Source organism: Elgaria multicarinata, chromosome 13 (assembly GCF_023053635.1).
Source record: "Elgaria multicarinata webbii isolate HBS135686 ecotype San Diego chromosome 13, rElgMul1.1.pri, whole genome shotgun sequence".
Classification (NCBI taxonomy): domain Eukaryota; kingdom Metazoa; phylum Chordata; class Lepidosauria; order Squamata; family Anguidae; genus Elgaria; species Elgaria multicarinata.
The window spans coordinates 22,467,241-22,539,329 of record NC_086183.1 but is presented as its reverse complement, the minus strand read 5'-3'; the positions used below and the strand labels follow the sequence as shown (position 1 = coordinate 22,539,329).

The 72,089-nt window shown below is 45.9% G+C and overlaps 1 protein-coding gene across 4 annotated transcripts; it reads left to right on the top strand.

Moving 5' to 3' along the window:
- Positions 1–42,725: 42,725 nt before the first annotated feature.
- On the top strand, positions 42,726–69,920 carry LOC134407721 (IgGFc-binding protein-like). 4 transcript variants are annotated; one of them, XM_063139637.1, is made up of 12 exons: positions 42,726–42,907; positions 46,259–46,364; positions 48,548–48,601; positions 50,165–51,403; positions 54,399–55,024; positions 57,179–57,743; positions 60,709–61,301; positions 62,130–62,700; positions 63,885–64,084; positions 64,688–65,068; positions 68,098–68,384; positions 69,631–69,920. In XM_063139637.1, exons 3-11 carry the CDS (start codon positions 48,550–48,552, stop codon positions 68,377–68,379), a joined length of 4,509 nt encoding a protein of 1,502 aa, XP_062995707.1. In that variant the 5' UTR covers positions 42,726–42,907; positions 46,259–46,364; positions 48,548–48,549; the 3' UTR covers positions 68,380–68,384; positions 69,631–69,920. The 4 variants fall into 4 exon arrangements, with proteins under 4 accessions (XP_062995707.1, XP_062995706.1, XP_062995710.1 ...); XM_063139636.1 differs by lacking the exon at positions 46,259–46,364; XM_063139640.1 differs by lacking the exons at positions 46,259–46,364; positions 69,631–69,920 and adding an exon at positions 69,535–69,624.
- The last annotated feature ends 2,169 nt before the right edge of the window (positions 69,921–72,089 follow it).

Genomic DNA, 72,089 nt, shown 5'->3' with positions numbered 1-72,089 from the left:
ATATTACAGATATTAAGCTATGTTCCAATGTTCTCATCTTATGTGCAGCATTCCCAGGGGAACAGAGAGAGACATGATTCCTTTCGAATATCTGCCTGTATAGCACAGGGAGACGCAGAAAAAGTTGGCAACTCTTTCCCACCACCCTCTAATACGAGGGGGGGGGCAATTTCCAAGTTATGCATGAGAGGACCGGCCCTGCCCTGCCTTTTTGGCAAACTGACTGTAATAAAGGGTAAATTTTAAGTCTTTACTTGACTACGTTGGAGCTAAAAATTCCACCCTCGGGCTGTGCTGGGTGCTTTTCTTTCGTTTTCCTATTCAGCACAGCTTGTAGAGATGATGCAAGACCTGAGTCAGGAGGACGGGGCACCCTCACCATGGGGAGGAAAGGGGGAAGAGGAGGGCAAGTCCAGCATAGTGGGGGAAGAATCACAAGAATGGGAGGGGGGGAGCATAAAATATAAACATGATTGCCTGTAAAGAAAGAATTCATACAGTGGAGCAAGTGGCACAATTGCATTTTAGCAGCCCTCTGGTCATATTAAATAAGAAATTGCAATGAGGGATGTAATTAATAATAATAATAATAATAATAATAATAATAATAATAATAGTTACCCGCCTCTCCCTCTGGATTGAGACGGGGTACAACAGAAATGCAAACGCCATAACATACATATAACTAATTAAAACATTTGAAACTAATAAATTATTAAAAGCAGCACATTATTAAAAAAAGGGCATCTTAAAATTCAACTGGGTAGGCCTGCCTGAAGAGATCAGTCTTTATGGCTTTCTTAAATTCCAGAAGACTGTTAAGTTGACGAATCTCTCCCAGCAGGCCATTCCACAAACTGGGAGTGGCAGAAGAAAAGGTCCTCTGGGTAATAGTTGTCAGCCTTTTTTGTTGTTGGCTGGAGTAAATTCTTCCCAGAGGACATGAGTGTGCGGGGTGGGTTATACGGGAGAAGACGATCCCGCAGGTAGCCTGGACCCAAACCATGTAAGGCTTTAAAGGTAATAACCAACACTTTATACTTCGCCCGGAAACTAACTGGCAGCCAGTGAAGAGATTTTAAAACTGGTGTGATATGTTACGCCTAGGTGTACCGGTGACCAGCCTGGCTGCCATATTTTGAACTAGTTGAAGTTTCCGGACTAGGCACAAAGGTAGCCCTATGGAGAGCGCATTGCAGAAGTCGAGCCTTGAAGTTACCAATGCGTGCACTACCATCTTTAGGTCTTCTGACTCTAGGAAGGGGCACAGCTGGCGTATCAGCTGAAGTATGTTCTCCTGTGTCGAGGAAATCAAGCTGGTTCTTTTACCTAATGCCCACAGGTATAAGAAAATGGATCTATAACACACTAGCTCCATACAACATAAAGTTCATATCTTCCTGCTTAATTAAAAACTATTTTTAATTTTACACTTGCTGCACAATTTAGCTGATGTTGAAACCACATGTCACAAAACAGTTAGACAGTTAAACAGTTGTGACATATTTTTTAAGGCAAGCTAACCACAACTAGGAAACAGATGGAGATGTATTTCCTGTAACTATTGTAATACCTATTACACTTTGTTTCTCATTGGTTATTGTATTGCAGAGCTGTATTATGATTGGTGGGAAGGTTCTGTCATTGTATCTGAGGGGAGCTGAGCCTATAAATATGTTAACCTTTCCTGAAATTGTTGGGCAGTTCCTCAAACTGTCACCCTGCAGCGCTGCTTGTAATAAATCTGCTAAAGAGAGAGAAATTGTGTCTTGAGAGTCTGTGACCACCACTCAGCGAACCACAGGGACCCGTGTTTTTGGGTTCCACCACATCTGTCAGTGTCAGGGCCCATCATGGGGTAAGGCACTCCTTTTCCTCTGGTCCTGCTGATGTCAGTCAAGTTACCCAAAGATCAGTGCTGGTGGGATATGCACTCACATCCAGGAGCATTTAGGGCAGTGGTTCTCAACCTTCCTAATGCCGCGACCCTTTAATACAGTTCCTCATGTTGTGGTGACCCCCAACCGTAAAATTATTTTCGTTGCTACTTCATAACTGTAATTTTGCTACTGTTATGAATCGTAATGTAAATATCTGATATGCAGGATGTATTTTCATTGTTACAAATTGAACATAATTAAAGCACAGTGATTAATCACAAAAACAATATGTAATTATATATTGTGAAATATTTATTTCTAATTACAAATAAATGAAATTTTGTCTTGAAGCATGGTGTAGCATGGTGTAGCGGTGTCTCGGTTCCTAAGACCATCGGAAATATGTGTTTTCCGATGGTCTTAGGCGACCCCTGTGAAAGGGTCGTTCGACCCCCAAAGGGGTCGCGACCCACAGGTTGAGAACCGCTGATTTAGGGGCTCATCTACACCAAGCAGGATATTGCACTATAAAAGCAGTATGAAAGCGGTATATAAAAGGCAGAAGCCACACTACTGCTTTATAGTGACGCTGACGTGCACTAACAACTGTTGGGACCCATGACACATCTACACCAAGCAGGATATAGCACTATGAAAGCAGTATGAAAGTGGTATATGGTGTGTGTCAATGGGCCCCAACAGTTGTCATTGCACTTGAATACTGCTATAAAGCAATAGTGTGGCTCCTGCCTTTCATATACTGCTTTCATACCACTTTCATAGTGCAATATCCTGCTTGGTGTAGATGTGTTTGAACCCATTCTGAACTGAGTGGTCATAAAGGTGGTCATAAATTCTCGACAACCATAGTCTGAAATAAACCAATGAAAGAGAGAGGAATACAATCACAGTGCCAGTTGCCCCAGCACTTGCCACATTCATTCCCAGCATGCCTTTCAACTAGTGTTAAGAACAGCAACAAAAGTTATGTATTAAGGGATCCTGGCTCTCCTATAATCAGACCTCTGTGATACCCATATTGACTCTTAGGCATCTCCCTGGTAACTCCCCTGCCAGTGATTCTCCTAGAAATAAAGAGCTTCTGTAAATGAGCGATTTATGTGTGGGTCCATTACATACATCATTAACAGTCAGGACGTCTGCCGCGCTCTCCCCTAGAAATCGCACATTTGGAAAAACCACAGATAATGTGGTAATATTAGGAAAAAAGCAGGATTTCTCTGCCACTAGATGCTGCTGTCTCAATGAAACACAATGGGGCTTGACAAATCATGTGGTCATGTGTAAAGGAGCGCGTCGCAACGGTGGGATTAATTACAAGGAGGAAAGCCATGCTAAGGCATGGGATTGTTCCTGTATGTAGAGAAGCTCAGAGCCTTTGTACTTGTGTACAAAGCCCTAAACAACTTGGGACCAGGATACCTGAGAGAGCGCCTTCTCCCTTACCAACCTGCCCGGTCACTGAAGTCATCCGAGGGCCTGCTCCTGGTGGTTCCACCTAGATCCATCCTCCAATTGGTGTCCACCAGGGGAAGAGCCTTCAGCGTGGTGGCACCCCTCCTGTGGAACTCCCTGCCTCTGGAGGTCAGGCAGGCGCCAACCTTGCACTCCTTTCGGCGCCTCCTGAAAACATCTTTAAAGCCTTTCTTTAACATGCAGCCTTGGATTACTGTTATTGCTTCTTTTAAATTTTGTTTTAACTGTTTTATTCTGTTTTTATTTTCATTTTACCTTGTACACCGCTCTGAAATTTTTCAATGGGGAGCAGTATATAAATATAAATTTATATATAAATACAGGGATTGTTCCTGTATGTAGAGAAGCTCAAATATAAATTTATATATAAATACAGGGATTGTTCCTGTATGTAGAGAAGCTCAGAGCCTGAAGAAGCATTCACTGTAGACCTCTCTTGATGAAGAAAAGTTACCAAACTCTGAACATGGAATAAGCAACTTGGAGCTTCTGAAGACACATCCAAAGTGCCACTGTGCACAAGAGCAGAGCACCGATCCCTTAGTTCCACTTGTGGTGGGCTGTTCTGGCACTCACCAAACCCCATTAGAAGACAGAAGAATGCAACTGAGCATTGGAGTTTGTTGGATCTGACTTTGCTGCCCTGTACTCTACTACATCCCACAATACCCAATCCTGACTAGCTGCATTGCAGCAGATCCATGCCTTGCAAAGCATCTCTCTGTGTTTTGGTTTGCCCTTTGCTTGAGATTGCTTCTTCCAGCATGTAACTCCTCTGCTGAGGGAACTGCACTGGCTGCCTATTTGCGACTGGGCCAGGTTTAAGGTTCTTGTACTTGTGGACAAAGCCCTAAACAACTTGGGACCAGGATACCTGAGAGAGCGCCTTCTCCCTTACCAACCTGCCCGGTCACTGAAGTCATCTGAGGGCCTGCTCCTGGTGGTTCCACCTAGATCCATCCTCCAATTGGAATCCACCAGGGGAAGAGCCTTCAGCGTGGTGGCACCCCTCCTGTGGAACTCCCTGCCTCTGGAGGTCAGGCAGGTGCCAACCTTGCACTCCTTTCGGCGCCTCCTGAAAACATCTTTAAAGCCTTTCTTTAACATGCAGCCTTGGATTACTGTTATTGCTTCTTTTAAATTTTGTTTTAACTGTTTTATTCTGTTTTTATTTTCATTTTACCTTGTACACCGCTCTGAAATTTTTCAATGGGGAGCAGTATATAAATATTCTAAATAATAATAATAATAATAATAATAATAATAATAATAATAATAATAAGCCTAGGCCTAGCCAGAGTCCAGCAGGTTTCTCCTGTTGACATCCTCCTTTTGACAAAAGCCCATCATCAATTTCACCCCTCTCCCCCCGTCATCTGCACTCTGAAGTTCTGTATTCCAATATAGGCTCCTATTTTGTGCATGACCCACTAACATGGGGAAAGAAGACAGCACCAGGAATTTTGGCTCTATTCTCGAGGAACCCTATTTTTCAGATAGCTTGATCATCCACATAGCAATGAACAAGAAGAGCCTTTCATTGGCACCATCACTCAGTGTTATTCATGCCAATCCAATTTGGCTCCTACCCTGACCCCACTTGCCAGAACTGATGAAGAGATCCACAGAGCTGCCTCTGGACAACACGTGGCATTGTACAGAGCAGGCTCGGACCAGGAATCGTAGGTGTGGGTCTAAAATGGCAAGCCACAAATGTCACGAAATCTGTGCTCCATGACATCTTCTCTCATCACATCACACATTCCCCATATAAGTTAGCTACTAGTTGCAGCTTGCATTCCAGGGTGCGAATGTCAGTAGTGCGAAACACACACACACACATCTGCAGATGATGTTATGATCCCCAGCAAAATAAAGATATGCTGAATAACACACTCCTGGGACTTCTTTGTAAGAACACAAGGGGAACGCGGTATATTTTGGGATGGATTTGTAGTAGGAAGCTGTGTTAGCAATACAATCCTATGCATGTCTAGTGAGAAGTCGCACTGAATTCTATGGAGTTTATTCCCAAATAAATGTATATTCCATAAACAAAAAACCTACGGTTTACAAAACAACGTTATAGGCTGTACAGTTTTCAACCAAACTCCAAAAAGCAGGGAAATTGAGAGTTAAGGCTCACAGGCCTATAACGCCACATCCTCCCTAAGGAGGCAGAAAGTGCCAGTGAAATTCTCATTCTCCCAAAGCAGATATAAACCATGAGGACAGGATGGAGAATAGGATATGCAGAGGTGACTGTGGGGTTGTGGAAAACTGATGACGAACAACTTAGGGCCACCTACTTCTATTTTTTTTTTAGTGCAGCCCTTCCCCAACCTGGTGCCCTCCAAAGGTGTTAGACTACAACTCCCATCATTGCAAGTCAGTATGTCCCATGGTCAGGAAAGCTGGGACAGCAGGAGAGGGAATGCTGTTCTATATCCTTACCAAATACAGGGGCTGCGCAATATTTTTTTCTCACACACATCTCGCATAGAGCAGCACGACTGATAACAGAAGGGGCACTATTTGTTGGAGATGTAGAACCAGAGCAAGAGCTGGCACTTTCAGCTTTTCGTAAATACCCTGCCCTTCAAAGAACCAATTTTTTTCTTAAAATGTGTTCATACAAAATATACTGTTCACTCCCCACAATCCCTCCACAATACATCATCTCATCAGAGTGACAGAGGAACAGAAAAGGATTAGTTTGGGTGTCTTGAACTCCTTTCAAATGAGATTAGTTTGCAATCCTATACCACTTGGGGGGAAGCCCTAGTAAACTCAGTGGCACTGGCTTCTGAGAAGACATGTATAGGACCCAAGTATAAACCATCCTTCTCCAGCCTGGTGCTGTCCAGATGTGCTGCGCTGCAACTCCCATGTTATGGTGAGGACGAAAATCATTTTCATCAATAGTTTTTAAAATAATCCTTCCTTACACATGAATCTATTAGGTGGTAGCTCTGCCTTTGATCTCACACTGCTGAACACTAAGAAAAATCCTCTGCGGTCACAGCATTCTTCTGCGGTCACAGCATTCTTGATCACTGTCCATGCTGACAGAGACTTTTATGAATTGAATGCTAAAACATCTAGAGAGCTACATTTTGCCTGCCCTTGCTCTAGAACAGTGGTTCTCAACCTGGGGCACTCCAGATGTGTTGGACTGCATCTCCCAGAATGCCCCAGCCAGCTGGCTGGGGCATTCTGGGAGTTGTAGTCCAACACATCTGGAGCGCCCCAGGTTGAGAAAGGCTGCTCTAGAACAACATTCCCCGATCAGTTTTCCAGAATCCCATAGTCACCTCTCCACATGTTTGAGAGTACAAGTCGCAGCATTCCTGTCCATGGGACATACTGACTTGCAATGATGGGAGTTGTAGTCCAACATCTTTGGAGGGCACCAGGTTGGGGAAGGGCTGCTCTAAACTGCCCAGAGAGCTCCGGCTATTGGGCGGTATAGAAATGTAATAAATAAATAAACAAACAAAAAGTAGGTGGCCCTAAGTTGTTCGTCATCAGTTTTCCACAACCCCACAGTCACCTCTGCATATCCTATTCTCCATCCTGTCCTCATGGTTTATATCTGCTTTGGGAGAATGAGAATTTCACTGGCACTTTCTGCCTCCTTAGGGAGGATGTGGCGTTATAGGCCTGTGAGCCTTAACTCTCAATTTCCCTGCTTTTTGGAGTTTGGTTGAAAACTGTACAGCCTATAACGTTGTTTTGTAAACCGTAGGTTTTTTGTTTATGGAATTTCATGGTTTTGTGTAACGGATGACCACACAGGAAAGAAGCCATATAAATGTATGGGCTGTGGGGAAAGTTTCAGCTCTAGTGGGACCTTGAGTAGACATCAAAGAACCCACACAGGGGAGAAACTATAAAAATGTGTAGAGTGTGGGAAAGCTTTAAAATTATGTTCACCCTTACTTTACATCAAAGAGAGCTTCGGCTATTGGGCGGTATAAAAATGTAATAAATAAATAAATAAATAAATAAATTCACCGAGGTGAAAAACCATTTCTGTGTACTGAGTGTGGAAAAAGCTACAATCCCCTACACACTTTCCAGGGAATAAGACCATTACATTCAATGGGACGTACTTCTGAGAAGACACTGACAATATTTGCTAGAGGAGGCAGCCATTTTCTCTCAATGTTCCAATATAGCTGAGGCAGGTGGGGGGGAGGAGGCACTACTGAGCATGCTTACAAATCAAGATGGCCACCCTATATATTATATTCAATAAACAAAAAACCAATGGTTTACATAATAACATTGAGGCTCTAGGGCAAAACAATAATAATTAAAAATCAACCGAAGGGATTTTTTTAAAAAAAGAAAAGTCATTCCACCAACTACAATGAAGGCCGAAGAAGACACCACCACTGGATTAATGAGTAAGGGTCTCATTCCATCAATTGTCATGGTTCACATGACACTCTAAGCCATAATGTTTAGCTCAAAATGCTTAACCACTGTGGTTTAGCATGCCTTTTGAACAGGGTTAGTATGTAATAAACGACACACAGGAATAAAAGCCACACAAAAAGCTAATGCAGTTTTTGGAAGCATTACTTTCTAAATCTTTTAAATATCAGATGTGCATATTACATATGACTTGGGTCTGCTGGAAAGAAGGTGACCATTTTTGATCAATTTCTCAATGTGAGCCAATAGTGTAATGTTGCAGCATAAAAGGCTAATGCAGTTTTTGGAAGCATTACTTTCTAAATCTTTTAAAAATCAAATGTGCATATTACATATGACTTGGGTGTGCTTTCAGATAGCCTGCTGGAAAGAAGGTAACTTTTTTGCTGGCAGTTAGAGTAGAAAACATATAATAGCGGAATAGGTGATGAAATCATCTGACCTGGCGTAAGGCATCTATGGTACTTCTGTTCCTTCCCAGGAGCTCAGGGCAGAAATAACATCTCCCCTTCCTAGCCCCCCCTCCAACAACCCTGTGAGGTAGGCTAAGCCAAAATTGGGTGGGATAGCTAATACCCTGGAACACAGAATCAAAGTTGAAAGTGAACTTGATAGGCTGCAGCGCTGGGCTGGAAACAACAGCATGAAATTTAATAGGAATAAATGCCAAGTTCTACACCGAGGAAAAAGAAACCAAATGAACTGTTGCAAGATGGGGGGGGGATACTTGGCTCAGCAATACTAAAAATGAGAAGAATCTTGGAATTGTTGTAGATCACAAGCTGAATATGAGCCAACAATACGATATGGCTGCAAAAAAGGCAAATGTTATTTTGAGCTGCATTAATAAAAGTATAGTTTCCAAATCAAGTGAGGTGCTGGTTCCTCTCTATTCGGCCCTAGTTAGGCCTCATCTGGAGTATTGCGTCCAGTTCTGGGCACCACACTTCAAGAAGGACGCAGACAGAGGAGGCAACCAGGATGATCATGGGTCTAGAAACAAAGCCCTATGAAGAGAAACTGAAAGAACTGGGCATATTTAGCGTGGAAAAGAGAAGATTGAGGGGAGAGATGATAGCACTCTTCAAATACTTAAAAGGTTGTCACACAGAGGAGGGCCAGGATCTCTTCTCGATCCTCCCAGAGTGCAGGACACGGAATAACGGGCTCAAGTTAAAGGAAAACAGATTCCAACTGGACATCAGGAAAAATTTCTTGACTGTTAGAGCAGTGCGACAATGGAATCAGTTCCCTAGGGAGGTTAAGTGCTCTCCCACACTAAAGGCCTTCAAGAGGCAGCTGGACAAGCATCTGTCAAGTATGCTGTAGAGTGGATTCCTGCATTGAGCAGGGGGTTGGACTCAATGGCCTTTTAGGCCCCTTCCAATTCTACTATTCTATGATTCTAAGTGTGGTAGGCAACAGAGGGTAGAATCCCACATGAGTCCTATGTAGTGCAGACCCATTGACATGAATAAGACTTATGTAAGTTTTGACCAAGTTAAGTTCCATTCATTTCAATGGGTCTACTCTAAGTAGGATTTACCTTGGATTTTACCTTCAATATATATTTTGGACTACAACTCATTGGCTGTGTTGGTGAGGGCTTATGGGAATTGTAGTCCAAAACATGAGAAGCCAGGATCTAATTTGCAGTAGACCTAGAATCCAGTTTTAAAATCAGCAGGAAGCCTAAGCAGTCTCCCCCCCCCCCTCCCCATACTTTTAACAGGGCAATCCTGTGCAGGTCTGTATGAGGCTTTTTTCCAGAGAGGCATGCCCAGGATTGCAGCCCCAGGATTGCAGGAGGCGGCAGCAACAACAACAACAAGCAGCAGCAGCAGGTTTGCTCGGCAAGGGGAAAAAGCCCTGCAACTCCCAGGGAGCTGCTAGACCAGTCTAAGGCTTGGAGATGCTGGGAGTTGTAGGACTTTCTTCTTCCAAACACGAGAAGGGCCAGGAGGTGAGCTGGATCCAGGCACTCACCCGAGGAGAACTTTCTTTAAAGTAAGCACCCTGGAGACCTCGTGGCGCGCTGATCTCTCTCCCTTGTGCTCCCTCGTGCCGAGGCCCTGCATGGGAGCCTGTTTCCCCGGGAGAGCAGCCGTGAGGAGGCGGGGCAGCCGTTTGTGTTGTTGTCGTTGGGTTGCTGCTGCTGCTGCTGCTGCTGCTCCGTCTGGTCGTTGTTGGGTTGCTGCTGCTCTGGCTCTGCCTCCGGTCCTGCTGCTCCGCTTCCGCCCGGCTCCCCCTTCCACTCCCCAGCCGGCCGGGGCTTCTCAGGTGTTGCTAGGCTGCTGCTGCTGCAAGGCCTGCGCTGCCATCTTGGGGCAATTGCCGGGTCGCGCTGACAGGGAAGGAGGGGCAGCGGCAGCAGCCACATTTTGTGTATCCTGGACTGGGCAGCGAGCCCCCGGGCTGGCTCCTACTCCGGATAGCCCTCAAGACAGGAGGGAGGGGGGGAGAGCGCCGCTACTGCGCATGCGATGTGTTATGAGGCCTCCATTGACTTTAATGGGGCAATTTTTTTATTATTAAAATTCAATGGAAGGGAATTTTAAAAAAAGAAAGGCCATTCCATCAACGAGATGGACTGGGGAACACGATCCCACCAATGGATTGGAGGGTAAGGGTCCCAATTCGGAGCTTTCCCTGCGCAAAAAAAAAGTCGCCAACCCCAGTTTTCAGTTTCACTTTTGAGTCAGAGAGGATTTTTTTACTTTCGTCCTTTCAACTGCCACCACCCCTTCAATATTTCACCAAACTTCTTGAAATTGCCAGGGTATGTAAAACCAGCATTTCTTTCTGGCAGGTCGTATTTTCAGAAAGATTGGTGAAACATTTTCCATTTTATGAACGCTAGAATGACCCACCCCCCAATTTACAGGGTAACATGGTGGAATGCTCTTTTTACTGATCGCCTATAACACAGGGGACACTACAGTGTCCCCTGTAATAGGGCTGCATCTAAATGTATCACAGCCATGGAAGAGAATGGAAAGAGAATGGCTCTCCTATGCTGCACCATTGTGAAGAACCGTATATTACTTTAATCTCAGACTGTACTTCTCCCTGTACCCAGTGTGTGGCACTGTCTTATTACAAATAGTCTGTAGTTGGCATCTTGCTTTCTGTCAGAAAGAGTTGGCTTCTTAACCCAAGAGAATTTGTGTTTTCAAAGATGCAGTGCTGAGACTTGGGGGGGATCTACACTACTGCTTTTAAAGCACTTTAAAGCACTTTGAAAACATTTTGAAAACTGTATATGCAGTGTGTCCTGGGCCCAAACAGTTGTCAAAACTGTTATAAAGCGCTTTAAAGCGCTTTAAAGCAGTAGTGTAGATCCCCCCTTGGTTCCCGCAAAGTTGGAATTAAGTACCTCCTCCTCTGAGACTCCCCAGTTTTGTAGATGTGATTCTGAGCTGGTGTGGGGAATTGCAGTCCCAGCATGCTGTTGTGGGCTGGCAAAGGCAGGCGGGAATGAAATGCTGTATAGTCCCCAAATATTACTCCCCCAATACATCTGCAGGGCTTTCCTCATCCTAGAGCTCTGAGCAGTGAAAAGTTCCAGGGGGTTCAGCATGAATGAGATCACTGGATGCTTATTGGCATTTTGTAATATTTATGTGTATTCACAAATTTCCCGCACGTCAGCAGTGGCTGACTGATTAATCACCACTGTCCAGCTTCAAACCTCTGAGGTGTGGCTCATATTTATGTTACGCAGCTTGTACCTGGCCTTCTTCACTCAACACTTGTACATCCTGTTTAATCCCTACATGATCTGCAATGTAAATGTTAGCAGTTGGCGGCATTTAAACACACACAGAGGTGAGAACAGTTCAACTGGAGCATAAGAATTTGAGTCCATGGGATCCAAGGGGACTGAACCAACACTTGGAACCAGTTCTCAAAGCCAGGGTTCATACCTGGAAGAGACGGAGATGTCTACCTGTTTCTAATTGGCATTCTGTTCCCTGCATCATGGGCAGACACTCAACAGGTACAGCTTTCCCCATCATAGGGGGAAGCTTCACACCACTGTAGAGAAGAAAGCTCCATCTTTTGGCTTGCAGCTAACGAGACTGCTGTTGAAGACCAAGGACAGCTTTCTCCAGCCTGGTGCCCTCCAGATGTTTTGGACTACATCTTCCAGCATTCTTGATCATTAGCCATGCTGTCTGGGGCTGATGGGAGTTGAAGTCCAAAGCATTTGCAGGGAATGAGGCTGAGGAAGGTTGGAATAGGAGCTCTGCAAGGGGAGGAAAGAGGTAACAACTCTTAAGCATTCAGAAACAATAAAAGAAAAGTGTTCTCATCAGATGCAAAGTGCATTTTCCTTACTATTGAGTAATAGCACCCCACACATCTGTGATTTGTGAGCAAAGTTCAGAGGGCATGCCTTCTGTGCAGAAAGCTCAGCTTCGCTCTATTCATGAAAAGCATGAATACACACTTTTAAAAAATCTTCATCAGACAACATATTGAGCACCTGTCACCCAGGAAATGGACAAGGGACAGCAGCAATGCGTGCACAATCATTTATTACTACACTACAACGAACAGTGGTTCTTGAAACCTTCCTGCCTGTAGGGGGCAGCAGAGGGATATGTGCAAAGATCCTGCACATCCTGTTTTGAAGCTGGTGGATGTGAAGAAGGTCCTCTGAATCAGAAGACGTCTCACCTGGTGAAAAGAGATGACAACGTTGGCACAAGAAAGGAGATTGTATCCCTACGTCCCACAGCCATTTTATCAGCTCACACACTTTACTTTAACAGCCTCTCCCAATCCTCCCCACCCCAAGTCCACACATAAGGCTAAAATCCTATACACACTTATCCAGGAGTAAGTCCCACGGAACCCAATGAGGCTTAATTCTGAGTAGACATGAATAGGATTTTAAATCACTAATGAGATGCTGATAGTTTGGCAAACAAACAACCAAAACTTCCTTTTCTGCTTTTCTGATTGGTTGCCTGGAGAAATTCTAACTTGGGACAAAAACAACATCATGAGCTCTCCTGGGCTAGAATCTGCTTCATCAATGCTTCCGAAGAAGTGTACTTTAGTGTACAAAAGCTGTATGCCATAACGACTTTGCAAGTCTTTGAGGTGCTAAGATGCTGGTCTTTGCCACAACAGTCCGTCCCCATGGTGCTTACTTATATCAAGCAGTCCGTTTTCTCTGTGGTGACTCCAACCACAACTTCGTCCACTTGGAAGACCCATTGCCCGGGGACATTCACATTGCTGGTTCCTGTGATGTTGAGGATTTGAGGAGTGCGGGAGCCTGGGATGTTGTAATAATTTATTTTGTCTCCGCTGTCAAATCCAGCCTGGGAGAAAGGGGTGGGGATCACACAAAGGTTCAAAAAGAAACACTCTTGGGTGGGTCGTCCATTTGTGGATCGACCCACTTCCTCGCGGAGCTCCGCCCGCCACATTGGAAGGTTTTCAAGCGCGTATAACTTTTTTGTTTTAAAAGCTACATTCTTGAAACTTACAGTGCTTAGAGAGTGCTTATTGAGGGTCATTTGTGTCAATTTTCAGAATTTTTCATTGTGCAGTTTGCTTGCTATTAGTTTTTATAGAATGGGTAAAATGGGAGGGGGAAACTCTTCTTTTCTACCTTGATTGACAGATTGAACTCCCAATCATGATGATAATGTGAAGCATCCTCCAATCCCAATGTAGCCAGCTGTTACAGTGTATGGGGCTAGTTGGACCAATAGCTAGTATCACCATGTGGTGTTACTAGCTATTCATATGTCATAGTATATCTAGTGTTTCTGCAGGTGTTGTGTTGCATTGTGGGTTTTTGAAGTTCAGGAAACCACTGATTTGTTGGACTAGCTATGTGGCATTTCCAGCTGCCTCATTTTACTTTTTACATGTATAGCCTCTAGTTTTTAATAATAATGGCACGGCAGCTTACACATGACTCCCAAATGGCCTCTCTTCCATCTGACAACGTACACAGTCGGACTTTCTTGGCTTGAATAGCAGAACTAGACCATGTGCGTACAAGGTGCCCTCTGGATCTTACTGTGAAATGTCCCATAGCAGGGCAACCTGTGGCCCTCCAGGTGTTTCAGCCCAAGCCAGAATAACCAATTGTGAAGGATGATGTGAATTGCAAGCCAAAATATTTGGAGGGTCACAATTGTCCACTCCTGTCCTATAGTTATACCCTAAATGAAAGTTTTATTCACATAGGGAGTTGATATTACTATGAAAGAAGAAGCACAATCTCTTTGTTGCTTTGATCCTTGGTCCAAAACTGTCAAGGGTAATGTCTACAGGTACCTGTGCTGGAGTTCCCCCAAGGCCTGTCAGAAGATCCCCTCCACTTCCTATCCCTGTGGTCCATTGTATATCGCCATAGTTCAATAAGATGAAAGATATTTCTCCATTGGTGGTCAAGACAGCCTGGAAGGTGTTAACCTGTAAGTAGAAGGCAAGGGACAGATGGGTGCACAGTAATCAAAAGCATATGATGATCATCTTTCAGGACACTGGGCATCTCTAGTGTCCTGCAGCATCACACAAAGGTCACCAACTTGGTGCCTTCCCAATGTGTTGGACTAAAAATTTGGACTAAATTTTCCATGCTGCATGGAGCTGATGGGAGCTGTGGTCCAATGCACCAGGAGAGCATTGGTTTTGGAAAGGCTGGAGAAGGGAGTGTGGATGGGGACTTGAAGTTGCCCATCTACTGTTGGTACCTTGATGGGAGACTGAGCATCAGGGCCACAGGTCACCTGGGGAAACACTTACCCTCATTGGTGAGATGTATCACAGTTCTATGGAAATGACAGAACATATTTCTATATTTGCGTCTATATGCATAAATTGGTGTTTGCAAATTTTAGGCAAAACTGTATCCTCATTTGTCTTTTGGGTGGGGGTTATGAAGTTTCTCTTTCTTTGGTGATGTGGAAGTGGTTGCCTTATATGTGGGTGTGGGTCTTCCCCATAGCATCAGCACCCCACCCAAGCAAGCATTTGGGCCATGTACACATTCACTCAGCTTGATGGGTGCCACCTCTCACGGAAAAGCTGCACCCATGTGCTTGGCAGAACAGTTAATGGATACCAAGGAGATGGGGGAGCTCAATGAATGGCCTACCCTATTTGAAAGAGATCCGAAGAAGGGCACCCGATCCCAGGTAGCAATGAAGGCCCAGACAGCGTTGAAAGAGACCTCAGGGAAGTACTGGTTGATATCGACTGTGCAGCGACTAAGTATGGTTGAGTCTTGAGTCTGCCTCCAGAAGACATCTCCACTTTTACTATTGTCGACATCGCCCCAATACGGGGCTACAAAGGGTGATCCGCCATCCAGGGGGAAAGGGTCTGGTGTGTACTGTGAGACACTGACGCCAAAGGAAATCACACCATTGTTGTTCACCTGAAGAAAGGGGATAGAAGAAGATGAGAATGACATTCGGTAGGCAGATGGACTTGCCTTTAGCAGAGATGTAGTGAATCAGTCAAAAAAGGGAATAGATATAAGGAAGGAGAGCTGGTTCTCAGTGGCTGGACTTTGGGGCACAGGCCTAGAGCCCCATAGCCTGGAGGGGGGGGCAAACAGCCATTAGAGGAGACAGCACTGGCAGATGATGGGTGATGGTGGTGGCGGATCCAGTGCCAGCATCCAACATGGGCAGCCACTTACTGGGGTCAACACCTAGCACTGCGCAACCTCTTTTTCTCCCTGCCCCCAACCCGGTAGATGTGCTGCATGGAAAAGTTGCCTTCTGCCAAGGTTCCAAGTGCACCCATTGTGAAGGACCAAGGGGGGTGGGGAGTGTTGATGAGTTGTGAATTATACCAACTTCCTTGTCCATCAGTAAGTTTGTTTTTGAAATGCATCTGTTTTCCTGTTGAATAGTAAACTATGCCTTCCTGCTAGGTAGTAAACCATAGTGGTGATGGTAGATCAAGAATAGTTTGATATGTTTATGGGAGGTATCTGGCCAGCCTGTTGTGCATGGTCCCGCCGGCGCCAAGACCCAGTTGACATGTGGGAAAAGGTGGGAGTCAAACTTCCCGAGGTCAGGCAAAGGTTTCACACCTGCGGGCTATCTCCTGCCCGGGCTAATTGGCCTTTGTGTGAGAAGAAAGAGCAAGCACCCTCATCAAGGGAGCAAAAGATAAAAAGGCTGATTGGATTAAGTTGGGGCAGGTCTTCAGCCTGGAGGCATGGACGTCTGCCGCTGCCCAGCTCGGGAGCTGAGAGCGGGTTAGAGATTTGTTTGTTGTGTAGAGTCTGGTTTTCTAAAGACGAGTTTTGGTCGCTTTGACCGGAGGGAGGAGGGAAGTGGAGAGACTGTCTGTTCTTTTCTGGAAGGATTTGTGGGTGGTTCTGCCTGATATCTATTTACTTTATTTTTTCCCTTCTTCTGCTTCCTTGTATTATTCTTTTTATTGGCATTTTTTGTAGCTGCTACTGACCAAGCTCCTATTTAGTATTTGTGTTTCCACAATAAACTTTTATCTTGGTTACTCTGGGTGTTTGTGTGCTTTTATTCCAAAGAGGTACTGGTTCTGCGGTAGGGAAGTTGGGGAAGTACCCCAGAGGGACCCTTGGGAAGGACTGATTGACAGACTTCCTCTACATGGTGGCAGTGGTGGGATAAAGAACCGGTATTTTTGGAATAAAAGCGGTGTGTGGGGGGGGGGAATAGGAGGCTTTGGAAAACCAGACGCAGTTTAAAGTTGGTTAAGATGCAGGCTGCAATGACTGAGCCTGGGAGTGCAGGGAGGCTTGTTCCTGCTACAAGTTCGAGCGCACCAGAAGGATTGCTGGTGACGTTGGCTGACACGGCGGGGAGCCCGCCGTCGTCTGTACCGCCGTCGGAGGCCGGAGAAGAGGCTGGTGCGGCGGGGCAAGTGTTGAGGTGAGCGGCGGTTGCTGGCCCGAGTTTGGAGCAAAGCCTCTTGGACACGGATAGCGGAAGTGATCTGGAGGAGTCGCGGAGGGCCGCGGAGTATCACCGCTGGGAACGGAGGAGGCAACGGAAGCAGGAGGAGTTCCAGCACCAGCAGATGGTGGCCATGCAGTTGCAGATGAGGGCGTTGCAGCTTCAGCTGAAGGAAAGCGAGAGGAGCCGGGGGGCTGTGGCGGTTAACCGGAAACTGTTCCCCACGTTCCGATCAGGGCAAGATGTGTTTTCTTTCTTTTCCTTGTTCTAGACGGCGTGTGATGATCAGAGGGTGCCGCTGATGCAGCGGATGGCGGTGCTGCGGGCCCAAGTGAGTGGGGAATTGGCGGATGTGTTGGGCACCATCCCGAAGCAAGATGCTCAGGACTATGAGAAGTTTAAGGAAACGGTCCGCCAATGCTTTGCCCTCTCTGCGGAAAGCTGCCGCCAGAAATATCGGGCCATTAGATTAGAGTCGAAAGAGACTTGTGTTTCACTGGCGGATCGGATTACGAGAGCGATGGAGCAGTGGGCGGCGGCCGCGAAGTTTGTTCCCCTTACTCCCATGGCAGAGGTACTGAATATGGAACAGTTCTATGCTGCCCTCCCAGAGGATCTGGCTGCATTGGTGAGTGATCATCGCCCCACCACCTTACGGGATGCTGCCCTGCTGGCCGACCAGATGGGAGTGTACCGGCGGAAGGAGGCTGGTCGAAACAGCTTGCCCAAGCGGGGGGGGGGAAGCGGGGCCGTGCCTGGGGTGCCACCGGCGAGTGGAGTGAAGAGCGGGGCCGCCAATCCGGCTTGGCCGCCCCGGAGTGAACGACAAGGAGAAGGCCCCCCGCGAGTAACATCTACTCCCGTAACGTCGGGGTGCTTCTACTGTAAGGAAGAGGGCCACCTGAAGAAAGACTGCCCCAAGCTGGCAGCCAGGAAGCTTGGAGAGAACCTGGCTGCATCTAAGGTGGGCAGAATTTATGCTTCCCCGGATGAGGGAGGAAACGATGGACCCGATTGGGAAGCTGAGCCAGGGAGGGAGGCGGCTGGACCTCCCCACCCGAGGATGGGATGACCCGGTTCAGATGCGGCGGCGATGGCCTTGATCCAGCCCGGGCAAGGGAATGAGGCAGCGGGGGCTCTGGTCCAGCCAGGGCAAGTGGAGTGGAGTCAGTTACACTTCTGTAAGTCCATCAAAATTAATGGGACTACGCGGAGGGGTTGGCGTGATACTGGCGCATCCCTGTCTGCTATCGACCAAAAATATGTTCGACCGGACCAGATGCTCCCAGGGAAGAAGTACACCGTCACTCCCTATAGTTCCCCCCCAGTTGCTCTACCTTTAGCCAAAATTCCCGTGGAGTACGAAGGGTGGAAAGGGGAGATGACTTTTCTAGTGCACAGAAACTCCCCGTGGCCGGTTCTATTAGGGAACGATTTGGCTTATTTGGCAGCTCAGGTGGGGGTAGCGACTTGGAGTCAGGCTCACCCCCAGCCTCCGGAGCAGAGAGAACAAGAAGCCCCCGAGAGCCGGGAGACCAAGCAGGCGCAGGAGGAGGAAGGGGCAGGATCGATCGGTGTGGCAGATATGGACATAGCTGCCTCTTTCCCCAACAAGCCTGGGTCCCTCCGACAGCCAACGACAGACACGAAGTGTCAAGAGGAGGCTGAACAGAGAATGTGTCCGGCTATTTTGTCGGAAAGAGATCCTGGATTTGTTTTCCAGCTGCTGCAAGAGATGGGGGGCTCGGGCGGGGTGGAGCATGCTTTTTCTGTTCCCTACCATCACCCAACTAATGGGCTGGTGGGAGGGTTTAATCAGACATCTGAGGAAACAGTGCGAGCGTTGGCCACCGAACATCCTCTGGGCTGGGATCCAGGACTCTCCCTGCCAGTTTTTTCCCGCGATGCAGTTCAGAAGAGTGTCAAGTTTGCTCCGAAGGAACTAATGTTTGGGAGAAGGGTACGGAGCCCGCTTACCCTCCTTTAGGAGGAGTGGGAGGAGAGGGTAGAAGGAAGTTCGCTGTCCGTTGGTGGGTTTAGGCAAAAACTGCACAGTCTGCTGCAAATTATTTGGGAGGTGGCGCAGAAGAACTTGGAGGGAGCCCGGGAAGACCAAACGGGGCGGTATGCCCAGGCAGCCCGAGCCTATGTCCTCCAGTCAGGGGACCAGGTGTCGGGTCTCAAGCCAGTGAAATCGGCCAAATTACCTGGGGAGTGGGAAGGCCTTTTAGTGGTCAAGCAGCGCCTGGGGATGTAGATTATTTGTTAACCTATCCTAAGACAAACCGACAGCCTAACGTGTTTCTTGTAGATATGTTAAAATGTTTTATTAATCGACAAGCCTTTGTGTGCGGACTGCAGGGGGAAGTGGAGGGGTCTATAGACTGGTTGGAGGAGGTAGAATGGGTGGTTTTGTCATCCTCCCTGTCGGTTGTACAGTCAGCTGAGCAGAGGCGGGTGTGGAGAGAATTTCAGGTTTTATTCTCCAACCGTCCGGGGTGGACATCCCAAGTTAAACCTTTCATTTATACGAGAGATCCTCCCCCCATTTGGTCCCTACCCTATTGGGCGGTCAGGCAACTCGCTCCTGACAGGGAGCGGGAGCTGCAAGAAATGCTAGATGAAGGGGCGGCAGAGAAGTCAGCTTTTGGGACTCATAGAGGGTTGTTTGAGTTTACAGTTTCACCTTTTAGGAGATTTATAGATGGGTTATTAGATGAGTTAAGGGTTTTTGCCTATGCCTCTTTAGCTGATTTGGCTATATCCTCCCAGGTGTGGGAGGAGTACCTCTCCCCGGTTCAGCAAGTGCTGCAGCGGATTCAGAGAGCTAACTTGACCGTAAAAGCGTCAAAATACCATCTTGGATTGGAGGAGCAAGTGCCCTTGAGGCGGGGGGGGGGGGGCTAGCTCCGCAGCTGCATCTGGTGGTGCATTAAGGCAAGAAGTTGTTACAACTAGAAAGCGCCTTGTCAACCATAGAAGAAAGAGTGTCTGGTTATTGTCTGGGCCCTGGCAAGCCTCAGGTAGATCATTCCCCTTTGGGTTAGGTGTCCCAGACTTATGGAAAGTTGGAGAATTAGATCTAAAGTAGTTAAGATTCAAGATGAGGATCTTGAGGGATTATCCCTCAAGACTCATCTTCCAAAAGGGGGCGTGTGAAGGACCAAGGGGGGTGGGGAGTGTTGATGAGTTGTGAATTATACCAACTTCCTTGTCCATCAGTAAGTTTGTTTTTGAAATGCATCTGTTTTCCTGTTGAATAGTAAACTATGCCTTCCTGCTAGGTAGTAAACCATAGTGGTGATGGTAGATCAAGAATAGTTTGATATGTTTATGGGAGGTATCTGGCCAGCCTGTTGTGCATGGTCCCGCCGGCGCCAAGACCCAGTTGACATGTGGGAAAAGGTGGGAGTCAAACTTCCCGAGGTCAGGCAAAGGTTTCACACCTGCGGGCTATCTCCTGCCCGGGCTAATTGGCCTTTGTGTGAGAAGAAAGAGCAAGCACCCTCATCAAGGGAGCAAAAGATAAAAAGGCTGATTGGATTAAGTTGGGGCAGGTCTTCAGCCTGGAGGCATGGACGTCTGCCGCTGCCCAGCTCGGGAGCTGAGAGCGGGTTAGAGATTTGTTTGTTGTGTAGAGTCTGGTTTTCTAAAGACGAGTTTTGGTCGCTTTGACCGGAGGGAGGAGGGAAGTGGAGAGACTGCCTGTTATTTTCTGGAAGGATTTGTGGGTGGTTCTGCCTGATATCTATTTACTTTATTTTTTCCCTTCTTCTGCTTCCTTGTATTATTCTTTTTATTGGCATTTTTTGTAGCTGCTACTGACCAAGCTCCTATTTAGTACTTCTGTTTCCACAATAAACTTTTATCTTGGTTACTCTGGGTGTTTGTGTGCTTTTATTCCAAAGAGGTACTGGTTCTGTGGTAGGGAAGTTGGGGAAGTACCCCAGAGGGACCCTTGGGAAGGACTGATTGACTCAGACTTCCTCTACACCCATCAGCTTCACTTCCTCAGAGAACCTCTGTATTTTATCCCTTCTGTCCGTTTGACAGAAATCAAGGGCTGAGGTGCATGAAGAAGGAGGCAGATGACCTTTCCTCCCAGTAAAGAAATGCAAGGGATCATTCTGTCTGGTTATTACGTACATAGAGAACACGGTAAGCCTTGTGGTAGAAGGTGAAGGGAACAGCAGTGGTGATCTCTGGAGATGTCCCGTCATCTAATCTAGGGTTCTTTTTGTCCCCCTGGTCTGTCCCGTAAGGATAGAGTAACTTTTCTGGAGTAGAAGAGAATACTTTTGTTACATCCATACAGCAACTAAGTTGTACAAAAGGCCATTTCAAGGAAGGGAGTGTGTTGTGTTGCATTGGTCCAGCTCCTACCAGTCACCCCCAAAGTAGAATGTGTTGCCCAGTGGTGTTTCTAGGGCTGGTTCTTGGTTACAGGAAACTCTTCTCTTCAGGCAGTTGCCCTCCATGAGTTGAGGGTGAAAAATGTGACATCTGAAGAGGGCGAACCTCAAGAGCTCCTTGAGCTCTTGCTCTATTCAAAGTCAGAACACCTGAATAAGGCTAAAGTCTGAGGCACAAGTAATGCCACCATTTTAATTTTTATTCACTCAATATCTAGGAATCCTGTTTTGACAAAAGCAGGCTTCTCTACATTAGACGAAAATCCCAACCTTAGTGGGGTTTTGTCTTCTATCGTCTTCATGGGTTTACAAGTGGCACAATATACATGCTCCCCCCCCCTCACACACACTCATTTTTGCTGGTTCTTCCCCATATGTTTAATTTATACCGCCAGCAAATGCTGCTGCTATATTGCATGCTTTAGATATATTACTGCATTTTCAGTGACTTCTAAAATGGCCAATTCTGGCTTGAAAATGACAAGAGAGGCATTGGAGGTTGACGATGTCATGAAAAGGACCCATGAACTTCTGTGAGTTAACAATCACGAGTGCAAGACAAATGCCTTGTGTAGAGATAACTTGTATCATGCAAGCAGCCACCAGGGCTCTTGTCTTTCCTGGGACCTGCCTCCCCTCACTATTTCACTATCGTATAAGTATGACAAGTAGCATCCTTCAATCCTAAAGACTTCCTCAGCCCAAATTCAGGGCCTCAAGCAACTTCACCTTACCTTTGGGGTTCTCAACAGTAGACGTCAGTGGCAACCCTAAAAGGCAGCAATAAAGAGGGAATCAGGTCTGTAGCAGGTTTTTGTACCAACATGCACACTGTTGTTTATTTTAACACCAGAAGTTTCCACTGAGTCACAGAATTATAGAGGCTCAAATTATTTATTTATTTATTTATTTATTTATTTATTTATTTGTATCCCGCCTTTTACCCAATACTAGGCCTCAAGGCAGCCTTATAAAATTGAAAACATATACATTTTAAACCTAGGAAAAGAAATGAACAATTTTTTTTAAAAATTACAATATTAAAACATAAACATTTAAAATACACGACAATTTTACAAGTCCTTAACATAGATTAAGGACAGAGGCCACCAATGAGGGAGGAAGCAGCAGCCAGGCACCTCTCCACCGTGCCTGGGTCCAGCTCCAGCTGAGAGCCCCCTCCCTCCCTCCTGCTGCCAAATGTCAACTGTAACTGCTGAACTTTGCAACTAAGATTGTAGTGCCTGAATTTGCTTTCCTTTTCCCCCTCCCTCCTAATCCCATTTCCTTTTGTGTCATGTCTTTTAGATTGTAAGCCTGTGGGCAGGGACTGTCAAGAAATACTTTTGTAAGCTGCCATGAGAGCCTTTTTTGGCTGAATGGCGGCATAAAAATGCTTAAATAAATAAATAAATAAATAAATAAATAAATAAATAAATAGATGGAGGACCAGATTAACTACACATGACGCTAATTGTCTACCTAGGTAGCTCAGCCTATTTTTCTTTTCTTTTTCTTTTATAGTATGCATGCACAGATTTAGGCTGGGACCAGTGCAGACCAGGAGGGGAAGATTAAACCTTCCCTCCCCTGCACCTATTTGCGTCCTGAAATTCTCAACCCCAACTCAGGAATTAAAACAGGGTGGAAAGCCAGTGGAGAAGGCTTTTCCTCTTCTTTTTTTAATCCCTCCATGCTGCGAGTGTCATGGAATTTCAGGAACTAGTCCCATTCTGGTGCACCTTGGCCCTGATCCAAATCAGGGCTTCATGCACTTACTCTAAAGTTTAAAAAGAAAAAAGAAAAGTATAAGCTCAGCTACATGGTACAAAATGAATGTATGTCACAATCCAGAGTTCTCTGGAACTGCAGAGTGGAAGGGAGGTGCTCTCTGTCCTCTGCCATCTATGAGAAGATGAGAACCACTGGATAGTGTGACCATATGAAAGGGTGAACAGGGCTCCTGTATCTTTAACAGTTGTATTGAAAAGGGAATTTCAGCAGGTGTCACTTGTATATATGAAAAACCTGGTGCTGCAGGAGCCCTGCCATCTTTTGTATCTGGTCACTCTAGTATAGCTCCTGCAGCTTTAACTGTGGTGATGAAGAGGGAATTTCACCAGGTTCTCCATATATACAAATGACACCTGCTGAAATTCCCCCTTTCAATACAACTGTTAAAGATACAGGAGCCCTGTCCTCCTTTCCATATGGTCACCCTAGCCAGCAACTGCCTTCAGTAACTTCCACTCACTGTAAGTCAAAAGGGAAATTCAATGCAGGGGAAAATGGACACGTTTCAGATGAACATGCACATCTTACCTGCCTGGGTTCCCCTTGGACATTACAGTGGAATGCATGAGGCATTCATCAGGCAGGTGCTCAAGTCTGCACTTTTTGTAGCACCCATTCTGGGCCCCAGAACGAGAAAGGAAGCAATGCACCATTTCATCTGACCCTGCAGGAAAGCAACAGCATCTGCCCACAAGCCCTGCAGAGGCGAACGCTCACTCTTACGGCCTCCTTAGAACCACAGTAGCTAAAAAGGCCTTGCAGAGTTGGGCAGCCCAGTCTGTGCCACGAGAAATCGGACTGACTTCATATATTGCGAAAGGTGATCTTTCTATTCCATCGTGCCTGTTAAGGAGCTTTGAAGAAACAGAAACTCATTTGTTCTCTTGCAAAGTGGAATTCAATCCAATAAAATACACCATTTTTATGTTAGGTGTCAATTTTCTTATTTCTTACCGGAATTTCTCCAACTGAAATATACAGGCATTGATTCTTACACTACCTCCTTCTAGTGGGTTAAAGAATCCCTTAAATGCTCCCAAAGGCTGATTGTACTTTTGTTTTATTTGCATTTAATCATATTGGTTGCAATTATTTAAAACAAATAAGCAAAGGCTTGGATCAAGACATGGCCATCTTTAGAGCAGTCATTTTGAAATAAACTAGAGTGACAGGGCTCCTGTATCTTTAACAGTTGTATTGAAAAGGGAATTTCAGCAGGTGTCATTTGTATATATGAAGAACCTGGTGCTGCAGGAGCCCTGCCCTCTTTTGTATCTGGTCACTCTAGTATAGCTCCTGCAGCTTTAACTATTGTGATGACGAGGAAATTTCACCAGGTTCTCCATATATACAAATGACACCTGCTGAAATTCCCTTTTCAATACAACTGTTAAAGATACAGGAGCCCTGTCCTCCTTTTCTTATGGTCACCCTAAAGACTAACTTAAGTCCCATTGATTTCAGTGGGTCCACTCTAAGTCAGGATCCAACCCAATATTATTGTAAGCCATTAGCAACCTCTGCCATTTTTAACTGAAAGGGACGGCTTAAGCGTTAAACTAAATACATTTCATTGCCTCTTCTTTCTGTGAAAGCAGGTGTAGGCTATTTCTACACCAGCCTGATGTAGAGGGAGGGAGGGGATCTCGCGATATCCTGATTGTGAGATCTCCCCTTGGTCCACATACGGGCGCGACATTCAAGGAGGAAGGAGGGTGTCGCGCCCGCCATTTTAAAATTTATTTTTTAAATGACCTGAGTGCACTTTCGCTCCAATGAAAAATGAGGTGTTGTTTTTTTAAAGAAAGCTCCACCCCCACTTCCCCCACCCCTGATTCCTCCTGGCCTGGTTCCTTTTGTCTACTGCTCCCCACTACTCATGGGGAGAAGGGAAGAAGCCGGGATGGGCGGCCACACCTCCCATGGTCTTGGGATGATCCAGAGACCGTGGGAAGAATCGAATCCCTGGGAAAACCCACGCTCACCCCCCCTGCCCCCGGGAGTCCCTGCGTGTCATTTGGATGCACAGGGACTTGGCCATGATCCAAACAACTAATGGTGGACTATTACCACACAAAATCTGACTTCCTTCGCAATAAGCCAAATAAGCTGAAATTAGCCTTGGTTTGCCATTCACAGAGAAAACAGTCTATAGTAAAGGCCTGGTTTATAAGTACTCTACTTACCCACTGCCAGGAGAAGAAAGGCACAGAGAGTCTGCATACCGGGCTGCTTCTTTTTACCTGAACTAATGTGTGCAAAGTGTGTGTGAGAAACCTGTGATGCCTTCTGCAAAAGCTGTTGTGCAACCAGAAAGCATATCTGGCGGATGGAGATTATATATATTTATACATACCACACAAACACACACACACACACAAACAAATATGCACAGCCCTACCTTCCCACACTAGAGAGCAAACATTTCTCATAAAGGGAAAGGGAACATTAGCCAAACAGCGAGCTGTTTCAACATTTTAATTGTATTGAGTTTCTTTGCACATCTTTTGTGTGAAATGGATCCACTCCATAATAGATGGGCTGGGAAACCTCTTGGGTGGAATCAGAGAAACCAGGAAATGTTAACCAGCATGCAGATGGGCAAATAAACTGGGCACTGAGAGTGTTCTTCTGTTTGTTCGGACTGTCAATGTGACAAGGGCCCAGACAGAGGGTGTATTATTTACTTTTGATGGACAGGGCTGAGGGATCACACAGCCATTAAACAGAAGAGGAGTCATGATGATGTTGATGAGCGGTGGGAGAGTCAAATGGAGGTGGAGGGGCCTCCAAGGAGTTGCTCGCTAGGGTGGTGTTCAAGAAACGCTTTGCTGTGGAAGTGGATCTTGAAGGACACACTTGAGAAATTGGTTGATAGACATTCTATTTGATAAGTAGGGGTTGACTGTTCCGGATGTCTGGTGTGGCATGCCAGAGCAGGGAGGATGAAAGAAATAAAAGGGGACAGAGATGGATGTGGGAAACTGAGTGATACTTATGCTTTTTGTGCTTGTTTTCTTTTTTAAAGCATGTGGCACACGGTTCTTAGGACTATACGTAGTTCTTAGGACTATGCTTTCACAGTGCAGGAGAGGAATGGTCAGATTTTTGCAATCCAAGCCTGATCTGGCACACTAAACTCCCACAGGCATGGCGTTTTTCACGGAAGGACGTTTCAAGCCCCTTCCTGACAGCTTGCAGATGCTGGATTCTTGCTGAATGGGAACACTGGTGTCTCTGCATCTGATGTGGTGTTGGTCACATTACACAGTGGTCCTGTGTGGACTCCACCTATCCTACTTACTTTGCTGCTCCATTGGTGGTGAGGGAGGGAGGGTCATCCATAGAAAGGATTCTAGGAGGATTCTCTTTCTCTCATAATACTAGAACCCAATGGGGTCAACCCATGAAGCTGATTGGCAGGAGATTCAGGACAGATAAAAGGAAGAACTTCTTCACACACCACATAGTTAAATTATGGAATTCACTACCACAAGATGCTTCTATATCTTTCCATCATGATTTATGCCATAATAAACCATAACCATGTAGCAGAGGCCAGCGATGCATCACCCATGGACACACTGACACCTGCAAAGTCCCCTGAGTGTGCCAGTCAGACACTCTGGAGACCCTCTCCAAGCACCATCCCCATCACTCTCACCCACCTTCCTTACTCCTGAGCACCTTCCCCAGTATCCCTGCTTGGAATGTCCTCCTCTTCCCCCCATCTCTTGCTTCTGTCACCTACTTCTGTGCTCACGTCAGCAGCTCCAATGAGGGGGCAGCAGAAGATGGTCCATCGCCTCCTAATCTATAGACTTTCTGCTTCTTCATTAGGTGAAGAAGAGGTGAGCACAGGCCCTCAAAGGCTGTCTACCCCTGCTGTTTGGTATACTTATACAATGCTTACTTTTGGAAAAGTGCAGAAACTGAAGGGTTATTGCATTCTGGTTCATGTAGTAGTTCAGTTGCTATAAGATGTGAAAAGAGGTTTCTTTATTTTTCTTATCCAAAGTGCAAAAAATATTCGGAAACTTTCAACCAAACTTGTACAAACGCTCAACGTTTCGGATCAGATGATTCTTCGTCAGGAGCTGTACAACAACATGAATTCCTTTTTGAAACGATTATCAATTTGAAACCTTTTAGGTGTTTTTTTACAAGAACTGTTGGACTGCCAACGGAGACAGAATGAATACGACTGCGGTCTTGTAAAATATACCTAAAAGGTTTCAAATTGATAATCGCTTCAAAAAGGAATTCATGTTGTTGTACGGCTCCTGGCGAAAGATCATCTGATCCGAAACGTTGAGCGTTTGTACAAGTTTGGTTGAAAGTTTCTGTTTTTTTTTTGCGTTTTGGATAAGAAAAATAAAGATACCTCTTTTCACATCTTATAGCACCAGAGCTAATCTTTTATTTTCCTCATAGCCCTTTTGTGGTGCTTTCCCCCATCATATAGTAGTTCAGAAAGTATGGATTAGTTCTGTCTGTATTACAAAGCAAAGCAAAAAAAATCCCACCCCCATCCCTACAGTGGAGAAAAATTGTGGCCAGAGCTTCAGTTGCAAAATGGCCCACCATGATCTAAAGGAGTTGCATGGCTGCCTATGCTCTTCCAGTTGGAATTCAAGGTGTTGGTGATGACAAAGCCCTAAATGGTTTGGGACCTCGATACTCCAGGGAGCGCCTCTCTCTCTATATGCCTGCCCGAGATATGAGATCTGTTGGAGGAGCCCTCCTCCATATCCCACCAATGCAACACATATCCTATGGTGGGACATGGGAGAGGGCCTTCTCTGTTGTGGCACCCCGGCTCTGGCACCGCTTGGAGGTGCCAGCGCTGGCCTCATTTTGGTGCCAAGTTAAAACATGGCTTTTAAACAAAGCCTTTGATGGCTAAATTCACCAAGGTTGCACATGGTTTTAATTGTTTTAATTGTTTCTAGTGTTTTTAATTTCTATACTGGTTAGGGCTTGATTAATGGTTTAATGTGTTTTTAGCGGTGTATATTTATTGTTTTATATGGTTCGTATGATTTTATCTGTATGCTGCCCTGAGATCCTAATGATATAGGGTGGGATACAAATGTTCAAATAAATAAATAAATGGATTTTTTTAAAAGAAAAAAAGACCTGTAAATATATTAATACAAAGGGTTTATTACAGGCAGAAGTGTGGAATTTTCTTTTTCATCATTCCAAAACTTTACATTTGAAGATCTTGTCTGTCTGTTCTTTCTTTCTTTATCAACAGGATCTGCCCACTAGAAAAGTAAATTTGCCTGGCTTCTTTGTAAAAGTAAAGCCTGTTTGATCATGTCATTTTGCACATTGACGCATCATTAGTATTTGCTCTCATGTCTCACCTGATACCTAAACTATCAATCTCTAGCTTGTTCCTTGGTTCGCCTTTACACAAATCCAAAGTAACATTTTAAAACCAGTGGACCTTAGCTCTAACTTAGGCCACAGCTAGACCTAAGGTTTATCCTGGGATCATCCAGGGTTCGCCCCTGCCTGAGCACTGGATCCCCTGTGTGTCACCTAGATGAACAGGTTTGACCCCTGGACGATCCAGGGATAAACCTTAGGTCTAGCTATGGCCACAGCCTCAAAAACACGGATGCTAATATTGACTGATGTTTTCCAAATTTCCCGTAGGGCAAGGGTTGGCAATCCGGTGCCCTTGAAATGTTTTGGACTACAACTCCCGTAATCCCTTACCATTGGGCATGCTGGCTGGAGCTAAAGCAAGTTGGGGTCAAAACAATTGGAGGGCATCAGGTTACTCCCTCCCCCCGCCCCCGCTTTAGGGTGACAGAGGTAGCTTTATCCCAAAGTGATGTGAGATCTTCTCACTTAAATCATGAGAGCAAGATGGGGACACAACAGATGCACCTCAATATATTTGGAGCTGGGTAGACTGAAGCCATGGCTAGACAAGGGCTTATCCCAGGGATCACCCCAGGGTCATTCCTGTGCATCCGGATGATGAACAGGAGATCCCTGGGGCAGGGAGGGATATCCCTCTTTCCCCAGGATTTTGCCCTACCCTTCTAGCCTGGTTTTTCCACAGTCCAGGGCTGATCCTGAGACTGCAGAACGTGTGGCCGGGCATCATGCTTTGTCCCGGCTCCTTGCGAGGAACCTGGAGATGGGCACAGGGCACAGAGCTCCTCAGAAACTCTGTGCCCATCGGGGGTGGGAGGGGGGAGCGGGGAAATTATTATTATTATTTAAAAACTTACTGTTTCGCAGACGAGCGCTCGTGCGCTCCTTCTCCTTTAAAAACTAAAACAAAATGGAGAGCGCAATGTCACGCACCACGTGTAAACGAGGGCGACGATCTCGCAATCATGAAATTGTGAGATCATCGCCCTTTTACACCCTCATCTAGCTGAGGCCTTAGTTAAAAATGGTGGTCCTGATCCAGACCCCTGGATGTCATGAATGCAACAGGAGAGGAGAGTTGGGAAGGGGCTCACGGAACAGGAGCCACAGCAATTGCATCTACTAGGGATGTGCTCCGCTTCTAATCGGACCGGCGAATTAGAAGCGGAGCGGGGGTCTTCGCCTGCCCTTAAGGTGGCGGCGAAGAGGATTGGGGGGCCGGCAGAGCGTGGCGAAGAGGAGCAAGGTGAAGGCGGATCCTTTGCCTCAATCAGGAGCTCTGCCGGAAAGGTAAGTGGGGTTTACCGGGCCCTGCCGCTGTCGCTGTCGCCCATGCAGTGACAGCGGCAGGGCCCGGTAAACCCCCCCTCCTCTCCCTTACCTGCGTCCATCCGCGGTCCGTCGGCTTCTTCAATTGAGCCCGCAGTTCAACCAGGAAGTCTAGGCCGCACTTGCGGCCCTGACTTCCTGGTTGAACCGCGGGCTCAATTGAAGAAGCCGGCGGGCCGCGGACGGAGGCAGGTAAGGCCCCCCTCCCCCTTGGTCCCTTACCGGGCTCTGCCGCCATCGCTGCACGGGCGGCAACGGCGGCAGGGCCCGGTAACCCCCCCGCCCTCCTCTCCCGGCCTTACCCAGCGCCACTCCCCTCCACTGCAGAGCTTCGATTCGGAGCTGGAGCTCCGTGGTGAAGAGGAGCAGAGTATGGGCGGAGCGGCGCGGAGCGGCGCGGAGCGGCGCGGAGCGGAGCGGGCCGATCTGAAATTTTCAGATCGGCCCGCTGGGTGGAGTGGGGGGTCTGTGCACACCCCTAATATACACCAGTTGCTGGGGAACATAGGTGGGAGGGTGCTGTTTCACTGTGTCCTGCTTGTGGGTCCCTGGCCGACCACAGTGTGAACAGAGTGCTGGACTAGATGGACCCTTGGCCTGAACCAGCATGACTCTTATGTTCTTATGTTTGTTTGCTCTAATTTTGGGATCGGCCCGCAGGGTGGAGCGGGGGGGTCCGTGCACACCCCTAGCATCTACTGTTTGAGTTTCAAAATATTTAAAAGGTTAGCCACCACTTCCAGGCAAGAGACGGACAACCCTCCCTGGAACTCAAACAGAACCTGTTCAGCTGCAGAACGTTCCACCATGCCAGCCGCAGGGATGGGCGAATCTATGAATGTTGGTTTTTGAATTCCTCATTTCCCTGTCTGCTAGTTCATTTCAGCATGTGTTTCCATCAATTTGTGAATGCAGCAACAGCCTTTTTAAGAGAGAAAGAGAGAGAGAGAGAGAGAGAGAGAGAGAGAGAGAGAGAGAGAGAGAGAGAAAGGGAGGGAGGGAGGGAGGGCTGCACAAAATAATCATGGCATTTTTGTGTGCGTTTCTCCTAATATACATGTTTTGTACACACTTCTCTTAGTGTGCACACCTTTTTGAAAGCAACCCCCCCCCACTCCAGTATGAGGCATTTTGGCACATTATTTCCTGTAATATCCACATCCTGTTTCCAATTTTCCTTAATGTACACATTGTCTTTGATTTGCGAACTGGATCACAGAGTTCTGAAGCGTATCAGTTTCAGTGCTCAAGTGCATTCTTGTCTTTTGATCCGCTCAGCACCTTTGAATCTGCGAAGTTTGTACAAAAACGTCAGAACACTTGAATTTCTCTTACACCCCTACCAGCCTTTAGGCCTGAATAATTTCATCCCCCAACCCAGAGGTCAAGGGAAGAGGCAGTGGTCTTCAGCTTGTTGCACTCACAGCCTTTTCTGTTGAACTTGGCACCAAAAACTGTAAATTTTCTCTTGGCACACATCTCTCTAAACAGGAAAATTTCCCAACAGAGGATTTGTTTATCTTATAATGAGAAAAGACAATCTTCATTCAAATATAAAAGACTTCCCAGAAAGAATAAGTTGTTTTGGAAGGTACTTTGCTTTCTTCTATGATTGAGGCTGGAATTTCCCAATTGGGGGAAGATCAGATACAAGTGAGAACATCCACCTCCCCAATGATAATAATAGAAGAGAGAATTTCATATGACACAGCTGTCCTCCCTTCTGCACCACTAGGACAGGACTGCTGTTGTTCTGCTGCCAAAAAAATTCTCGCCAGTGCACTTATTATAGCAGGGATGGGGAAACTGTGATCCCCCAGATGCTGTTGGACTCCAACTCCCATCAACCCCAGCCAGTATGGCCAATGGTCAGGCAGAATGGGAGATTTAGTCCAGATGTTCTCCGCACCTGCCTTAGAGGAACCCTGCACTCAGGGTCTTGCTATTTACTGTTTTACTCTGTACAGCACCATGTACATTGATGGTGCTATATAAATAAATAATAATAATAATAATAATAATAATAATAATAATAATGCAACGGTGTCACCTTTCTGGCAATTCTTCTCCATTAATTCAAACAGAATTTGTACTGACAAACAGAGCTGCTAAAAAACGGATTTCCATGCTTTTCAGACACGATCAACTAGGTAGACATCCTCTGTGGGATTAATTCTAGTTCTGCCAGCTAAATCAGGAAAGCATTTGACTCAGATTAGTGAGTATGAACAAATAAGGAAAAATGGCTCCAATTACTTGAATCTATTAACTGTGGAACTATGCCAGAAAGTCTTTGCTCTGCCACAATCTCCCCAGATTTGATCATATGTTGACTGAGATGCCTCAGGCATGAAGAGACAACCACCCCAACCATAATACTGCCAACTGGCTGCCTAATAGCTACCGGGCTGCATACAAGATTGTTTTACTATCCTATAAAGCCCTAAACAACTTGGGACCAGGCTACCTAGCAGACCACCCAACTTGGGACCAGGCTACCTAGCAGGACACCCAATGTGGGACCAGGTGACCTCTTAGACCACCCAACTTGGGACCAGGCGACCTAGCAGACCACCCAACTTGGGACCAGGCGACCTAGCAGACCACCCAACTTGGGACCAGGCTACCTAGCAGGACACCCAACCTGGGACCAGGCTAACTAGCAGACCACCCAACTTGGGACCAGGCGACCTAGCAGACCACCCAACTTGGGACCAGGCTACCTAGCAGGACACCCAATGTGGGACCAGGTGACCTCTTAGACCACCCAACTTGGGACCAGGCGACCTAGCAGACCACCCAACTTGGGACCAGGCTACCTAGCAGGACACCCAACCTGGGACCAGGCTAACTAGCAGACCACCCAACTTGGGATCAGGTGACCTAGCAGACCACCCAACTTGGGACCAGGCGACCTAGCAGACCACCCAACTTGGGACCAGGCAACCTAGCAGACCACCCAACTTGGGACCAGGCGACTTAGCAGACCACCCAACCTGGGACCAGGCTAACTAGCAGACCACCCAACTTGGGACCAGGATACCTAGCAGACCACCCAGACAACATTTCAGATCTTCAGAGGACATCTTGCTGGGCATTCTAAAATGAATGTAATGTCACCATGAAGAACCATGATGGCAGGCCTTCTCTGTAATGGCACCCACCATCTGGAAAACCCTCGTGCAGTTCTAGAGGCAAGAAATGTGACATCCTTTAAATGCCTCCTGAAAACACTCCCTCCCCCCACACACATAGGCTTTCCTTGAGCTGTAACTGCTGCTGGGTTTATTTTGGTGTTACATGGTATTTTTACATATGTTTTCAACTGTTAGATTTTATGGTTTTACCCAGTGTGGTGTAGTAGCTAAGGTGTTGGACTGGGAGTCATGAGATCCGGGTTCTAGTCTCCACTCAGCCATGGGAACCCACTGGATGACTTTGGGCCAGTCACAGACTCTCAGCCCAGCCTACCTCACAGGGTTGTTGTGAGGATAAAATGGAGGGGAGGAGGATTATGTATGCTGCCTTGGGTTCCTTGGAGGAAAAAGCCAGGATATAAATGTAATAAATCAATAAATAAAATTGTGAACTGTCCAGAGAGAGTCAGCTATTGGGCAGTATAAAAATGTTATAAACAAACAAACATTTCCTCAATAAGTTAATCAAAGTGCTCTCTTCAGAAAATGACAAAAGAGAAGAGAAGAAAAGAGAAGAAATGCATAAAATGACATAGGAAGAATTATTTTATATTTCATGGAGTTCTCACAGCGATGAATACAGAGTGTGCATTAAGGAAGAGGTTGGACTAAATGATCTTCAGAGTTCCCTCCAATTCTTTGATTCTATGCTGGAACAGAGATCAGCCTGGCTCAGCTCACCTGGAGGAGCAGGAGGGGCCATTTTGACTCTGCCAAAACTCTCAACCACTCAGCAAAACTCCACCTTAACAGAAAGATGGTTAACTCAGCAAATAGTAAATGAAACTAGCAGCGAGGTCACAGAGTGAGAGTGATTTTGGAGTCAATGCACATTGCATTGAATTGTGCAAAAGCCCCAGCAGAAATATGTGGTTGTACATTCTCACTGTCAACGATTGCTTAAGAAAAGCCTAATAAAGGCTCCGGAAACATTTCCTGGCATATCAAGTCAACAAGATTCAAAAATAACCAGAGGCTGTTATCCAAGCTAGATGTGACGCAATTAGCAATTGGGTTCATGCTCTTGTATCATATAGACGTGCACATCCAGGGGAAAGTTTGAAACACTATCATATAGCATGGGTAGCTATGCTAAAGCATTTTTTAAAGTTATTCTCCAAATTTTCAGCAAAGGCAAAATAGGAACAGTGATTTACCAGAATCAAAGCTGCAAAAAAACAAAGTCTTATAGTACCCTAAAGATCCTACTCTGAGTGCATACTCTGAGGGACTCTTGGAGGATGGCACCAAGGGAGAGGGCCTTTTCGCTGGTGCCCCCCCCCCCCGACTGTGAAATGATCTCCCCGATGAGGCTAACCTGGCACCAACACTGTTATCTTTCAGGCGCCAGGTCAAGACTTTTCTCTTCTCCCAGGCATTTAATAGCATTTAACAACACTGAGGGCTTTGCTAGACCTGCTGGCTTACGCCGGCAGGGAGGTGGGGCCAAGGCGCGCTAACGTTCGCACGCCTCGGCCAGGCTTCCAGACGGCGGAGCCGCAGGGAGGACGCAAGCCCTGCGGCATCCGGCATTTTTTTTGTTTTTTTGTTTAAAGGGGCCGCGGGTGGCCCGAAGACTCCGGGAAGGTAAGTGGCTTTTTTATTTTTATTTTTTAAACGGGGGGGGGGGCGAAGGATGGGAGGATGGGTGGCACGGGGGGAGGGTGGGTGCGATCGCGCCGCCGCCGCCCGAGCAAGCAACCGAGCGGTGCTTGCAAGCGCCGCTCGGCTGCTTGCTCGGGTGGCGAGTGGCGCGATCGCACCCGCCCTACCCCCGTGCCACCCACCCTCCCATCCTTCGCCCTCCCCTCTCTTCCCCCCCTCCGCCGATGGGCACAGCGCTCCTATGAGTGCTGTGCCAGGTCCGTGGCTTTTCGCGGCTCCTCGTAAGCGAGGAGCCGCGAAAAGCCGCGGAAGTCTCCACACTTCCCCCAGCCCCGGCCTGAGGCTGGAGCTGGGGAAAAAGCGCGCCATAAGCGCATTCGCTTATGGCGCGCTAGACCAGGCCTCACTGTAGCCTGCCGCCGGATTCCCCTGTGCGTCATCTGGACGCACAGCAGGGAAACCGGGTTGGAAGGCGCGCTAAGGCCTGGTCTAGCAAGGCCCTAAGTTTGTTTTTTAACGGACCCCAGAACTGTTGTTTAAAATGGATACTGTTGTTTTTATACTGTTGTTTTTGATGGCTTTAAATTTTTTATATTTTTAATATTTACTGTTTTTAACTTGTGTAAACCACCCAGAGAGCTTCGGCTATGGGGCGGTATAGAAATGTAATAAATAAATAAATTGTAGCATAAGCTTTGGTGGACTAGAGTCCACTTTGGTGGACTAGATCCACCTATTTTTGCTGAACCTCCAAAGTTGTTACCAAAAATTGACAGCCATTCCTGAAAAATAGGCAAGGCTAGCTGTGCCATTAGAAGAGTGAGGTGGCACCCTCCAGTGACTGATCTTGGATGCTACAAAAGGAAAGCAAATGGATAGTTCTTTAACAGACAATAATAGTTTGGCTTCAGACTGCATGCTTGTACCAGCTTCTCGTATTCCAGTATTCCCATTTGGGCTCCAATCCTATCAGCACTGACCATTTAGTATCATTGTTAAAGGGCGTGATGAAAGATGCAACTCAAATGTATTCAGCAACTTTTACTATCTAGAAAAGCAACTATGGAAAGGAGTGACGGAAAACTCCCTGAAGCAGTGAGCCTTTATTTTATGCTTTAACAACCAAAAAAAGATTCAGCGAAGCCACAATCTGAGTCCAGTCATATGATTTGGATTCCAAAGAAAATAAAAGGAACAAAGTGGTTTTTTTGGTTAAAGCTACAATAGAAAATTTCCCCTGCGTTCCCATACTTTGCAGTTCAAAATGCATTTTACCAGCTGCAATATATGCAGTGGCGCCGGATAGTACCTTAGCATTAATGCACATTTATTGTATGTCCATGCTGGTGTGCTAGTAAGATGCATTTATTCTGCACTCAAGTTTAACCCCTAGATAGTCGGGAAGGGGACTGAGGTTCAGAGGAAGAGAACTCGGGTGAAATTGTGCAGACACCAACAGAAATGGTAAAGGATCCCACCCGAATCTCTCTGAAAGTAAAGATGCTGGGAACTGCTGTGAATGCCAGGTTCAGAATTCAAAGTACGGTAGTTTTAATAGAAAGGTAATCATCAAATCCCTTCTTGAGTGTGGATTTGAATCCTAGCCGTAGAAGAATTTCTTTGGTCGCCTCTCCTGCTCCCATCCACTCACCTGTCCCATTTACCTTGCTGCACTGGTGGTAAGGGAGGGAGGTCACCTCACCCCTTCCCCTCCAATCTCTCAGTCTCTGTCCCTCCTCTCAACATCGTTGGCAGGGTGCACATGGAGTTCTGGGAAATGTAGTTGGATGCTATGGGGTAATTAGATGGGGTGGGGGAATGGAGACCACCCTCCCTTGCCTGCCACCATGTTGATACAGCCACTACAGTAGTGGAGGAGGGTGGAGAGAAGAGAATGGGGAGGGAAAGAGAGAGAGGCCTAGGTCATGGCTAGATGAGGGCTTATCCCAGGGATCGCCCCGGGATCATCCTTGTGCATCCAGATGATGCACAGGGGATCCCAACGGCAACCCCTCCATTTCCCCGGGATTTTGCCCTACCCTTCTAGCCCATTTTTTCCGTGGTCCAAGGCTGATTCCGAGACTGCAGAACGTGTGGCCAAGCATTGCGGTTTGTCCTGGCTCCTTGCAAGTAACCACGAGGAGCCGGGAGCTGGGCACAGGGCACAGAGCTCCTCAGGAGCTCTGCGCCCATCAGGGGTGGGGTGGGGTGGGGGGAAGTGGGGATTTTTTTTTTAAAAAAAAAACACAACTTACTGTTTTGCAGATGAGCACTCGTGCGCTCCTTCTCCTTTAAAAACTAAAACAAAATGGTGGCCGCGATGTCACACGCCGTGTGTAAATGAGGGCAACGATCTCGCGATCATAAAATTGCAAGATCGTCGCCCTTTCACCCCCTCGTCTAGCTGTGGCCCCAATCTACACTAAGCAGGATATTGCACTATGAAGGTGGTATATAAAGGGCCACAATACTGCTTTATAGCAGTATTGAAGTGCAGTGACAACTGTTGGGGCCTATTGACACATACCATATACTGCTTTAATAGTTCTATTTCCTGCTTGGTGTGGCTCCTGCCTTTTATATACTGCTTTCATACCACTTTCATAGTGCAATATCTTGCTTGGTGTAGATTAGGCAAGAGATAGTGTCACTGCATCTACCAGGTAAGGTACCCTAATGACTCAGAGAGATGGTCGGGGGTTCACAGCAGAGAAACTTTGGTGGTGTACGCTCTCCTATCAATCACAAACTTTTAAGAAGAGTCTCTCTCCCCCTCCCCAACAAGCATTTTTTTGCTTTTGTTCATAATTGCCAGGCCCAACCTCCACTGAGCCTGGGAAAAGTTTCCTGACTCTACCCAAAAGACAGAATGGGTCTAAAACAGAGCCCAAGATCAAAGTGTATATGCCAGAAAATAACAACTCCGGCTGGAAAAGGACAGCTGGGAATGGGGCATATGCACGTGGAGTTGTAAAGATGACAACTCGATTAAGATCTACACCAAGCAGGATATAACCGATTGAAAATGGTATATGGAATGTGTCCTGGGCCCCAGCAATTGTCAATACTGCTATAAACCATTACAAAGCAGTAGTGTAGATCCTGCCTCAATGTCCAAATCTTTGGTTGCAGCTCTCTGGTGTCCTCAGAATACATTGCTGTTTCCTAATAAATTGCAGCACACCCCTTGAAATGAATATTTCAGTTTCCCCAAACTGGACCATGCAAAGACAGTTTTGTGAACACCTCTGAGCCACAGAAAACAGAGGCCTCCTGAATGCACAGTTCCGTAAAACTAGGGTGACCAACTGTCAGGATTTCCCCGGATTTGTCCTGGTTTTTGTTCTTTCCATGGTGTCAGGGGGGATTTTCTATAATTTACAATAATGTCCTGGAATGACACACCTTCCCCTTTAAGGCTGCCATTAGCATGGCAGGAGGGAGTGACATGCTTTCTTGAGGCACATCATTCTCCCACCCCGAGCTCCAATTGAGGTCTTAAAGGGGAAAGTGGGTCATTCGTGGACATTATAGAAAAGGCCCCAATTGGAGTGGATGGTGGTGGTGCAGAATGAAATCCTTTCCCTTCCTCCACTCCAATCGGGTTCTTTAAGGTGGCGGGGGAATAACGTACTTTCTGCAGGACTCAGAAAGCTGCTTCCCCACACACACACTAGGTGTCCTCTTTTTTGGTTTCCCAAATATGGTCACCCTACGTAAAACTGCACCAGCCCTTTTGATAATGAGTTGCGCAAACCCTGGTATTGCAACAGACTGAAGCGAAAGACATTTTACAGACCACACAATGCCCTGGGTGTGACCCTGTTGCTACACAAATCCCTCCAGTGAAATGGCAGTGATCATTTATTTTATTGTAGTTTGTGCAAAGGGAAGGAGAGAGTGAATGTATGCTCTGAAGGGTCGAATGGCCTTCTCCAACCCAACGGCTTCCAGATGTGTTGCACCAGAGGTCCCACTATCCCCATCCAGCATGGTCAGTGGATTGGGGATAATGAGAGTTGTAGTCTGACACATCTGGAGGGTGGCAGGTTGGGGAAGGCAGGTCTAGAATGTACTGCAAGGGGGGGAAAGCTAAAGGCAAGGGGTGGAACCAAAGATTTATCTTAGAAGATATATCTTTGGTTTCACCCCTTGCCTTTGGCTTTTTTCCCTTGCTATTTGGGGTTTCCTTTCTTTTTTGTGGCTAGCATGTACTGCAACAGGAAAGCTATCTACTGCATTAGATTATTTGTCTTGACGTTTTTTCCCCTAAGACACTTCCTTGATGGAAATTGTGGATTAGAATAGAAATCGCTGGCTTGGCAGTACTGTCCTATCATTGATATGCCTGCTGGAAAGCTGGTGAAGGGGACTGCCTTGAAAAGGAAACCAGGTGGGAATCTACACTGGTGTTATTCTAACATTTTGAATGGGTTACTGTGATGCATAGCGTCACGTGACCCTGGGTCTCCAACGTTGTAAATGAGTTGTACTTACAGGTTCTATTTCTTAGTTCCAGCGCGGCTACAGATTCATGTGCCTTGTCCTACCGGTAATTCTCCTCTCCGTTTCTCAGAGCTGCTGGGTTTGCTCCGCCCACTTCCTGTTCTCCTTCCTTCGCCCCGTTTGCTATCTTATCTGCTACAGCAGATAAATCACACCAGTGTTATACTGTGCAATCACTGACAATGGCATGCAAAGGACTCAGAAGTTTTCCACCTTAGAATCTGCTTTTATTGTGAAGTACTCCCATGCATCCTGCCTAAAATTGGAATCAAATTGGGTCATCGGTTGATTTTTTATGATTTTTTTTTAACATTTCCCTCCTCTTTGCAAAGGAGCTGAGGAGCGCTCAAAGGATTGCTGTAGCTCCGTGCAGGAAAATTAACAAGGGTCCAAAGTCCAAAACTCATGACCAGCGGGGCTTAAATGCGGCTGCTGCTAAAACTTTTCAATTTGGTCTCCCATCCCAACCCTGACCAGACCCAACGCTGCTTAGCTTCAGCAAAGTGGCTCCTATGCACTCAGACTATTCCCTGGGACCTACATTAAGATGTTTTGGGAGGGAGGGAGTTTGTGTGTGCTTATGACTATTGCCCTGCACTGCTGGCTAGGAATGAGAAGAGGGAGGGAGAACAACGAAAGAGAAGAGGGAGGGAGAACAACGAAAGGATTTAACAATGTGCCCTGCGGTAACGTTACAGCTACAGAGAACCGATACAGAGAACCATGTTAGAAAGGGACACTAGCAACGTTATAAGACTAGTGTAGATCCAGCCCAGGAATGTCCAAGGGCTGGCATAGTAACAGCCCCCGCCCTCAGTACTTCTTGGGGCTGCCTGCCCTACAGCCAGCCACAGTTGAGAGAAGGGAGAGGAGCTCGGGGACCCTGAAAAACATCATGTCCAATGAACAAAATCTCTCCGGTGGACTCAAAATTCCTGGCTAGGGATGCTGGAAAAGAGGGACTAAAAGGATTTCTAAGAATCCAAGCTGAGAGATATGCTGTGGATCAGCCTCCTCAGGCTGCAAAGAGTCCATGGACTTTTGGATCTTTTTTCCTTTTGCTTTCCTGAAATTTATGGAAATTTATTCATAGGAAAATGCAGAACTTTGTGCTGAGACTGGAAAATACACACTAAGGCCATAGCTAGATGGGGTGATATCCCAGGGATCGTCCCGGGATCATCCCTGTGTGTCCACATGATGCCAAGAGGATCCTGGGAGCAGGGAGGGATGACCCCTCCCTTTCCCCTGGATATCACCCTACCCTTTTTTGTGGTTTTTCTGCAGTCTCGGGATGATCCCGAGACCGTGAAAGTGTGGCCCGCCATCGTGGTTTGTCCTGGCTCCTCGTGAGTAACCGTGAGGAGTTGGGACCTGGGCTCAGAGCTGTCCCGCGCTGTTCCGCGCTGCTTGTAAGCAGGGTGATGATCTCACAATCATAAAATTATGCGTTTATTGCCCTTTTACCAGCCTTGTCTAGCTAAGGCCTCTGGGAATGTTGAATGGAATGGGGGGCAATATGCTAAATGTTACATATCAATTATGTAAATAGTTGCAAATCCTCTTACGGAACGATTAGTGTGTTTTTCCTCATAATGAATTATTTTAATCTGTCTGTGAACAGACAGCTGAACAAGTGAAATTGCACAATCCGTGATAGATTACACAACATCTGGGCTTCCCTAGCTCCAGCTGCAGACTTGACCCCCTAAGCCATTTCCAGTGCTGGTGGGTATTTTGGTCGAGCCGTCATACTGGCCTGGCCCAACACCAGTTTGAGGTTTCTGAAGAGGGTGAGGGGCAAAGAGGGATGTCATTTGGGAAAGACCGCTTGAAAATGCAAATGCCCCCGTTCTAGTGGCCGTGTGGATTCGTATGGTGAGCAAGGCAACCCAGTTTGCAGTCTGCGGTTGAGGAGCCAAGCACGGCCCTGCTCGCCTCACAGACTTCAGTGGCAAATGCCACCTCCATTTTGTTTTTGTAGGCCTTGTCCAAGTCACCTTCCATGGGCCTCCTCCCAGTGAAGGGTGATGGCTCGGGTGTCAGTGGCACTGTGAATGCACTCTGGGTTTCAGTCAGCCCCAGTCCAACAGAGCTATCCAAGGTGCTGAACCCAGAGGATGATGGAGCTAAAATGTATTTGACTGGCGAATGGCCTCAGTGGCAGTTTGCAATCATAAAAACAAGTCACTAAAAGTTACCCAAACAAATGCTGTTTTGAATGTTTAAAATTGGCAACCACAGAAGACCATGTGGTGGTTGTTGTTGTTTTTAAATGCATGATGCTAGGCTCTACAGTTTAAGATAAGCCTTACCAGAGATTGTCTGTTCAAATTGAAATTTGGCAACTCATCTCTTGAAGAGCTACCAGCCTTTGTTGACCAACCAAGCTACCCTCTTTGAGCAGCAGCACCTCTTGAACCTGGAATCAAGCAGGACCTCACATACTTAGGACAGATGGATATGACAAACAGAGGTGCTGTGTTCCTGGGTGTCCATGGTTACACACATGCATGAACTTGCATGAGTACGCTTGTCATGACAAACACAGGAACAAAGGGATCTTTTCCAATGGCATGGGGCATATAGAACAGACTGTGTGCTGTGCTTCAACCAAGCCTCTAGAGTGGTCAATTTAAAGGTGTTGTTGTGGGTTATCTGGCTGTGGTGGTGACTTAGACAGACATCAGGTAGCCATTTGCATGCATCCAGAGTTCCATCGGAGGAACAACTTTTAATTTAATTAGTTCAGGGCCTTTGCTCTTGCTGCCTTTCCCAGAAGAAAATCGATTATTTAGCCAAGGTGCCAGGGTGATGCCAACCCAAAGTACAAACCCCATGGCCAGCTGAAGATATTTTGCAGCCTGAGTTGAATGATAAAATGGTGCCCCCTTCCATACAGGCCTTAGCTAGACCTAAGGATTATCCCAGGCAAATGGAGGGGTCATCCCTGCCTGCTCCTGGGATCCCCTGTGTTCATTTGGATGCACAGGGATGATCCCGGGACGATCCCAGGATATACAGGCGTGGTCTAGCCATGGTCACAGAAGCCAACCAGAGTGATAGCTGAATCTTGCTTCAACATTGCCAATGGGAATATACTACCTCAAGTATCAGAAACAGTATGCCTCTGATACTGAAGGTTGCTGGGGAACATGGGTGGGAGGGTGCTGTTGTACCATGTCCTGCTTGTGGGTCCCTGATCAACAGCTGGTTGGCCACTGTGTGAACAGAATGCTGGACTAGACAGATCCTTAGCCTGATCCAGCATGGTCTTCTTATGTTCTGCTCTTATGATAGTGTCCTCCATCATACCTGAGGATAACAAGCTAACTTATGGGGTGCAGGACAGGCTGCATATTGCCCACAATTCTGTCCGTACTGCCTTCACTGCTGCCACCACCTAATCTGCTCCCTGAAGTGGCCTCCTTGCTCTTCCTAATGGTAAGGTCAGCCCTAATAAAGCCCAAATGATGGACATACAGAAACAGCAAGAGAGACCGTTCTTCGGGAGCTCAGGGCCAGATGGAATCCTGCCATTTCCAGCAGTTGCAGCAGCTGCGATTGCCTCTGGAAACTGTCAGGTAGGGCCTCAGCTGTTCAGGACAGATGCATAATGCAGCCAGAAGAACAGGAAGTATAATGAGATGAGTCCTGCTTTTCCCAACCCTTCCAGTAACTCCAACCATTCTGGGGCTCTTGCCTTTGCTGCCAATAGCCCCATCCTTTCTGTGGACTGTGATAGGTTCCTGGTCTATTCTGAGGAATTAGGTCTTGATTCTTCAGCCCTATAAAAGGGGAATAAGTTGCACAGAGAGAGAAAGAGTGAGAGAGAGAAAGGGAGAGAGTGAGCGAGCACAAGCCGTCTTCCTGTTCTCTCTCCTTCATCAAGGCAAGATAGGTCTACTAAATAGTTGAAGGTAAGAGACTGCTGTGCATAGCTCTGGCATTTGTATTGCATCTGTTTATTGCATTTGTAACATACCCTTCTTCCAAATTACTCAGTGTGGTGGGCAGAAAGTAGATCTAGAACTTCTGGAAGATCCCTGGGAGATTTGCTGTAGATCGGCATGGATTTCTGACTCCCAATTATTTAACGACAACAGCAACAAAATGACCCCTTCCTGCCCTAACTTGCACTGCAGCCTTTCCCAACTCAGTGCCCCCTCCAGAAGTGTTGGACTATAACATGCTGACTGGGGATGGTGGGAATTGTACTCCAATGCCTCTGAAGGGCACCCAGTTGGGGAATGGTGTTGTACTGAGGAAATGAAGGTAGCTTCAAGGTAAGCAGGAGTGGATTTTACTTGTGGATGGGCTGTGAGCTCCATTCAGTTCCTGGACTGAGAATTCTTTAATCCTAAGTGTATGACTTTTCCACTCGGCTCCAGTTGGTGGAGCTTGGGTCTTAATAAAAAAAGACAAAATAGATCCCCAAAACCTAAAATCTGCCCACCTCCAGTGGAGGCTGGTGGATCTGATCCTTCTTGGCCCTCATTACACCCTTAGGATTGCCAGGACACAGAATTATGGTGACAAAAGTTGCTATAAATGAGAAGCTGTTTATCTACCTACCAGTGGAGGCTGGTGGCTCCAATTTTTGGTTTGGCTGTAAATCCAATCTGGGTTTTAGTCAGAAACAGCCAATCATAGAATCATAGAATCATAGAATAGCAGAGTTGGAAGGGGCCTACAAGGCCATCGAGTCCAACCCCCTGCTCAATGCAGGAATCCACCCTAAAGCATCCCCAACAGATGGTTGTCCAGCTGCCTCTTGAAGGCCTCTAGTGTGGGAGAGCCCACAACCTCCCTAGGTAACTGATTCCATTGTCGCACTGCTCTAACAGTCAGGAAGTTTTTCCTGATGTCCAGCTGGAATCTGGCTTCCTTTAACTTGAGCCCTCTAAAGGAGTTATCCAAGGTACTGAACCCTATCCCCAAAATAAAGTTCTGGGTTGTTCTGACTGAAACCCAGAATGGATTCACAGCACCACCAAAAATTGGAGTGAGCCTTCACAGCTCACCCTGCTGGACATGGTTTCCCATTTTATCCTCACAACAACCCTGAAGGTTGGGTTAGCCAAAGAGATGGTGACTCACCTGAAGTCCCATGCTGAGCTTCCTACCTGAGTGGTTATCTGAATCCAGTCTCCCTACTTCTAGTTTGACAATTTAGCCACTCTTGATGTCATCATTGTCTCATACTGGTTGGCTGCTCCTACTGAACTGAGTCAACACAGAAGAGGTGAGACCTGATTTGAGCAGGGATGCATATTATTTATTTATTTATTTATTTATTTATTTATTTATTTTTTAAAATTGTATACCACCCTATGTCATAAAGATCTCAGGGCAACATACAGAGAAGAGCATACAATAAAAAACAATAAATATACACAGCTAAAAACAACTTAAACCATGAACCAAGTTAAAACAATATATAATTTAAAAACAGTAAAAACAATTAAAACAGTTAAAACAATGTGCCATCTTAGTGAATTTAACCATTAGAGGCTTTGTTAAAAAGCCATGTTTTCACTTGTCGTTGGATAAAATCAGCGTTGGTGCCAGTCGGGCCTCCAAGGGGAGGGCATTCCACAGTCGGGCTGCCACCACAGAGAAAGCCCTCTCCCATGTCCCATCATAGCGTATGTGTTGTGCTGGTGGGATGCGGAGAAGGGCTCCTCCAACAGATCTCAAGTCTCGAGCAGGCATATATAAGGAGAGGTGCCTGACAGCAATTCTCCACCAGTGGGCGCTGCTGCTAGTGAGTGCAAACAAAACCCAATCTAAGAAGGGTCAGGGTGTGTGGGTGTGTTCCTGTGATAATTATCTTCACAAGAAATGTCATTTCTTTGGCCCAAGGAAGGGATTAATGCCACCTTGCAAGAGGGAGGGATCCTGGGCCACCTGAACGAGGTGATGATAAGTCCACACCCGGAGTAATCTTCTCTGGAGCAGGAGGGTCTTAACAACTTTAGGCTGGTGTCAATTGTTCCTTTCCTGGGTAAAGTCTTTGACTAGGTGGTTGATGACCAGAACCAGAAACTCTTGGATGAGACTGATTACCTGGATCCATTTCAGTTGGGGTCCAAGCCATTATTATTATTATTTTGGTGTGTGTGTGCATAGGAACAGCCTTGGTCACTCTGTCTGATAATCTATGGCCTTAGCTAGACCTACCTGCTAGCCTGCGACAGAGGAGGAAGATCTCACATTGTGTTTGACTTGAGATCCCTCCTCTGTTTACGTGCGACAACCTCAGAAGGAAAGGCGTCACGCCCGCCATTTTTTTTTTAAAAAAAAACTTAAAGGGCCAGCAGCGCACAAACACTCGTGCGCATAAGGTAAGTGTTTTTTTAAAAAAAAATAAATTACTTTCCCTGCTCCCCCCACCCTACCCCCGATGGACGCAGCTCCTGGATCCTCGTGAGGAATCATGCAGAGCTGGGTCAACCCACGGTACCAGGCCACACATTCCATGGTCTTGGGCACAGTCCGGGACCACAGAAAAACTGGGGCCAAAGAGGAGGGCAAGATCCTGGGGCAAGGGATGGATCATCCCTCCCTGATTCCAGGATCCCCTATGCGTCATGTGGACACACAGGGATCACCCTGGGATAAAGCCCCATCTAGCTATGACCTCTACTGGGAGAGAGACGGGGAGGGTAACCCTGTTGATTCTCCTTGATCTTTTGGCAGCTTTTGATATCATGGTATCCTTCCAGGGTGACTGTCTGAGCTGTGGGTAGGAGGTACTGCCTTGCAGTGGTTTTGCTCCTACTTGGATGCTGAGCCCAGAAGGTGATGATAGGGGGATATGGCTCAGCCCCATGGATTCTCCACTTCCATGGTTCCACAGGGATCAGTTCTATCTCCATGCCTTTTATCATTGGTATGGCATAGTTGGATGGGGTCATGCTGAGTATGCTGATGACACACAGCTCTATCTCTCCTTTTCATTCTCATCAGTTGAGACTGTGGATGTGCTAGATCAATGTCTGGCTATGGCAATGGATTCAATGAGGGAGATAAATTGAAACTCAGTCCAGACAAAACTGAGAAGCTGTTACTGGGTGGTTCTTCTGACTGGATGGAGATTGTTCGTCCTGTTCTGCATAGGGTTGCACTTTTCCTGAAGGATCAGCTTTGTAGCTTGGGAGTTCTCCTCAAGTGGCCTCACAAAGTGCCTTCTGTTAGGATGGGGTTAATTCATACCAAGAATGGCTGTTTTAGAATGTTAAAATGTATTTTTATTGTTATGATTTTAGGAGCGGAACAGATAAGCGCCAGCTGCATGTGGGCGTTCTGGCACATCCTGGAACCGCTTGGGGCAAGGCCGATCACCCTTGAGCGAAAATTAACATCTCAGGGAAGGTGTGAAAGATCCTCACAAGGGAGGGGGGAAGGAGCAGGGGAAACTATCTATAAAGAGTACATTTTGCAAGGGGCTTTTTGTTCTGAGCTGGATGACCACATGGCTGGGTGAAGTATAGTTTGCAACTTAGTTATTTTAGTTTGCTTAGACTGGGTTCTTATTCTGTATCTGCATGTTTTATCTGATTGAATGCTAATCTTGTATTTCCTACCCTTATCCTCAATAAATTTGGGACTAACCCTCCAGTTTTGGAGCTGTGTGCGTGTATTCCTGGGATCTGTGCAAAATCCAGTGGAAAAGCCAGCTTTGCTGGGGCGTGCTTCCTTTACACCTTCTACCAACTGGCCCAGCCATGCTCCTGGTTGGGCCGGTTGGGGTAACAGGGGTAACATATTTTCTATAGTCTGTGCTCTGGTAGCCTCCAAGTTAGATTACTGCAATGTGCTCTACATGGGGCTGCCCTTAAAGACAGTTTGGAATCTGCAGCTTGTCCAAAATGTGGCAGCCAGATTGATAGCAGAGACTAGAATATCTGAGCATCTTTCTGAACCCAATTCAAGATGTTGGTCTTCATCTATAAAGCCTCACATGCAATATTGGGTGGAGCACCTCTCCCGGGATGAAACTATTCATAAACTATCATCAACATCTGAAGCCTTCCTCTGACAGAGGTTTGGAGGATGGCAACAAGGGAGAGGGCCTTTTTGTTGGTAGCTCCCTGACTGTGAAAGGAAATGGTCTTCCGGTGAGATCCACCTGATGCCAACCTTGACATCTTTTTTAGCATCAGCTTAAGACTTTGTGCCATCCCCAGACATTTGACAGCATATGATGGGATGTTTTAGTTTGTTATCAAGTCCTGGTAGTTTTATTATCAATTGTTTCTAAATTGTTTTTAAAGTGTTTTCAGTTTTTGAACGTTAAAGGTTTTGCCTTGTGTTTTATAATGCAGGGAACTGCTCAGAGAGTTTTAGCTATGGGGCAGGACAAACATGGAATAAATGAAATGAATTGAAATTGGAGCGGGTGACAATGGTAGTGAGAAAGTAGAGTCACATAGGAAGGGGTACCGTTGAGGGTGTCTTGCCCGAGCAATGGATCAGCTGCCTTGAGGTGCGTTTGGCCAGAAATTACTGCACAGAATTGTGAAAAGAAGTTTGAATGTAGCTTGGGACAGATATCACTTTTCATAGCATGCACAGATACTGCTTTGTTTCCTCTTGTCAAACAGGTTTGATAAACAATACACCATACTGCAAAACCAGCTTTTTAAATAAAGCAAAGCAAAATCTCTCTCTAGGCCATAGACAAACGTAATGATGGTCCAGTGATGGCCACTCCCTTTTTACAGGACAGAGAAACTGCAGTCATTGGGACAATGCAAATATGCATTTTTGCATAAGACCTGGATGGAGCGGTTTTAGGTTTAATCAGAAGCCTGAAAGCTGTGGAGATGCAAGGTACTTGCCTCTGGAGCTCTTGCGAAGTCAAAATCTGTGCTCCAAGAACCTTCTTCAATGCCTCCCCATCGTCTCCCTTAATCCCAAATGAGGGAAACCACCTCTTTGGATGGATAGAAGCTTTCCATCACTGCATCTCTGTGCTGGGAAAAGCTGTTCTTGATGATTTTTGCCTGTTCCACCGCTGTTAAAAGCAGCAGAGACTGGTGGCTCCAATTTCGGCGGGGCTGCGAATCCATTCTGGATTTCAGTCAGAACCAACTAGAACTCTCAAGGCCCTATCTAAGGTGCTGAACCCATTTTGGATAGTTCCTTTAGCGTTCTGGTTGGTCCTGTCCCAAACTCCAAATAGATTCGCATCCTGACTGAAATTAGTGAGCCACCAGCCTCTTCTGGTTAAAAAGCCATGTCCTTCTTCAACTGAAAGGACGTTTTCTCAAGACATCTTAGCATCATTCAAGGTGTAGAGGTGTAGAGGTGTAGAGGTGTAGAAAAGAGGGCTTTAGAGGTTATATCAGCCCTCCCCAACCTGGTGCTTTCCAGATGTTTTGGACTACAACTCCCAGCATTCAGGACAACTAACTATACCAGATTGGGCTGCTGGGAGTTGAAGTCCAAACACCTCGAGGACACCAGGTTGCGGAAGGCTGAGTTATGTTCTTATGCAACCAGCAACCAGGAAACCCTTCATAACTTTTCTCCCCAAATTTCTTGTTTTGCAGCCATGACTACGACGAAGATCCTGCTGCCTTTGGCTGGGTTACTGTTACTGAGTGGTGAGTAATCTGTGTACTTCAAACTCCCCACCACCACCACCACCACCACCATCCCACCCTTCATTTTCAGAATGGCTGTCTATTTTATTTATTATTTGTTTATTTACAATATTTATATACTGCTCCCCATTGAAAATTTCAGAGCGGTGTACAAGATAAAATGAAGGGGGGGGGGGGGAAACAGGACAAAACACTTAAAATACAGTGACTCATGGCAGGACATTAAGGAAAGGCTTCCTGGAATAATGATGTTTTCAGGAGATGCTGAAAGGAGCACAAAGTTGGCGCCTGCCTGACCTCCAGAGGCAGGGAATTCCACAGGAGGGGAGCCACCACACTGAAGGCTCTTTTCCTGGGGAATCTCCAACTGGAGAATGGATCTATGTGGAACCACCAGGAGCAGGCCCTCGGATGACCTCAGTGACCAGGCAGGTTGTTAGGGGTGAAGGTGCTCTCTCAGGTATCCTGGTCCCAATTTGTTTAGGGCTTTGTACATAAGTACAAGAACCTTAAACTTGGCCCGGTAGCGAATAGGCAGCCAGTGCAGTTCCCTCAGCAGAGGAGTTACATGCTGGAAAGGGGCAGCTCCAGACAACAGCTGAGCTGCAGCATTCTGCACTAGCTCCAGCTTCCGGAGCAGCTTCAGGGGCAGCCCCACGTAGAGCGTGTTGCAGTAATCCAATCTTATTTATTTATTTATTTATTTATTTATTTATTTATTACATTTCTATACCACCCAATAGCCGGAGCTCTCTGGGCAGTTACCAATGCCTGTACCACCGTGGCCAAGCTATCCCTGTCCAGGAGAGGCCGTAGTTGGCTATCTTGTGTGAGCTTGTGGCTTTTTAGTGGCCAGAGGGGAATATTCCCACATTCTCTCAGTCTGGAACTGAATGCCCACTTCCTAACTCTCATTCAAAAGGAACCCCCTCCTTGAAGAAAGAGGTTTGGTTTTTTAAATGAATACATACCAGCCAGGGTGCTTTAAGATGAGGCTTCAATGATGCTGTCACCCTGCTTCACTCACAGGATTTTATCAGAGTCCAGGGCCAGATCTACACATCGTTGCAAAGGCGCTTCCATGCGCCTTTTTTAAAGACGTAACCTAAAAGAAGCACCTCTTTCTTTACTGTGTGTACTGTGAGCTAGGCAGCGCCGCCTGCGGAAGAATCTCTACCCCATTCAAAGACGCTGCTCTGGCCGCTTCCCCCTCGCGTGTTCTTCCATTTGAATAATCCCCCCTCCCACCCGGCGGCTCTTCTGGCGCGTCCCGGCGGCGGCGGCTCCTCCTGCAAAACACTTTTCTCCCTCGGTGTGTTTGTATTTGCATTTGCGTGCACGTGTGCGAGCACACACCGAAGAGAGTCCCGGGAGATGACACCGTGGGGGAGAGCGAGAGGCAGGAGCTGAACTTGTCCGCCGCGTGCACGCAAATGCACGCAAACTGCTTCTATCCTATGTTGTGTCCCATCTTTCATCTGATTCCTTCTTTGCATTGATATTTGATTGCTATTCTCTGCCAAGTTTTGTTTCTATAGGTTTCTTCTGTTCTCCTCCCTTCAGGTCAAACCAGAGCAGCATTTCAAGGAAAGCAATTCATCATGGCCTTCATGGAAAATTTTGAGACGAGATGGCCCTCTGAAACAAGCCTGCAACTGTTCCTCACTGGTTACCATAATTCCACCACGGTAACTGTGACAAAGTCCAAATCATCCACCCGGAAAAGCTTTTCAGTCGGAGAAGGCAAAATGTTGCCCGTGCAGATCCCAGCGACAGCTGAGATGCAAGGCAGCAACACCTTCGATGACTCCATTTTGATTCAGGCCGACAATGACATTTCTGTTGTCTTAATGCACCGGAAGTTATATTCTGTGGCCACTATGACTGTCTACCCAGTCCATAAGCTCGGCAGACTGTATTATATCGTAACCCCACCTGGCACAAGGTCATCAAACTACTTAAAAGAATTTGCAGTCATAGCCTGGCAAGCTCCAACAAGAGTGGATATTGATCTGAAAGGGAATGTGGTCTTCAAGGGAGTGTCGTATGCTGCAGGGAGCAAACTCACCATTAACCTTTCACCTTTCCAAGCAGCCCAACTTCAAAGCTCAGATGATCTGTCCGGGACCAGGATTGAGTCGTCAGCAGCAGTGGCAGTCTTGAGTGGGCATGTTTGCGTCCAACAAAATTATTATTGTGACCACGTCGCTGAGCAGCTCCTGCCAGTACCCAGCTGGGGCACTACCTTCATTGTCCCCTCTGTCTCTCTCCAGACCAATCCTGATCTTGTATACGTGGTGGCTTCCCAAAACACTCGTATTCACTACCAGTCAGGGCATCTAAAAAGCTTCCAAGACATGGTGGCTGGAGAAGTCAGCCATTTTGAGTTCCACTATCCTCAGGCATTTTATATCACTGCTAATGTTGGGATTCAGGTCCTTTTGTTTTTCACCGGTGTCAAGATACAAAAAATCGGCTATGATCCATTCCTCATTAACATCCCACCCATAGCAAGCTATGGCCGATCCTACTACGTTGATGGACTGGGCAGATTTGAGAACTATGTGGCCATTATAGCAAAGAGCTCTGAAGCCAGCCGCATAACCAGGGACAAGTCAGCTATCAGAGGGTTTCAATGGAGAGAGATTCCTGGCACACAGTACTCATGGAGTGAACGCAAGTGGGATGTGACAACCAGGACCATCTTCCTAGAGCATCCCGACACAAACTTTGGTGTCTTGGTCTTCGGTAACAGGAACTATGAGGGCTATGGCTTCGCTCCACCACCATTTGGGTCATTTGGTAATTAGTCTCACACTGTGTATACTATAAGTCAAGCCTATGGCTCATATTGTCATCTTCCATGCATAATTAATTCTCCTGAATTCTTGGGATGGGAGCTTTATAATATGATCGTACCATCCCCTGCTTTTATTTATTTATTCATTCTTTTATTTATTAGCCATATTTATGAATCATTTATATTAAAGGCATTTCTAAGCGATGCATGGAGGACAAGATTACCTTCCTGGGAATGCCTATTGGAAAAGGTAGAACCATAGAATCATACAGTTGGAAGGGGCCTAACAAGGCCATGGGGTTCCCAGGTAGTCACCCTTCCAGAAACTGACCAGGCCTAGACCTGCTTAGCTTCATCAAGGTTGCAGCCTCCCATGCCATCACACCAGATAGGTACATATGTTTTCAGTAGGTGTTTTCAGTAGAAGAAGGGAGTTCCAGAAAGTGGTCACTATTACACTAAAGGGTTAAATCTGAGCCATGAACTTCTGCAATTCTTGGGTACCACTGAGCAGGCTGGGATGAGGTGATCTCTTCAGCATCTTGGTCCTGAAGATTTGTGAACACGTACCAAGACCTTTCAAAGAATTCTAGAACCCAGCTTGGTGCAAGGAGACGAGATGCCAGCATGTCTTTCAGTTGTTGTCCCCTCATTTCAGATTTATTTGAGATTATGAAAGCTGTCCTGTCCTTTCTTTTCTTTTCTTTTTTTTTTGCGGGGGAAAGCTGATCAGCAAAGTTAGACAGAAATCTCTAAGAGTCCAAATAGACATGGCGATCAGCCACATGAAGCTTTCTCCCAAAGCTTCTGCTGACGCTGACGTAAGACACCTGTCCAGGAAATGGTCATTTCCCACTGGCAGGTTTTCTTCTAAAATCAGTTGTGGAAAAAGAGGGGAACAGCACCACAAAAAGGCTATGAGAAAAAGAGGAGACTAGCTCTGGTGCTATGAAATGTCAAAAGAGGTTTCTTTATTTTTCTTATCCGAAATGCAAAAAAAAAAAAAAAAAGTTTAAGAAAACTTTCAACCAAACTTTCAACCACAGAACAGTTTGACTGCCGACGGAGACAGAACGAACATGACTGTGGTCTTGTAAAAAAAATACCTAAAAGGTTTCAAATGGATAATTAGTTCAAAAAGGAATTCATTTTGTTGTACAGCTCCTGACGAAGGATCTCCAGATCTGAAACGTTGAGCATTTGTGCAAGTCTGGTTGAAAGTTTTTTGAACATTTTTTTACATTTCAGATAAGAAAGATAAAGAAACCTCTTTTGACATTTCATAGCACCAGAGCTAGTCGCCTCTTTTTCTCATAGTTTCTTCTAAAATCACCTAGGCCAAGCTATTTTCCCTTCCACAATGGAAAAGATATGCCCTGTAGACATGGGGATTTCATAGGTTGAAAAGCAGCAGCTAGAAATTAATCCAATGAACTCTGAAAACTGGGCATTGAATTTATACAGACACTCAACCTGCACTACACACTTCCAATAAATTACCCCCCCCCGAAAAAAGAGGCAAGCCACACCATTAATGGTGGCTCAGCCAAGAGCAGCTAGCTACATGCGTTGTTTATTTATGAGTGCTCCCCACCACCCACCCCATGGGAGAAGAGTTGAGATGACAGGATGGTTCCCTTTCAGTGAATGAAAAGCTTGAAATATGCAACTTATGTTCGTTGCAACTTTGTTCCTTGGATTTCAGCTCTATGGAGTCCTGTGAGACAAGTCTGCTTTGAATTTACATAGCTCTTCAGCACTAAACTGTGAATGAGAGCATTACATGTATGTCTTTATCTCCATTAGATAAACAAACTTTTTAGATAACATCATAATTATACAGCAACATGTATCAAGTGTAAGTGTACAAAAGTTGTTTACAGTAACTGAGTAATAATAACTGAGCAATACAGGCCTCTGGCTTCTTTTAACCTGTTTCGCAGACGCTTCCTCAGAATATCCCAACCGATAACACCATCACAATGCTTATGCCATGGGGAAGGGGGAGGAGTTGTTGCATTCGTTCCTCAGTTCCAAAGAGACTTTTTTTGTCCTCCAAAAAAGGATTGACTTAGATCCCCAGCTGGAAAATGCAAAGCTTCACTTGCTCAGTTACTGTAATCAATTTTTGTACACTTAAGGCTTGATACGTGATGCTGTATAGTTATGATGTTATATGAGAAGTTTGTTTACCCCAGTTTTTCTGATATCATTTAAGCCATGGCTAGACCTGCTAATATCCTATGCGGCAGGGTCTTGCTATTTACTGTTTTACTCTGTACAGCACCATGTACATTGATGGTGCTATATAAATAAATAATAATAATAATAATAATAATAATAATAATAATAATAATAATATCCCGGGAATTGCCCCGGGATCATCCCTGTGGGTCCACATGAGGCACAGGGGATCCCAGGAGCAGGGAGGGATGATCCCTCCCTTGGCCCGGGATATTGGCATAGCCTTTAATCCTGGTTTTTGCTGTGGTTTTGGGATGATCCCGAGACTGCAGGACGTGTGGGCGGGCATCGCAATTTCATCCTGGCTCCTCGCAAGTAATCGCGCACGGGGTGCAGAGCTCCTCAGGAGCTCTGTGCCCATCGGGGGTGGGGTGGGGAGTGGGAGGAGTTTTTTGTTAAAAAACCCCACTTACCTTTTGTGCTCAAGCCCTTCTTCCCCTTTAAAAAAACAAACAAAATGGCAGCTGTGACACCCTCCTTCTCCCAGGATGTCGTGCACCACGTGTAGACAGAGTGGGAGATCTCACAATCATAAAATCACAAGATCCTTCCCCTTCCATCATGGTAGACCGCTAGGTCTAGCCATGGCCCTAGATATTCTAGCAGTTGTCTGCTGTTTAGCATGATCTTATTTTGGTATTCCCAATTGCTGCCTTCTGTATTTTGATTTCATCTCCATTAGGCCATAGGCATTTTTTTAGACTACTCGACCAGATAATTTACCTAACTGGTTTTGTTCAATGTTTCATTCAGATCCTGCTCCGGTCCCAGATGTAGTCCAGTTGACCTGTCCTGAGAACACCCATTACGAGGCCTGTGGAACAGCCTGCCCAGCTACCTGCTCTGACCGTTCTGCTCCCTCCAAGTGCAATGAGCCCTGTGTAGGAAGTTGCCAGTGCAATGAGGGCTTCGTCCTCAGCGATGATCAGTGTGTCCCAGTGGACAGCTGCACTTGCACTCACAATGGCATGACCTACAAAGCACGGGAAGAATTCTGGGCTGATGAAGTCTGCCGTACTCGCTGCCAGTGTAACCCCAGATCAGGACGGCCTGTTTGCCTCAAGTCGTCCTGCAAGGACAATAAGAAATGCCTCATGGTCAATGGGGTCCGAGGCTGCCATGAGGTCAGCTACACCACCTGCACAGCCTTTGGGGAACCTCACTACACCACCTTCGATGGAAAGAGATACGATTTCATGGGAACCTGTGTTTATCAGATGGCGGGGCTATGCACAGAGAACCCCAACCTCACCCCATTTTTGGTGACGGTGGAGAATAACAACCGAGGCAGTAAGGCAGTGTCCTACACCAAGGTGGTGACTCTGGAGGTCTACAACATGACCATCAGCCTGAGCCAAGGGTATCCACGCAAGGTCCAGGTACAAATATTGACGCATACGGAGGTTTGCAGGGACTTTACATTAGGACTGGCAAAGATGTTGTGAGAGGACTGGCAAACATAGAATCATAGAATAGCAGAGTTGGAAGGGGCCTACAAGGTCATCGAGTCCAATCCCCCCCTGCTCAATGCAGGAGGTATTGTGGCCTTCACATATTGTGAAAGCCTCAAGGCCATTGCATGCGATTTCTCCCATGTCCACAAATTAGGTGATTCCACTCACCTCATTTGGTGGGGGTACCTAAAGAATGTCCTCAGATGATGGACTTAGTGTCTGGGAAGGTAAAATACTAGCTTAATGGGTAGCAATAGAGGCAGGTGTCTCCAATTGTGGTGGGGATGCAAATCCATTCTGGGTTACAGTCAGAATCAGCCAGAACTCTAACTGAATGATCCAAGATGCTGAACCTATTTTTGGGATATGGTTCAGCACCTTGAATAGTTCCTTTAGTGTTCTGGCTGGTTCTGACTGCATTCACAGCCCCACCAAAATCAGAGCCACCACCTTCCACTGGTAGGTGGGTAAATAACAGCTTCTCAGTTATGTCTGCTTTTGTCACCACAGTCCTGTGACCTGGCAAATCTATTTATTTATTTATTACATTTCTATACCGCCCAATAGCCAGAGCTCTGTGGGCATAATGAGGGCCAAGAAGCAGTGAAAGATAGTGTGTGCAGAGGGTGGGGGTGGATTTCACATATTTATTTGAACTGTCAGCCAGGTTTTTGTACTGTCAGCCTCAATGAGGCCCACCTGGAACTAACATTGTTATCTTTTCGGTGCCAGGTTAAGACTTTCCTTTTCTCCCAGGCATTCAACAGCATATCCTGAGTTTTACCTGACTCCAATAGCTTTGGCCTGGCTGAGTGTTTAAAATCATTTTAAATGTTTTTATGTTTTTAAATTTTGTTTATTGACCTTTAATGTTCAGTCTTTTTAATCCAGTCTTTTCAATCTTTGTAAACTGCCCAGAGAGCTTTGGCTATGGGGCGGTATATAAATGTAAATAATAATAATAATAATAATAATAATAATAATAATAATAATAATAATAATTTAATTCAGTTGTGCAAATCAGCCTCTCTGCTATACTCTCCTTTATGGAAATGGTGAATTTACACAACCAGTTTGTATGCTGATTTTTACATGATAGGGTTATTACAGGTGCGCTTTCTGTACCATTGATGGATCTCACTTGTAGTCGCCCCCTGATAAAATTCACCAGTAACCAGATAATCACATGATCACTTTCAAGTGGGGAGAAATGGCCTTTTAAGTTGTCTTATGTCCTTACAGGGATTCAGAGAAGTCTGGGCAGGATTATTTAATTTTTGTGAACCGCCCAGAGAGCTTCGGCTATTGGGTGGTATAAAAATGCAATAAATGAATAAATAATATTTACATGTCTAAGTGGGTGCTCAGTCCTTGACTAGGATTTTCAACAGCATCCAGCATCATTTGGGCCCCCTAATGATGCCATAACCACTATTTACTCTTCCTTGGATGTGCTTATTTGCAGGCAGCACTTTGGGGATGAGAGCCAAGTGACTACCAGGCATCAGGTGGCTGCCATGTTATGTCTCCTACCTGGCTGCCATATAAAAGCGCCAAGTATTCCAGAGGGAAAAAAATCTAAGCGGGGAATGGGGGATTGACCAGTGCTTCTGCTGCTTCACCACCACTGGGGATGGGGGTAGGGGAGGCATGTGGTAGTGGGCACCAGTGGAATTGCCAGGTGGATCCACAGTGATGGTCAGACATCAGACAATGTCGGTATCAGCCCCAGTGGGCCTTGCTGGGGTGCATGGAACCTAGCATCTGCTGGTGCTAGACCTAAGCCAGGGGAAAGCAAGCAGATGATTTTGGAAAGCAGTCAGCCAAATCCTTCTAAAACTCCATGGAATGTAGGTGCTTTATATTCATAGGACAAATCCATTTCTGACAATGTCATGTGGCAAGTAATCTTCTCTAGCTTGGGCCACCAGAGGTTAATAAATCTGATAGGGCAACTCATTTACTCTGCCCCTAGTCCATTGCTAATTAAAATCAAGCCAAGCCTTGGCTTTCCAAATTCACTAAAAACAAAACAAAACAAAACAAATCCCTTGATGGTGTCTCCTCTGTGTTTTCTAGGTCAATGGAGTCTCTATGAACCTGCCATTCTACTATGAGAATAAACTGAAGGTCTACACCAGTGGAGTCCATGGCTTCATCAAGACAGACTTTGATCTGAGAGTCAGCTTTGACTGGCACAGCCATGCCAGGGTCATTATTCCCAACATGTATGCTGATTCTGTCTGTGGACTCTGTGGCAATGCCAATCAGGATTCTAGTGATGACTTTAACATGAAGGATGGAGCTCAGGCAAGGGATGTATATGAGTTTGCAAAGAGTTGGAAGCTCCACGAGATCTCAGGGTGCTCAGAAGGTTGCACCAATAACTGTCCAGTGTGCAGTCCAGCAGATGAGCGATTGTACAATGGTCAACAGTATTGCGGGATCCTCACCAGGAAGGATGGACCATTCAGGCAGTGCCATGGAGTCATTGACCCAACATACTACTTTGATGACTGTGTCTTTGACACCTGCCTATACAGGGGTCTCCGTGACAATCTCTGCAGTGCCATCAGTGCTTACGTGACAGACTGCCAAGCTCAGGGCATTCAGATTGGGCAGTGGAGATCCACCTCCTTCTGTAGTAAGTGTTACTTCCTGGATCTAGATCTAATGAAATATTAGGGTGAAACTGATCCTGATTCAATTGCAGTTTTTAATTCAATGAGATTTCCAATGTCATGCATAAAGTATGCAATTGTAGTAGTGAATCTTGATTATTGTATATAGTACAGGGATATAACTATGCAGCAGGGATAGGGAACATGTGACCCTCCAGAAGTTGTTGGACTGTAACTCCCAGCAGCCCTAGCTGACATAGCCAATGGTGGGGGCTGATGGGAGTTGCAGTCCAACAGTGGGCCTGTTCAGACAGCACACTAAGCCATGGTTAGGCTGCTGATTCATTTGAAGCAATTGGTAAGTGAGCATTTTTAAACTGTGGTTATGTAGCCATCATGGTTAGGAATGGTTCAAATGACACACTAAGCTATAATGTTTAGCTCAAAATGCTTAACTGCCATGGCTTAGCATGTCATCTGAACAGGGTCAATATCTGGAGGACCACAAGTTGCCTATTCATGCTATACAGGAATGGCACCTGAAATCTGTAATGACACCCCCTTCTTGGGAGACAGGCAATAAACATCTATTCCCACCTGAAGAGGGTCTAACCTCTACAAACTTTCCTCTAGGCAAAACTATGCAAACTAAGCAAGACAATTGTCCTTTCAAGAAAAAGGGAAAACCTTTTCCCAGAACGCTTTAACTTCAAGGAGACTGGTTCTGAAGAAGCATTTGGCGAGAAGCTAGCTGGGACAACCTTCTCTTGCTTTCCTTTAGCTCCACCCATTTGAATCAGTGGTGGACTCTAGGACCAGGGGAAAGTGCCATCCCCCTATGAAGAACACTGATTTTCCCACAGACTGTGGCCACAGCTAGATCTAAGGTTTATCCTGGGATCATCCAGGGTTCACCCCTGCCTGAGCACTGGATCCCCTGTGTGTCACCTAGATGAACAGCTTTGACACATCTCTCTAAACAGGAACATTTCCCAACAGAGTATTTGTTTATCTTATAATGTGAAAAGACAATCTTCATTCAAATATAAAAGACTTCCCAGAAAGAATAAGCTGTTTTGGAAGGTACTTTGCCTTCTTCTATGATTGAGGCTGGAATTTCCCAATTGGGGGAAGATCAGATACAAGTGAGAACATCCACCCCCCCAATGATAATAATAGAAGAGAGAATTTCATATGACACAGCTGTCCTCCCTTCTGCACCACTAGGACAGGACTGCTGTTGTTCTGCTGCCAAAAAAATTCTCGCCGGTGCACTTATTATAGCAGGGATGGGGAAACTGTGATCCCCCAGAGGCTGTTGGACTCCAACTCCCATCAACCCCAGCCAGCATGGCCAATGGTCAGGCAGAATGGGAGACTGAGGCCACAGCTAGACCTGAGGTTTATCCTGGGATCATCCAGGGTTCGCCCCTGCCTGAGCACTGGATTCCCTGTGTGTCACCTAGATGAACAGGTTTGACCCCTGGACGATCCAGGGATAAACCTTAGGTCTAGCTATGGCCACAGTGTTGTTAACATTTTCAGAGATAAGGTCTGGCGAAGGTTCATTCCCAGCTGGTGAAGAGCCTGTGAGAGTCATCTCCCCCACACCCTGTGTAGGCTGGTATTTCTCTGGCACTGTCTGTTCTGCTTCGGAAGCTGATTCCAATTGAGTGCTTGAAACTCCTTCCCCCAGCCTAAGAGGTACAGGCCTAGTCATGACAGTCATTTTGAGCTTTTAGAATAGGAGAAAAAACCTACAGGATAGCCAAGGAAACACCATACAATGTGTGGTTGAGGGGAAAGGGGGTGGAGCCAAGAGAAGTGGGGGTGGCCACCTGAGAAGCCGGGAAGGGACAGGTTTGATCTCTAGGGCTGAGATTCTAACTGCATGAGCTAGAGAGAAGGTGGCAGTGCCTATATCTTTATCCCATTTGTCTGTTCCAGTCCAGCCACTTAAGACAAATCTCTTCCTTTACTGGGATCACAGTTGCAATACTAAGCCAACTGACTTGAAATAAATGACATCTTTCTAAGTAATCATGATTAGGATGAGGCTCAGAAATCATAATACCCACTCTTAAAATAGGATAGAAATGAAAAGCCCTTTATGTGTTATATGCATGGAGAAAGCTCTTATGTGTAAAATGTGCAGTGGGGTTGTATTACCCATATATTATTTCCAAGTCTGAAAATGTGCAGTCAGTGTTCCAAAATGCATGGGGAAATGTACACATGCCAGCTTCCCAAATGCAGATGTCTACACGCAATGTGTGAATGATTTATTTATTATTTATTTACAATATTTATATACCGCTCCCCAATGAACATTTCGGAGTGGTGTACAAGATAAAATAAAATAAAAACAGAACAAAACACTTTAAAATAGATTTGAAAAGAAGCAAAATGAAAAGTGAACCGTGGCTGGTCGTTAAGGAAAGGCTTCCTGGCATAATGACATTTTCAGGAGGCGCTGAAAGGAATACAAAGTTGGCACCTGCCTGACCTCCAGAGGCAGGGAATTCCGTATGTGTTCTCATCCAAAATGAAGGACATTAGAAGACCCCTGCTGAATCAGACCCAAGACCTATCTGGTTGAGTATTCTGGAACCAGCCAGACACCCATGGGAAGCTGACAAGGAGGACATGAGTACTATAGTACCCATGCACATTTGAGGTCCTACTCTAAGTTTGCTCTTCCAGGGAATAGAGCTTCTTCAGTTACACACACACACAAAGACACAGATATGAAAGGAATACAAAGTTGGCACTTGCCTGACCTCCAATGTTGATGGGCATGACCAGGGGGACACATATCAGGGATGAGGGCAATAGCATGGCCCATGGCATGTGGACATCCTTTTTTGTGGCTAATCATGGAGGAACCACACACAATATCTCCTCTACCTCTCAAAATACAAGAACTAGAGCACGCTGTCTTGATGACAATATTGCAATGGTGAACAAATCCTCATCTTTGTCTTGCAGGCATTTCCTGTCCACGTAATTCCCACTACAAACTCTGTGGCAATGGCTGCCCCACCACTTGTCACCAGCTCTCGGCTCCAGAAACATGTGAGAGTCCATGTGTAGAAGGCTGTTTCTGTGACTCTGGATTCATCCGCAGCGGGGACCAATGTGTCCCTCTTACCGAGTGTGGCTGTGCGCACCACGGCACATACTACAAGAAGGGGGAGCAGTTCATTCCATTCTCCTCCTGCCAGGAGACGTGTGAATGCACCGATCTCGGCACCGTCAAGTGCCAGCAGTTCTCCTGCGGAGCTCAGGAAGAGTGCAAGGAGGAGAACGGCATCCGAGGCTGCTACCCTGTGGGATACGGGACGATGACAACATACGGCAACCTCCATCATATTTCCTTCGATGGACAAAGTTTTGATTTCCGTGGCGCCGGCACTTACAACTTAGTCAAAGTCTTTGGCGAGGACACAGTGCAAGAGAAGTTCTCAGTGTCGGTGGAAAATGAGAAGCAGGATGATGGGACAATTATTTTGGAATCTGTTGTAATCAACATTGATGAACATATGGTTGTCTTGGAAAGAGGAATGCAATGGAAAGCTACGGTTCGTAGAGATGGACAAGTCCATCACATTCATTTTTGCTCAGCTTCTCATTTTCCCAACATTAAGTTCCTTCTGTCCCATTTCCTATTCATTTTTTTAAAGTCCATATGAACATGCATGTGCGTGTCTCCTAACACATGTATTTTTGTACACGCTTTGTCCTAATATATACATTTTTTGCAAGCAATTTCCCCATATGCAATGCACTTTTGCATGTACTTTTCCTTAACATACCCATTTTTGTCTGCACTTACACCTAATATATGCATTTAAAAAAAAAAACAAGTGTGAACTTCATCACAAAATTTCAAAAAAGTACAAATATGGTTCTCCCTGGTCCCTGAACAGTGGGCCTGTTCAGACTACACTTCAGACTCTGTGGTTAGCAAAACTGTGGTTCTCTTGGGCTAGCACTAACCACAAGTCATGCTGTTGCACACAACACTTTAAGCCATGGTTAGAGCTGCTAACCCTGTTGCAGATGGTCTGATTGTGGTTAGTGAGTGAGCAGGGTTTAGGAAAACATATCACACAAGACACCTTAAACACTGCTGCTTAATGCTTCATGTATGTATGTTCTGTGTTTTAGAATTTAGAATTTTGTATACTTGTTTTTATCTCATTTTAGAATTTCTGTAAATTGCCCAGAGAGCTCTAGCTAGGGGGGCGGTATATAAATGAAATGGAATAAATAAATAAATAAATAAATAAATAAATAAATAAAGTTGTCAAACCGGTGTGCACAGAAAGGGTGTGTGTGTGTTAGTGTGTATGTGTCCCAAGAGCTAATCTCCCATTAATATTCTTTTCTCATTCTTGTTGGTACAGGTGGATGAAGAATTCTACAGTTTGCCACTGAACAGAGATGATGGGAAATTTCAGATCACCCAAGAAGGGAACAATATCATTTTCCAGTCATCTGATGGATTCAGTGTCATCTATGATACCGCCTCATATGTCAGTGTTTCTGTCCCCATCACCTACCAGGGACACCTGAATGGTCTCGGGGGCAACTTCAATGGTGATAGCACGGATGATTTCATGATGTCCGATGGAAAGCTCACAGACAATGTAGATGAGTTTGGGGCCTCTTGGAATGTCCCTGGGGCTGGTGGCAGTTGCTCAGATAGCTGTGTAGAGGAACTACCTGACTATAATTCAGATGAGGCAATACAATATACGGATGGACAGTACTGTGGAAAGATCAAGTCTGAGAAAGGCCCATTTAGTGACTGTCACTCATTGGTGAGCCCTGATGTGTACTTTGACAACTGCCTGTATGATATGTACGTGTCCAATGGGGCACAAGAATCCCTCTGTCGAAGCCTTCAAGCCTACGTAGCTGCATGTCAGGCAGCTGGAGCCAGTATTGAAGCTTGGAGAACAGCCTCCATCTGTCGTAAGTTTACAAAATGGGGTTCTCTTCTCTACTTTTCTAAGCAAGTGATCTGAGCTTTTAGTTGCACTGTGCCAGCCAGGTTGCAATGCTGTTGTGACCGTGGAAGCTACAACAGGCAGAATTCCTTTTCTATGTCATTCCTAAAGGAACAGCAACAATATTAGGGACTAGATTTTATTACTAGAAACCTTGTAACCTCTTTGCTCTCTAGTCCATAATCCTCAGCTCTCAACATTCCCTTTCTTGTCCACTTTCTTCTTCCTAGAGGTGCCACCAACTCCTATTTCTAGGTGCTCCCTAAGGTTTTGCTTAGCTCTAGTTTCTCCTTGGTGTCTCCTTTCCTCAAATGCATGTGCCCAGGTCTGGGGGCATAAAGAGCATGTTACAGCCAGTGTGGTAAAGTGGTTAGAGTGTTGGACTGGGAGTTGTGAGACATGGGGCATGGCTAGATGGGGCGATATCCCGGGGATCACCCTGGGATCATCCCTGTGCATCCACATGATGCACAGGGGATCCCAGGGGCAGGGAGGGATGATCCCTCCCTTGCCCCAGGATATGGCCCTACACTTTAATCCCATTTTCCCCACAGTCTCAGGATTGTTGCGAGACTGCGTGAGGTGTGGGCCACTGTCCTGGTTTCGTCCCGGCTCGTCACAAGTAACCACGAGGAGCTGGGACCCGGGCACAGGGCACTGAGCTCATCAGGAGCTCCGTGCCCATTGGGGGTGGGGTGGGGGGAGTGGGAGGGTTTTTTATAAAATAAAATAAAAACTTTTTTGTAGGAGCGCTCCTGTGCTCATTTCCAATAAAAACAAAAAACAAAATGGCAGGCATGATGTCCTCTTCCTCCTGGGATGTCATGCGCCACATCTAGACTGAGGGGGAGGATCTTGTGATCACCATATCATGAGATCTTCCCCCTCTGGACCCTAGGTGTAGACATGCCCATGGGTTCTAGTCCCCACTCAGTCATGGAAACTCACTGGGTGACTTTGGCCATTCACAGATCCTCAGCCCAACCTACCTCACAGGGCTGTTGCTGTGAGAACAAAAATGGAGAAGAGGAAGATTATGTATGCTGCCATGGGTTCCTTGAAGGAAAAAAGGTGGGATATAATAATAATAATAATAATAATAATAATAATAATAATAATAATAATAACTTTGTTGATTCATTTCCTCAGCCCTCACCTGCCCAACCAACAGCCACTATGAGATATGCACCACACTTTGCGATTTTAGCTGTGCAAGTTTGTACACTCCAATCCATTGCACAAAGAAATGCTTTGAAGGCTGCCAGTGCAATGATGGCTGCATGTTTGATGGTGGTAACTGTGTGCCTATAGACCAATGTGGCTGTGTGCATGGTGGATTGTACCTCAAGGTAAGTCTACGTATCCCACTTATGATACTTTTGTGTTAGAAGGGACAGTTTGGATTGTGGAATATCATGGATACTTGATAGAAATCAGTGTATCCAGAGGACAAGAGTATATGCTAGAATTAAAGATCTATACCTAACCTTGGTCCCTTAATTAAGCATGCATCATTATTGATCCCTCAACTGGACTGAGATGATATATCTGAGCTAATGGCACCCAGCAACAAAATGGCTGGAATCTAGAACAGAAATAGGAGGGAAAGGGGTGAAATAAAGGCAAAGATGGTAGAATCACATGCCTGAAAGCGGGTGGGGAGGAGACAAGCCAGGACACACTTTACGGAATGACTTTGCTGCTTTTATAAATTGGTTTTCAGGACTGCTTCAGCGTGTTGAGCTTCAGCCGTATGGGCTTAGGTTCTGACTACTATATCTCTTCTCTCCACAATAGGCAATAGGTCCTAAGGTTGTATTGTGCTGCACATCATCTTTAGATGGAGCAGCAGTATGTACAACTTTTAAATTAATGAATTTAAACAAGTGAAAAGAAGAACACACTCTTCCAATTGCCGTAACTGTATTCTTTTGCTGGGGATTTCCCAACAGGCTGGAGAGAGCATCTTCTCTAGCAACTGCGTGGAGAGATGCACGTGCAGAGACTCAGGCCGGGTTACCTGTGAGGAAACCAGTTGCGGGGCGGATGAGATCTGTGCACTTAAGAACGGCGTGCGCGGCTGTAAGCGCAAGGAAGGCCAGTGCAAAGTCACGCCAGCGGCCCAGCTCACTTCCTTTGATGGCGCCTCAGGAAAGTACCTCTGCAGTGGGGTGTATGATGTGGCCTCTGTATGCGATGAAAGCACCGACACCTGGTTCAGGGTGACGGTGAGCATTGGAAAGGACAGCGATGACGCCCTGGTAGTTGGAAAGGCCATTTATGTTTACTTCCGGGATGCATCCATCACTGTGAAAAAAAACAATAGGATATGGGTAAGTGGGCATCAGGAAGAACCACATGTGAAATTTCTATATCTGTCAGTAAAATTCATCATGCGTCCATTTTTTTTAAAAAAATGCTTCGCCCTCAAGCCGCTTTAACCTTTTCTTTGCTTAGATAAGCATTCCCTAATGTCGTGTTTGCCAAATGGCTTGGATTGCAGCTCCCATGCTTCCCAGCCAGCGTTGGTCATGGTGGTCAGAAATTATGGGACTTGCAGTTCAACACATCTAGACTGCACTGGGTTGGGGAAGGCTTTTGCATGATCCAGGAGATAATCATGAGCCAAAGCAAAGTGAACATAAAGAAGGAAGAGCACTTGATGGATCTCTTCATTTGAACCAGTGTATTGCTTCTTCAACATTTTTCTCCCTCTCTCAAAATACTACAACCCATTGGGGTCATCCCATGAAGCTGATTGGTGGGAGATCCAGGACAAATAAGAGAAGTACTTCTTCACACAGTGTAGAGTTAAATTATGGAACTCACTACCACAAGATGTGGTGATGGCCACCCATTTGGATGCTTTAAAAGGGTAACTTGGGGCTTTGCTAGACCCACCAGGTGTTCCGTCGTTGAGATTTTCCCGTTCAGCCGTGACGCCTCATGCTCCACACCTGCCTTCGATTTGTGGCGGAAGTTTGTGCCAGTTGTGCTGCTGCCGCCGCGAGCACGGTTGCGCAGCCACACCGGCCTGATTGCCACGGCTTTTTTTTCGCTCGCCGCACGGTTTGCACAAGTCCGAAAGACCGCAAACTTGCGCAGCTGTCAGCGATACCGCCGCCGGCCCCGGCGGCAGTGGCAGTGCCAGCTGAAGTGCTGCTGGTGCTGTTGAGGGTAAATATTGATGCGCTCACTTCCTGATGGGGGTCGTGGCGGGTGTAATATGACCCGAGGTCAATCGTCTGCATGGGCACTCTGTGCCTACATCTCCCATCATGCCTCTGAGGTGTCGGCAGCGATGACCGCCTCTGTGGCCTGTGCTCCATCCCAAGGAGCCAACCCACATCTGGCCATAGCCATGGCAGCAGCCCACAAACAGCTCTGCCCTCTGCCAACCTGGTACCCACACTAACAGGCAGCGTACAGCACCGCCATTATGCGGCCACGGTAGCTGCCCACCGCAAGGAGTCACCAGCCACTTTTCCGTTCCTCCGTTCCTGCGCAAACTGTCACTTGGGGAGTAAAAAAAAAAAGCCGCTCCGCCGCGCTGCCCCAGCTGGCGGACTGCGCGCAAATGGCGGATGCGGCTTGACTGAAGCCGCTGACCACTCCCCCTTAGCACGCCTTTTCCTGCCCAGTGCGGACCGCAGTGACCTCACATCCTCCCACACGTACTCCGAATTACCGCGGGATGCCAGGAAAAGGCGCCCTAAAACTCACTTTTTTAAAGTCGGGAGAAAGAGGCTTCACCGCAGGATAACGGCAGATCCTCGTGAACGTCATCTGGAAGCCTCGACGTGACTGCGGAAGGTAACGCGCGCTAGAGCCTCGTCTAGTAATGCCCTTGATCTCTTTTGGTGAACTTTGCTGTCTCTGTGAAAGTGGAACATTTACAATTGCAAAACTCTCCTGAGTTCTTAAGTGCTTGAGGTTTGGTCTTTTGCTGTAAAGCAAAAGAAAAGGAATGTTATTAATGGATTTAGACTAAGTCTTGTTGCAAAGGTAATTAGCTGCCACAAACGCTTTTCTCTACAATTGTGGCTCTGCTTTTGCGTCTTTCATCAGGCATTCTATCTTCTCTTTTAAAACGCCGATCCTCCTTTCTATATTTCCGTTCTGCTACAGACTCTTCGGATCACAATATTTATGATTTATGCTAGTCTTTTTGCAAAACTGCTTGAAATCTAACGATTGAAATTCTCTTCTACGATCCGTCAAAAATTCTCGGACTTGCTTCTGCAGATTTCTCTCTATAAACTTAACTCATTCTTTCATTGTGTTTAAATATTCTGATTTGTGCTTTAACAAATACACTTACGAGAAACGGGTCTTATCATCTAAAATGATTAATGCATATCTAGCTTTTCTATAGCTCTTAGGAAAAGGGCTAGCCAAGTCCATATGAATCAATCTTAAAACATTTTTATGCCGCCAGTCTCTGACACGTGGAATATTCATAACTTTAGACCTAACAGGTTGGATCAATTCTTGGAGGCAAAGGCTATCAATGGCTATTAGCCCTGATGGTTGTGTGCTATCTCCAGTATTTGAAGCAGTAAGCCTGTGTGCAGCAGTTGCTGGGGAACATGGGTGGGAGGGTGCTGTTGCACCATGCCCTGCTTGTTCATCCCTGGCCGATGGCTGGTTGGCCACTATGTGAACAGAGTGCTGGACTAGATGGGGCCTTGGTCTGATCCAGCATGGTACTTCTGATGTTCTTAACTTTTAAATAGCTTAAGAAAAAACCCAACATGAACTCTTTCTAATATATGAATATCCAGGGGAGTGTGTGTATGTGGGGGGATACCAACAATAGGATTATATCAGGTATGCAGAAGAGTGAGTTGGGGGGAGATCTTTTGATTTTGCATTTAAAACACAGTATTGCCAGCAGTGGGGGCTGGTGGCTCCAATTGTGGTGGAGCTGTGAATCCATTCTAGGTTTCAGTCAGAACCAGTCAGAACTCTAAAGGAGCTATTCAAGGTGTCAACTTTATTTTGTGGATAGGATTAACTTTATTGATATTAGGGTCAAACATTATTTATTTATTTATTTATTTATTTATTTATTATTACATTTATATACCACCACATAGCTGAAGCTCTCTGGGTGGTTTACAAAAGTTAAAAACAGTGAACACTAAGAACTAATATACAAAATTTTCTTGCTGTTCAGATATTAAAGCAAAATTAGACAGCCTTTTATGTATACCATGATGGTATGCAAGTGTTTGCTTATTTGTTTGCTTTGTTTGCCCAGCCTAGATCAGTCAATGAACATCATGAATCTCAGGTTCTTGCTGCCTTCCTGGTCTTCAATCAAAAGGGCATCCCATGACCCAATCTTTATGTGTTCCAGGTAAATGGGCGCTCGGTAACTCTGCCATACAAGGTCACCAATGCTGTGTCTGTGAGCAAGGTTACAGATGGGATCCTGATTGACCAAGCCACTCAGATGCAGGTCCTGTTTCATCCCAGTGGAGAGGTGGCAGTAAAAGTTAAGGAGACCTTTGGAGGGAAGCTCTGTGCCCCATGTGGAAACTTCAATGGAGACAGCACAGATGACCTGAAGCTTCCCAGTGGGAAGTCCGAGGAGAACACGTCTGAAGTCCTCCATGCTTGGAAGGCCAAGGACTTCTAACAGGAGTAAGTTGTTCTTTCTAACAATGCAACAGAAGAACGGAATATCCATTTATTTTGAAAATCTTGTGTGACATTTAGGTTTAACTGAGGGCCAAATGCCATGTTTTTTCATGGTTTGTTTTTTGTTTTGCAATAGTGCTTTTAATCTGGCCACTTTTATTTTGAAGAGAAGTCATGCCCTGAAAAAAAATATGAGTGAGTCCTCACACCAAAAGTCCCCCCAAGACTGCTAATTCCCCCCCCCCGTGCCCAATAGTTGCCCTTGAGGGGCAAAGAGCGGCTGGGAAAAGAATATTCATCTGAGATTGGAGCCGGACTGTGCAATATTCCCCAACAATTTGGCAAAAAACAACCCCAGAAAGTTAATTCATGGTTAATTTCTCCAAAACCCTTTTTTCTGAGAATTTTTCATCCTGGTCCTTGCTGCAATACAGGTGTGGTTTTCCAATCCATTTTGGCTGGAGGGAATATGGATGTTCCGACTAAAGTCCATCTTAGCATTGGAGAGGTCATGAGGGGCTCAGTACCATTGTGTGAATCCCTGAGCACAGAATTTTCTTTTAATCCATATTAGGGTTTCATAGGCAGGGTCTACACTACTGCTTTATAATGGCATTGAAGTGCACTGACAACTGTTGGGGCCCATGACAGAGAGTGTCATCAGACAAGCGTTTTATAGCACACTTATTACTGGCCACTCACAGATTTTTGCGGGTCCTTTTGATGCCCCGTCCACCTCCTGAGCATCTGCCATTCCTTCTGCTCATTTTTCCCTCACAAAAAAAGACCCAGAAAATCCAATTCTTTTGGCTGTAATGAAATTTGCCGCCATTTCCTGCTGTGTGCAGGAAAAGCAGCACGATTAAAAATGGCCACTGCATGGGCCACGTGGTCATTGCTTGCTTCCTCTTTCTTTCCCATGTGAAGAAAGAGGAAACTGTTCATCCCTATTGTGGGACAGAAGCAGGAGGCAAAGTGATGGTAGGGAAACACGATTCCCCCCACCCCCTGCCCTTCACTGCAAGGCACCTACCTCCCATCTCTGATCACAAAAGATTGTAGTGAAGTGTAGTGAAGAGCCCTACCATTACCTGCTGTAGGCCGCTGCAATGGTGGACCTACAAACTGATAACCACATTCTTGCTTCCCTCAGACAATATCTTCTTGAAAGAGGGCAAATATTCCTGCAGAACCAGAGAAAATCGAAGCCGTAACATTCTCATATTGCTAACTGATCGCTTTGTCTTAGGGTGCATCATTTTTGGAAGATATTGGTGAATCAAGGGGAGCAGAGTGGAAGAGACTGAAACCATACAAGAACTGTGGATATGTCTGAGAGGTCTTTTAGTGTGCAGTTTCACCCTGAGGCCCCAATGACCTTCAGTTCACGCTTGATTTTCAACGAAAACAACTGCTACTTTCCCTATCAAGCAATGATCACTGCTTGTAAATGGGAATAGTGAAAGGAAGCCTATTTGGTTAATCCTGAATTTTAATTGATGTACTGGATCAATATTAATAAATTGTACTCATTGATGATCTGCATCAATTTGCATTTGACTAACAATCAATAGCAGAACAAGATGTGTGTCTGTCTGTCCATGTGTCGTCTGTCCATCTGCTTGTCAGCATCATAGCACCATGACTGTGAAACCCAGACCTCTGAAACCTGGCAGACATACTAGGGACCCCAGGGGTGTGCACACTGATGGTATTTTGTTTTAAAAACACATTGATTGAATTTGAATTAAAATGTCTCCAGGTAATTGAAGCCTGCAGTACCATTTTCAGCCACTAATGGCAGACTTCCCTAACCAGTACATGGCTTTGTAGTTCATCCAGGGGATATGAGTAGGTAGGGTGAAGGGCAGAATTAGGCACGTGCACCCTCCCCATTGCTGTGGGGCAGCCCCCCCATTAGCAGAATAAAGTGTTCTGACCCCTCCCTCAGGAGCTATAGGGTTACATCATGGCAAGGGCCATGCTCAACAGGCATTGCTTCACTCAGGCAGGGTGGACCCAATCTGACAGCTGTGCATGTTTGCAATAAGCCTTCGTTATATCAAACTAAGAGCTATTCCAGCCCATGGCCGGATCTACACTACTGCTTTAAAGCACTTTATAACAGTTGTAAAGCGCTTTAACTGCGCTATAAAACTGTTATAAAGCTCTTTAAAGCAATAGTGTAGATCCAGCCCATGTGAAGCCGGGTCTGTTTGCTAGTGAATCAGAAAGGGGAGAGAGCTCTTTTTGGGAGGTGGGGGCAATTCAAATGAGAAAAATGACTTGGGAAGGAAAGAAGGGCTGACCTTCTTTTCCCAGTACCATGCCCCCAATCTGATTTGCACACACACACACACACACACACACACACACACACACACACAGAGACATACTCATACAGCTAGTTTTACATTTAGGAGGAAAACACACACCATGTAGTTTGTTTTATAGAGACAATCATTCAGATCCAGAGAATATCCATATGCAGAAGGAGTATTCAGCATGTATATCAGGAACCATGAGCATTCACTGGATATACATTAAAATCTGCAAGCGTTCGTCTGCCCTGTGTGACTTTCAGTGGCATGGCTTTGGGTGTGCAGTTCTCACTAGGGCTGTGCATGGACACACACACACCCAAACCTGCTTCAGAGGCCAATTTGGAATTTCCAAATTGGCCCTGATCTGCCTCAGCCTGCTTTGGATCCGGATCCGAAGTAAGGTTCAGACATCCGAAGCCTGTAATGTTGCAGCCGCTATTTGCATAGGATTTGGTATCTGGAAATAGGCAGATGCAGGTGCTCACGACAAGTCCAGATAAAGAGCAGGGGACTTGCATGGCTGGGTGGGCAGCTTGTGATCTTGTTGGGCATGTCCAGGGAGGCTTGGACCAGCTAGGTTTTCCAACAGAGGATGCTTTTAAATAAAGGACTGCACCCTGAGAGCTCTTCAAATAGAAGACTGTCCTCTCTAAAATAGGACACTTACACATTGCCATAAAAAGAAGAAGCTCATCACCAAAGAAGAGGACCAAAGAGGACATCTAGTGCATACATTTTCCACATGCTGATGTATATCTTTTTTTTATATATAATAATTTTTATTCATTTTCAACACTATATAAACATAGATAAACATTTCCAAAATATAACTGAAACTAACACAATAAGAAAAAAAAATGCATCAAATATCTGCTGCATACATATTGAATAATTGTTGAGTACAAATATCAAAAACTATTACATATGCCTTATCACACTACAACATCTTCATTCTTAACATAAAAGTGCACCCCCCACCTCGGGATCATTCTTGAGTCCAAAATCTAATCATTTCTTCTGCTGGTGGTTTCCCACTTCCCTTAGTAAACACGAACACTAGGAACTGTTTCCAGATTCCTTCGAACTCATTTATTTTAGTTACGCCTTTTCTCCACTTAATATTGCATGTCAGTTTATCATTAATGGCTATGTCCCATACTACTTTATACCATTCCTCAATAGAATATTCCCCTTGGATCTTCCAGTTCCTAGCTACCATCAATCGTGCTGCAACCAACAAACTCGATATCAGCTCTATAGTTCCTTTTCCACACTTTATATCTTCAAATAGTGACAGCAATGCTATTTTTGGTGTTTGTTCTATTTTCATTCCCACTATTTCTTCAATTTCTGAAAACACCATCTTCCATAATCTTTGTACATA

Coding starts and splice junctions, on each gene's coding strand:
- LOC134407721 (XM_063139636.1), top strand. CDS start 48,550: ATGACTACGACGAAGATCCTGCTGCCTTTGGCTGGGTTACTGTTACTG. Junction 64,085..64,687: donor ATGGTGGATTGTACCTCAAG/GTAAGTCTACGT, acceptor ATTTCCCAACAG/GCTGGAGAGAGCATCTTCTC. Junction 65,069..68,097: donor AAAAAAACAATAGGATATGG/GTAAGTGGGCAT, acceptor TATGTGTTCCAG/GTAAATGGGCGCTCGGTAAC.